The sequence below is a fragment of the Zingiber officinale genome, chromosome 1B, assembly GCF_018446385.1.
Source record: "Zingiber officinale cultivar Zhangliang chromosome 1B, Zo_v1.1, whole genome shotgun sequence".
NCBI lineage: Eukaryota > Viridiplantae > Streptophyta > Magnoliopsida > Zingiberales > Zingiberaceae > Zingiber > Zingiber officinale.
In genome coordinates this window covers 53,884,072-53,947,136 of record NC_055986.1, presented here as the reverse complement: position 1 = coordinate 53,947,136, position 63,065 = coordinate 53,884,072, and the positions used below count along the sequence as shown (strand labels likewise).

The 63,065-nt window shown below is 34.2% G+C and overlaps 1 long non-coding RNA gene across 5 annotated transcripts; it reads right to left on the bottom strand.

Annotated features, from left to right (window-relative positions):
* Nucleotides 1-3,897: 3,897 nt before the first annotated feature.
* On the bottom strand, nucleotides 3,898-54,321 carry LOC122056726. 5 transcript variants are annotated; one of them, XR_006133365.1, is made up of 8 exons: nucleotides 54,193-54,321; nucleotides 32,890-32,992; nucleotides 31,993-32,043; nucleotides 31,680-31,751; nucleotides 28,011-28,099; nucleotides 24,926-25,046; nucleotides 7,065-7,762; nucleotides 3,898-4,373 (listed from the first exon to the last, which is right to left on the bottom strand). It is a non-coding gene; the product is annotated as an uncharacterized LOC122056726 (long non-coding RNA). The 5 variants fall into 5 exon arrangements; XR_006133368.1 differs by lacking the exon at nucleotides 54,193-54,321 and adding an exon at nucleotides 33,425-33,499 and having other exon boundaries at nucleotides 28,011-28,453; XR_006133371.1 differs by lacking the exon at nucleotides 24,926-25,046 and having other exon boundaries at nucleotides 28,011-28,453.
* Between the last annotated feature and the right edge of the window lie 8,744 nt (nucleotides 54,322-63,065).

Below are 63,065 nucleotides of genomic sequence, written 5' to 3'. Positions count from 1 at the left end.
AAAAGTCATACCTGAATATAGATATCGAAAACTCTTCTACCCAACTATTGGTTCAAGGATGATATACTCAGAGAATTGAACCTTTATGGAGTAATTTCCATTCTGAAGACCGAAACCATAATATATTAGTGAAGATGTCGACATTCTTGCATTGTGAAATAGACATAGGTCTAGAGTATTCTCGAATTCAGATCCGAGGTTATATAGCCTAATATCCCAATTTAACTGGTTTGTTACATAATAGGATGCACTTAGAGACTCGCATTACACAGTGCCATCAGAAGTTGTAATTGGACTACTACCTCCACATAATATACTAAAGGAATAAATTAGAATTATTTAAAAAATAATGCTGAAATAATAAGAATATTTGAATAAGTTTCTATCAAGAAGAATTAACACATAATTATCAATGACCAAAATTGCATTTTCTCACAGTTTGGGAAATCACAATAGCATGGGATATCACGCTAAAAACATTTTAAACCCAAAATCAATTTGCTACTTATATCACCAAACATAAGATAAATGATTTTAAAACAAAAAAACATTATACAGAAAAAAGCAAACACTTGGGACAATTTTTTTTGTTTTGTTTTTTTGTATTATGAAAGTACCTGTTGGAAGCACCAATAACAAAGTTGTTTGCCACCAAGTTTCTAGATAAAATTTTCCCGAGGTTAAGAGAAAAAAGGGTGAAGAAACACAAAGAAGCTAACTAAACTATTATGATGAAAATGTTTTAGTCCCTGACTAAACCTCAAGAGTACTTGGAAGACAATGAGAGTTAACGCAGACGCTCTAATTGATAATATTTTCTAAAACAATGCTAGAATTAATTGATTTTTACAAGATCAAAGAAGATTCTGATGTTCTACTTGCATTTGTAGATTATGTTGATTAACCCAAGAAGGAAAGCTTCATGATAAATAATTGTATGATAGGTCACACTGCAAAGAAACACATAAGTCTACCAAATGAATTCATATAAGGAAATTAAACTAGATTGAAATTTAAACCGAGGCTTGAAGCTATAAGCAACAAGAAACATACATACATGCTCATTAGTGAATAACTCTTTTGCGCTAGGGATAGGCTGCTGTTACAAAGGAATCTAATTGAAGAGTACAACAACAACAACAACCAAGCATTTTCTCACTAGGTGGGGTCGGTTGTATGAATCCTTTTACGTCATTAAGCTCTATCTCCTATTATATCATCATCTATATTTAAATAAATTTTATCCTATTTTATTGTTGCTAACCAAGTCTTTTTTGGTCTTCCTCTTCCTCGTTTGATATGCATGTTTATCATAGTTTCACATTGTCTAACTGAAGCATTTATTGGTCGTCTAAGTACATGTTCGTACCATCTTAAACGTGTATCTCGGAATTTTTCCTCAATAGATGCAACTCCGACTTTCTCTCTAATGCTCTCATTTCTTATTTTGTCCATCTTTGTATGTCCACACATCTACCTTAACATCCTCATCTCTGCAAATCTCATCTTCTGCTCATGTGCTCGAGTCATAGCCCAACATTCAGCTCTATATAACATAGCAGGTCTAACTGCGATTTTATAGAACTTACCTTTAAATTTAAAAGGTACTTTACGATCACATAAAATACTCGACGCTCCCCTCCATTTCACCCATCCTGCTTGTATTCTATGTAAGACATCTCTCTCAATCCCTCCATCATTTTGTAAAAATGATCCTAAATATTTAAATCTCTCGGTTCCGGGCAACTCGTCCTCTCCTATTTTAACAATTGTTTCATTACTTCTAATATTGCTAAACTTAAATTCTATATATTCCGTCTTTAATCTACTAAGTTTAAAATCTTTCCCTTCTAGTTTTTCCCTCCAAGATTCTAGCTTAGCATTTACTCCTTCACGTGTCTCATCTACAAAAATAATATCATCTGCAAACAACATGCACCACGGTACTGTGTCTTGAATGTGCACAGTTCGTCCATAATTAATGTAAAAAGATAGAGACTTAGCATATGTAACTCTCTCTGAAATATTATGATTCTCAAGACTTTTTACTCCAACAATACATATCCTTAATTAGTTCAATATATGTTACGCTAACACCTCTCTTTTCTAAAATTCTCCATATAATTTCTCTTGGGACTCTATCATAAGCTTTTTCTAAGTCAATGAATACCATGTGTAGATCTTGTTTTTGCTCCCGATATTTTTCAATTAATTGTCTAAGAGGATGTATAGCTTCTATTGTCGACCTTCCAGGCATGAATCCAAATTGATTTTCTGTCACTGGTCTCCTTCCTTAACCTTTTTTCTATTACTTTTTCCCAAAGTTTTATAGTATGATTCATTAGTTTAATACCCCTATAGTTTGCACAATTTTGTACGTCTCCCTTATTCTTATATAAGGGAACTAGAGTACTTATCCTCCATTAATCAGACATTTTTTTTCATTTTCAATATCATGTTAAATAATTTTGCAAGTGATTCAATACCTTGTTTCTCTAAGCACTTCCATACCTCTATCGGAATATCATCTGGTCCAACGGCTTTTCCATTGTGCATCTCATTTAAAGTTTGTTTTACTTTTAAAGTTGGAATTCTACGATAAAAATTAAAATTTCTATACTCATTTGACCTAATTATATTACCTAAGTTAAGTTGGTCACCTAAACCTTCATTAAAAAGTTGATGAAAATACCGCTTCCACCGCTCTTTTATTTCTCCATCGTTTACTAATACCCTATTACATTCATCTTTAATACATTTTATTTGGCTAAGATCTCTTGTTGTTCTTTCTCTCAGTTTAGCTATTCTATAAATGTCTCTTTCCCCTTCTTTTGTATCCAATTTTTGATATAACCATTCAAAAGTTTCATTTTTTTCTTCACTCACTACTTTCTTAGCTTCTTTCTTGGCTATTGTATATTTTTTTAAGTTTTCCTCGTTTTTACAAATATAGAATTCCTTATAAGCTATTCGTTTTTCCTTCACTTTCTCTTGTACTTTCTATTCCATCACCAAGATTCTTTACTTAGTGGTGCATGTCCCTTTGACTCACCGAGTACACTCTTAGCTACTATGTTCAACTTTGATACCATCTTATCCCATGTTGTATTAGAGTCATCGTATATTTCACCTAATGCTTGTACTTCTACTTTCTCTAGGGATGACTTTGCAATCTTTACAAATCTTTCTATCCTTTTTCCTAACCATAAGAAAGTCAATTTGAGATTTATTATTCCCATTTTTGAATGTGACTAAGTGTTCTTCTCTTTTCTTAAAAAAACGTATTAGCTAATATAAGGTCATATGCTATCGCAAAATCTAATATAGTTTTCCCTTCCTCATTCCTTGTTCCAAACCCATAACTCCCATGTATTCTCTCATATACCTCATTTTTCATTCCGACATACTCATTTAGATCACCTCCTATTAAAATCATTTCATTTGGAGGAATATTTTGTAATATTTCATCTAAGTCCTCCCAAAACCTTGATTTGGTAGCTTCATCTAATCCTACTTGTGGTGCATATACGTTAATTATGTTCATAGTTTCTTTCGCCACTATTATTTTAAGGGCTATAATTCTATCTCCTTTTCTAACTACTCCTACAACTTCATTCTTTAACAAACTATCTACAATAATACCCAATCCATTTCTTGCTATACTCTTTCCAGTGTACTATAACTTAAAACCCGAGTTCTCTATCATCTTTGCCTTCTCACTTGTCCATTTTGTCTCTTGTACACACAAAATACTAATTTTTCTCCTAATAATCATATCTACTACCTCCATTGATTTACCAGTGAGAGTTCCTATGTTCCATGTTCCAAATCTTAGATTATTAGTTTTCCTATCATATTTGTTCTTATCCAACCTATGGTGAGAGAACTCTTGCCTATTTAACACTACATCCAAGTTCTCATAGAGATGTAGCGGTCCTTACTGAGACGTTACAGTCGGACCCTGTAACACGAACTCTTGCATATTTATCACTACATCCGAATTCAATTGAAGAGTAGAGTAAAAATTTTAAGTTTAAAAAGTAATCAATCCAAACCAAAAGAATATGTTAAATTAAGTGTGAAGGAAAAATTAAGCAATTCTCACAAGTAGCAAAAGTGAACTTAAACTGAAGGGCTCAGGAACTTGGCCTGTTAGATTGTTTAAACTCAAATCTAAGCAAAAAGTTAAGAATGATGAAATCATTGGCCAGCTAGACATTAAATAAAATGACAAGATCGACTAATAGAACATCAGCGAACATTACATAGATTGACAGCTCATATAAAGACATAAGAAGCGTACAGTTCCTTTAAACTTTAGCATCTTGAGAAGTCTTGTGGAATAGTATTAGAAATCTTGCAATTCCTTAACACTCTACAAAAATAGTTATGATGTCATATGGGACAAAGTCTACGCTAAACAAGAAAATAAAATTTAACCAAATTATCTTACAAAGTTACTAATAAACTCCAAAGAAAGCTCCCATTTATTATCTCTCCTATTCTTCTGCATAAGGTTTTTTGATGCTACTAATGCCCAAGGGCAGACTTCTATGCTTAGTTAGGTAATCCAATTTTTTAAAGTGCAGTATAATAACAGTTACACTTTCCAAGGCCATCTGAAACCAAGAAGCAACACATGGAAGAACTAAGGAGGGTTCCACTCACGATAACACTGAAATTGCACCCACAACAGTATCAGCAAGGGATTCTTTCACGATCTATTAGTTTCATTATCACTTAAACAAACAATGACCTTTCCGACTTTCCCAAGAAAAAGGGAAAAAGGTAAGGGATTTACTTTGGCCTGAGTTACTGAGCAGAAACACTTTTGATTAGAGCTAATGTTTCTAGAAGGCAATCTAATATAATTTTCTTTATTTATATGAATATCATACAGTTGCTCAAGTTGGAGATACTTCTGAAAATTAATTACCAAGTATCGAAGAGAATAATTTTCCAAGAGCAGAATGATAGTATCTAGAATGATTAATTTACTAAGTATCATCGACCTCCATTTGAAGGATGATAGTATCTAGAATATCAAAGAATCTATCAGCAGCAGAATGATAAAACAGAAGAATTAGAAAAATAAAACCAGAACATTGGATAACATAGACAATACTGTTCTAGAAGATTTGCCAAGAGCTCAAAGTGCTCTTGCAGGAATAATATGTGTATTGATAAGATAGAGTTCACTATTAAAGGATTAAAGTAGAAAGATTTCTGCATGTGAATGTCTGCTCAGCCCAGTATATCTGCTCAGCCCAACCCAGTGAATGTAAGATATAGTACACAGGTATGGACAGAACAGCTGTTTAGAAATAAAGAGTTAATATAACTTAAAAAAAAAACCTAATGGACAGAAAATAAAACATTGCGACCATGGCAAAGAATGAAAGTTTCAAAAACTCATTATGTGGTTGGAGTGTTGACAAGCCAACTCTTCTAAAAGAAAATGTTATTTCCTATTGATGGATAAGATGCAGCACACTCACCCAAGATCTCACACCCTTCAACCAAGTTGGCATGCTTCCGAATGTGTTATAATATTAGGCATAAGAGTCCAAAGGAGGCAAAAAAAGGTAGTCGCAATCACGAGTTAAATTGCTTTGCATGATTTTTTTTGTCGAAAGACATTTATTTAGAGAGATGGAAACTAAGATCGGCGTGTGTGATGACAAAGAAGTAGGTGTAAGGTAGGGCATGGGGATCAAGTTCAACTCATTATGTCAATTGATGTAGCAAGGAACTACATCTCACATAGAGGAGAAATCCTCACTTAGAGAAGATAAAGTGGAATACTTGTAATTTAAGCTTGCCATTATAAAGGGACATTGCTACACATTTTAGACTTAGTACTATAAAAACTAGCAGAGAAATAATCGATTTAAATCACTCAACAATCCTTATTAATTGCCTATCCAAATTAAAGATAGCAAATAAAGCAAATAAATTAGCATAGCCAATTATTAAACAATTCGAAATTCAAATTCAAATTCAAATATTGTTTCCCAACCAACATTTCTTACATTCATTAAATTTCCCAAAAGGGGACCATCCATCAAGCCCAATTCTAAAGATAGATAAGCATTAAATGAGTTTATATTTCTTCCTACCACTATTATGCTTTAGTACCTCAACTTCATGGAGCTTTTCATAGCCATCAAAAAATAGCTTTTGTGAATTGGAATATATTGTTTCAAAGTTGTTAACTCAAAAATAAAAGTAAAGTGCATGAAAAAGATCTCCATATATAATCCCATAACAAAATAAAGCATGAGACATTGAGAAATAACAAAGAAAATTTTACACATTAATAAAAACACATGCAAACTCTACTTAAGTTGAAGGTGTGGCATGTCTATTTGTCATATTCTAATAATTTCCTACTACATTAAAAGTTAAGAACTTATATTTCTCTCAGTTTGTTCAATGGACATAATTTTCAATGATTCATATTAGCTATCCCTAAATGATAACATTAATAAGTAAAATGATTAGATAATAATATAGATTGTCTGATCAAGGCTAAGCTTTTTATTTCTTTCTTTTTCATTGTACTGACTAGGATAGCATGGTATTGACGTCATAATCAAAGTGTTAACTCATCCTTATATTGCTTATTTGGTTGGAAACTATAAGTGCTAACAATTGTAAGTTTTAAAGTGAGGAAGTAAAATGAAAAAAATGGGTCATTTATATAACTAAATACCCAAAGTTGTAGTTATCGACAAGGTAGATAGGAGGACTTTGGTAGGATTTCAAAATAATTTGAGGAAAGAAACTAAATAATTTCTTGTGTTTGTACATAAGACACTCTTAAGAATGATAATAAGCATCAGTGAATAGAAGCGGTGACAATATTACAATTTGTACAAATGTTGTACTAATAAAATTAAGATCTAGCAAATAAAATTAGGATTTTTTGGCAAATTTAGATAAAAAGGAGATATATCAGTTCTTGATTTCAGTACTACAGTCCAAGCATCAATATTACCTCTTGAATCAAATAATAATTAACTAGGATAGTAATATAATAAAAATGAAAGTCGAGAGTGCACCCCATATCACGAGTGAAACCAGATGTGGAGTTGTGGGCAACTTTATGGAAATCTAGTATAGTTTCAATAGCTCCTTTTAAGAGATCTACATATTCTTCTCCCTTCTAAGATTTTGGATCCTTTTGATGCCTAGATAAAAACCAATGCAGCTTCATAATTCAGTAACATTTGAAGCTGACTCCAGTCACTAGAACACTAAAAAACCTGCCTTTATTCACAAATAACAAATTACAGACACTAAAAATAAGACTCATCAACAATGTTACAAATTGCAGAGAACACAAATCCAGAAACCAGTGTAACAAAATTCACATCTAAACATGGAATCCTAATTTCAGAGATAGCCCACAAGTTTTCAAAAAACAAACACTGAGGTTTCAGGAGCAGAAAATCAAAATAGAAAGTCTTTCAGATAAAGAAAACTCAACTCCAAAACCATAAATATAGCAGGCTGAGTTCTTTGCCGGTAAACCAATATTTTAACTTCAAATAGAAGGAAAATCTAGTGCAGATCCACAAAAACCAAAACATCACATATATCAGGCAAATTATTAACTGCAACAACTATAGAAAATCTTAGCTTCCAAGAAAAGCAAGCTTCCAAATCACAAAAGAGCGGTAGTCCTCATGCCATCAAGTAATGAGTGAGAGTTTAAACCTCCCAATGCAACAAGAAAATAGCTCCGTGAATGCATCCACTGCACGATTGCAATCACAAGAGTATCACAATCAGTACACCAAATAAGCACAATACTAACACAGATTTGTTTCTCAATCAAATCTACATAGAAATACTCAACTAAGAAATTATTCCACTAAGCGGAGTAAAAAATGCATTCAGTAATTCAAATTTAAAGTTAAATGGATCAATATCTAAAAATTCTTCTAAGATCTCTAAAAAGTTGAGATGTAATAATTAATCAAAGAATATTAATTGGCCGTCAAAAGGAAAAGGATCAAAGAGTTGAGATCATTATTTTTGTGGAATATGGTATGAAGAAATATTCTGAATGTATTCACAAGTTTTTATATCAAAGATTATTAAAGGATTAACTAGCTTAACAAATTAATAATATAACTTCTCCATATAATGCTAATTTTACTATCTTACTACGAACAAGAGACCTCTAAACCAATGTAGTGCATAAAACAAACTGGTCGAAAAATGTATGATTTAATTACCAATCCAACCTACATCGACAAAATAGAGAGAGTGCAACCAAAATAAATTTGAGTTTGAACATCATCATAGTGAATAAAATCTTCAAAAGAACAGAGAGTGCAACTAACTAGTGAGATGAACTCAACTGACTATCAAAACAAATAACTCAACTCCAACTAGAGGACCCAACATCCTAATGCAATTAATAGACTAATAAAATGTAACGACCCAAACTTCCTCATTACGAGTCCTAATAGTGGTTAAAAATATTTAGAAATACTTTAGAAATATTCTAGAGATTTTTAGAATATTTTTATGCAATTTTTGGAGGTCGTTTGATATTTTTACTAAACGAAAGAAGTTTCGACAAAAAAATGTCCAAGCCGAGATTCGAACCCGAGACCTCCGGCCGAACCAAGTTTTAAGCGAGTCCGGCTAACCAAGTGTGCAAGCAGTCGTTGCTGATTAAAAGAAGCATGAAATGTATTTAAGTAGTAGAAGTTGATAACAGGAAATAATAGGAAGAAAAAGGTTGCAGCCGAGATTTGAACCCACGAGCCAAACCTTAAGCAACGCGCGGCTGACCAAGTGTCCCAGCGAAGGTTGCTGATTAAAATGGGTAATGAAATTTATTTAAGTAATAGTTAATAGGAAACGGAAAATAAATGGGAATAAAAGGGGCGGCTGAGGAATCGAACCCGCAACCTCTGATTTAGCAAAAGCACAGCTGACCAAGTGTTCCAGCGAGCGATGCTGATTAAAAGAAGGAACGAAATTTATTTAAGCAGTAATTAATAAATAGGAAATAAATAGGAGAAAAAGGGTTCGGCTGAGGAATCGAAGTCGTGACCTTGACCCGTCAAAGATTTGGCTGACCAAGAATCCCAGTGGTGGTTCTATTTAGAAAAAAAAGAAAAATTTATTTAAGGAGTTAACAGAAATACTAGGTTATAAAAGGGATAAGTTAGGAGAGGGTTTTATTCCGGTGACCTAAACCATTCTCTCCTCTTCTGCGTGCGACGGCGGAGCTCGGGCAGAAAACAAAAGGGAGTTAGGGCATCGTCTCCGGCGGCCGGCCAAGGTCCTAGAAACCCTTCTTGTTCGGTTGTGAGTCCAAGAAGCAAGGTAAGTGCTTCTCACCTGCAGTAGGAGTAGTTTCGAACCTTTGTTCTTCTTGAATTCGAAGCATGAGAAGCGCTTATAGTGCAGATTTTTAATTAAGCCTATAGTGCAGATTTTAATTAAGCTTATAGTGCAGATTTTTATATAGGCTTATAGTGCAGATTTTAATTAAGCTTGTAGTGCAGATTTTTAATTATGTCTATAGTGCAGATTTTAATTAAGCTTATAGTGCAGATTTTTATGTAGGCTTATAGTGCAGATTTTAATTAAGCTTATAATGCAGATTTTAATTAAGCTTATAGTGCAGATTTTTATGTAGGTTTATAGTGCAGATTTTAATTAAGCTTATAATGCAGATTTTTATGTAAGCTTATAGTGCAGATTTTAATTAAGCTTATAGTGCAGATTTTTAATTAAGCTTATAGTGCAGATTTTAATTAAGCTTATAGTGCAGATTTTAATTAAGCTTATAGTGCAGATTTTTAATTAAGCTTATAGTGCAGATTTTTATTTAAGCTTTTAGTACAGATTTTAATTAAGCCTATAGTGCAGATTTCAATTAAGCTTATAGTGCAGATTTTTATGTAAGCTTATAGTACAGATTTTAATTAAGCTTGTAGTGCAGATTTCTTAGAGCTTAAAATGCAGCTTTCTTTAGAGTAGATTTCTTTAGAGCTTGTAGTGCAAATTTCTTAAGAGCTTATGGTGCAGATTTCTTTAAAGTTTATAGTGCAGATTTTTTGTGGAACTTGTAGTGCAGATTTTTTATGGAATTTATAGTGCAGATTTTTGGTGGAACTTGTAGTGCAGATTTTTTGTGGAACTTATAGTGCAGTTTTTAAAGAAAAAGATTATAGTGCAGTTTGGTTAAGTATTATAGTGCAGAATTTATGTTTGCATAGTATGCAGAAATAGTGTAGCATAGAATGCATAATCTTGATTAGTATAGTATGCAGAATTTTGATTAGCATAGTATGCAGATTTTTGTTAATGCATTTCAAAGTTAGAATTTATTTAAACATTTCAGTTTTTAAAGAAGCATTCTTTTATTAGAGGTATTAACAAGTATAAGAAAGATAAAGAAAAGAAAGAAAAAGGTCAAGGCCTTAAGTAGATCCCAAAATCAAGACTTTAAGGATTTTGGCACACAAGGTGCTCGTTAAAATGCCAAGGCATTTAAAGAAGAAGTAATTAAGATAAATCAACTTATAAATCAGTATTTTACTTTTATCAGTGGCACTGTGCTGGACTCTCAGTTGTCCTTGGGTTGGGCTCCCATAGTCGTCCCTAGGTTTAGATAACCTAGTATGCTGGACTCTCAGTTGTCCTTGGGTTGGGCTCCCATAGTCGTCCCTAGGTTCAGATAACCTAATAAACCCTACTAGATTCGGGACTAGCTACCTCGGGTCTAGTTAGGGATGCGCACATAGCAAGTACAGTTGCCGGGTCCAAGAGAAGTTGATTATTATTTTGAAGTATTAAAGTATAAGTTTTTAAACAAGTAAAACAAGTTTCACATAAGTTTAAAATCCAGCAAGTTTAGTTTTCTTTTATGCTAGCATGTTTGTTTAGATTTGCTTTACATGTTTAGCATTCCAATATGTTTTGTTTCCTTTGCTGTTAGATGAGTATGAGTAGTATTTCTTTCTGAGCATTCAGTTTTAGACTTCTTCCAGTTACATGCATATTCGAGTTTTGTGAGTTAGATAGCGCTTACTAAGCAATTTTGCTTATAGTTGCATTTTCCTCTTACTGCAGATAGAGCAAAGGAAAAGTTATAGCAAAGGAAGGTGACAAGGAGGTGCGGATGGATGTGTGATGCCTGGACTATAGAAGCCTTGGGACCTAGTTCAGAAATTTATTAAGATTGCTATGTATTTAGACTATTGAAATTGTTTATTTAGTCTTCCGCTACCAGTTAATTGCATGTTTTAAATTTTTGAGAGTTTTAAGTATAGATATTTTCATGCGAACAATTTTAGTTAAAGTATAATTAGTAGTCAAATAGCGCTCCGCCCTCACAGACCAGTAGTGAGGAGGGTGGAGTGTTACATAAAAGAGGCCCATGTTAGTATTAGCCCTTAAAACCAATTATGAGAGGATTGACAAGAGAACTTTTGTATCATATTTCATTAATAAAAGACAAAATTTATGGTTATTATATGTATTTCAAACCTGTGCCAGATGAATAAGTATAATAATATCCTAGGGTAGGAGGTTCTAGTCTATAGCATATCAATTGGTTGAATTGATAGTGGGTGGCTGTAAAGAACACTACTCTTTAACTATTTCTAGTCAAACATTAATATACAAGGATAATATTAATACATTGAGACTAGCATGAAGATCAACTGATGACTTAATCTCACAAGTCAAGGATACATGATATCAACTTGACACATGGGTATATATTAAAGAATATGTACTGAATAATATGAGTATCATGAACTTTCTCATAATGACTATTGGTATGAATAGTCCTTAGACCAGAAGTCACTATGGTTCCCTATATAGGAGTTGTGCACTTTAGTATTGGCAAACGCCACCTGTAACAAGGTGGACTATAAATTGATCACTGGGTATACAATAAGTTATGTAGAGGTATGTAAGTGATGTAGATGGGATCAATCCATTACATATGACGGAAGAGATATCTGTGAGCCCCTTGATTAAATAAGACTAATAAAATGCATAGTCGTGCTCAAATAAGTAAATATGAGATATTGAGCTCATTTGGTTAAATGAGTCTACTTGGAGATCAAAAAACACAAAGATTGATAAAAAGATGACACAGTCTATGCCTTATTGATCAATCTAAATATCATGGATAGAAGGACCAAGTCATAAAAAATAATAGACATAAAAAGGTTAGGTCGGATCTTGACATTCTCGTCATTGGATAACAATGATGCATTGTTAGATGTCACTCATTGCTTATGGTATCTAACATGCTATTTTAGAGACATTGCCAACATTACGAGAACCTATTGGGTCGCACACAGAACATGTTAATTTGGAGATAAGTTTATTTTAGTTTGACTAAAATATGATGGACCCTAAGATTATAGGGTTAAGTCTAATCCAAATGTAACTCATTAAGTTAGACTCAAATGAATTTGGATTAGACTGCTTATTAGGTTAATAGCTTATTGGGTTAATGGTTAATTTAATATATTAACATCCAACCTACTAAAGAAGATTAATGTCCATTAATAGAGATTAATGGAGTATAAAAAGGGAGACCAAAAGGTCTAAACTATTTGTATTCATTGGATTGAGTACAAAAGCCATTTGTAAAAGTAACTTTTAGGTGAAGTAATATTTTTGGTAAAGTAACCTTTTTGTGAAGTATCCTTATGTAGGTGAAGTAACATTGTGAGTTATGGTCATCCATTTGTTGCTTCTTCTTCCTCTTCTTCTCTTGGCCAAAAAAAACAACCTTAGGTAATCGCTAGCACGACGAAGGTTGTGTTGGAACCCAAAGATTATTTTGATGTGATCAACCAAGTTAGGTTAGGTCCTGTGGTGTTTTTAACATTGTGTCTAAGTGTGCATGAGCTTCGGAGCACAGGAAATCAAGCAAAAAACACAGCTAGCGAGAAGGACAGCATGGAAGAGAGCCGACGGGCTCGGTGTGTCCGAGGGACAAGGTGCTGCAGAAGAGTACGCGAGCGGACGAAAAGGAAGCGCGCTGCGTTTTCGATAGACGAGAAGCCGGAGCGAAAGGTTGCTCGAGAAGACCGATATTGGGTTCGGGTGAGCCTTATTTCGGTTAGCCGAAATTACCCAAGCGAGCAGAGCCGGAGCGGAAGACCCGGACCGAGGCGAGCAGCACCGGAGCAGAGGGCCCGAATCGAAAGTCAACTATGTTGACTTTAGTGGTCCGGGCGCACGGACCTAATCGGGCGCTCGTACCAGTCCGTGCCCGAAGCGATTCCGGCCGCTCGGAACCCGACTTTGACCGGATCGCTTTTGACCGCGATCCGTTGCGAAGGGGATAAAACTTTATCCCCCTCCAAGCGCCTAGAACGCTTCCAGGCGCTCCGACCAAGTCTATAAATACAGCCTTGTTCTAGAAGCTTTTCAATTCATCAAGAAAACACTGTAACAACACTTGTGCGCTCTTCTTTTAGTTTAGCTTCTCATTTCTGTGCTTACACTGTTATAAAAGAGGCTTCTCCGCCTGAAGGAGAATTTAGTGCGATCATCTTCCTTGGATTAACAACCTCCCCGGTTGTAACCAAGTAAACTCCGGTGTCTCTTTTCTTTTAAGTTCAGTCTTTAATTATTTATGCAAGTGTTATCTTAAAAAGTCTAAGAAGGGTATCTCTTTTATTTGTGTAGGGCTATTCAACCCCTCCGACAACCGGCCACCAACGGTCCCCAGCCAGGACGCTTCAGGAGGACTAACCGCCGATCAAAGCAAAGACGATGACCGGACCTAGCATATACCCATCAAAATTCGATGGGGAGTTCGCTAACTGGAAAAAGCGAATGCAGGTATTTTTTAAAACTAATTTCGATTTACTTCTAATAATGGAATTCGATTTTATAGCACCGGAAGGTAAGGAAAAATGTCAGTGGACGAAAAAGGAGCAGGCCGACTACGTGGCAAACGACAAAGCAGAGTTCCATCTGCTGAACGTCCTTCCGCCACAAGAAGTCAACCAGATCGACAACTACGATTCAGCGAAGGAACTTTGGGAAAAGTTCCTTAAGCTATACGAAGAGATGTCCGAAGCTAAGCTCGCGAGACGGGACTTACTTCGCAACCAGTTGACCAACCTACGGCTTGAAGAAGATTAGACAATTGCGCATCTTCACTCGAGAATTAAGGAGTCCATCACTGGACTATCGAATCTCGGAGAAAAGGTAAGTAACCGAGATTCGCTAAGGTACGCGTTAAATGCATTCCCTAGGAATACGAAATGGACTTCACTAGTAGATGTTTTTTATATCTCTAAGGACTTAGAAAATATTACTTTAGAAGAATTATTTTCTACGTTTGAAGTGCATGAATCAAGATGTGCAAGTACGAAGGAGCCGAAGCACAACATCGCCCTCAAGGCAGCGAGAGACGAGCATGAGTCAGAATCTTCTCTCAATGACGAGTAAATGGTAATGATGGTAAGGCGCTTTAAAAAGTTATTTAATTCATGTAAAACTAACCATCCTCAGGCTAGAAAGAAAATGACGATCAGATGCTACGACTACAACGAACAAAGGCACGTCAAAGACAATTGTCCCAAGCTAAGGAACAAAGACAAGGACAAAGGAAAGAAGTCTGTCCAAACAAAAAAGTTCAAGACACTAAAAGCGACGTGGGACGATACGTCGTCCGAATCGGAAGTCGAGGCTTTCTCCGGACTTGCATTAATGGCAAGTTATCAAGACGATGACTACGATTCAAGCTCGTCCGAAATGAGCATCGAGAGCATCGATAAAGCGGGAGCTACGTCGGAAGAGCAACAGTTCAAGGGGAGTCACGGATAACGAGATCGACAAGGTAAGTCAGGTACGATCTCTTCCTCTCGATAAATTATTTAAGTTTGTTAAAATATTAACTAAAAATTGCTGCAAATTAGAAAAAGAGATTAAAAATTTAAAATTAATTCTAGTTAAATCTTGCCCATTAGAAGACTTTAACAAAGTAAAATTAGAAAATGATAATTTGCAAAAAGAAATAAATAACTTAAAAAATCTTGCATGCTCATCTAATACAAGTCTTAGAAAATTCAATAATCTAAATTGGTATTTTAGATATCACAAGGGACAAATTAGAAATATTTCAAAGAAATATGCCCATAAGAAATATCTAATTAATCCAGTTGGCCGGAATCTATATTGGGTTCCGAAATCTTGTCTAACTTAAACCTTAATTAGACTTAGCGCTTTCAGTGAGAAAATTAAATATTTAATTTCTTTATGAGGCTTTGTCTAGAAAGTGGTTGTTGCTCCAATAACCAAGAAGGTCTAGTGCCTCACCACTGCCTGAAAGCCAAGTATTGAAATAAAATATTTAATTGACTAACTGATAAAACATTAAATTGAAATGAGATAATGCTTTAAAAGGGTTACTCAATTTTTTAAATTTGCCAAAAATATTTTTTCTTTTGCAAAAACTTAGAAAAATATCTCAAAAATATTTTTGCAAAATGTCTAACTTAGATTTTTTGTTTGGAAAAGTTTTTTTGCTTGAATTTGTTTTCTCTTAGAAAATTCTCAAAAAAAAAAAAATTTAGTTGGTCAAAAATATTTTTTCGGGAAATTTTTTACTTAAATTTTTTTTTAAAGGTTTCTAGAATTATTGCAAATTTTTTGTGATAACAAAATAATTTTCAAAGTTTTTTTTAGTACCCTTAGATTTTTCTTGGTACCCCATTTTTTATGTGATCAAAGGGGGAGAAGGAAAAGATTAAGTCTAGGGGGAGGTAGATGACAATCTTTTATTTTTGGACTTTATTGCAGAATTTATTATTTTAATTTTATGTTTTTTAACCTTAGCTTAACTTGGGTTGCTCACATTAAAAAGAGGGAGATTGTTGAAATCCCAAGGTTGTTTTAATGTGATCAACCAAGTTAGGCTAGGTCCTGTGGTATTTTTAACCTTGTGTCTAAGTGTGCAGGAGCTTAGAAGCACAGGAAGTCGAGCAAAAGACGCAGCTACAGCCTCTTTCCTCGCCCAAACAGCCCACTACAGCCTCCCTCACCAAAACAACCCTAAATCAACAACCCTCTTCCTCCCTCACCAGACCAACCTCCTTCCTTCCTCACGAAATCTGCCCAGCGCAGCCCCTTCCTACTACCTCATGAAATCTACCCAACACAGCCCCCGAAATCTGCCCAGCACAGCCCCCGAAATCTACCCAGTATCTCCAACTCCTCACAAAATTTGCCCAACATCCCCAGCCCCCTTCTTCCTTCACGAAATATGTTCAATATCTCCAGCCCTTCACAAAACCTGCCTAGCATCCCCAGCCCGCTTCTTCCCTCACGAAATCTGCCCAACATCTCCAGCCGCCAATCTTCCTCCTCCTTGCTCTTCGACCAACCCTCTTCCATCGAAAATTCCATCGTCCCAATTTCCCATCAAGAAGTTAATAAAAACATTATCAAAGCATGGAATCAAATCCATGAACTATCAAATCCGGAAATCAACTTCAACTCTACATGTTAGGATCCTTATGATGGAGTAAATAACAAAAACAAAACCTTATTAAAATGTGCAAAATACATCAAAATATCATCATAAAATCCATAGGGTGCAGTAAATTCAAAATTAACAAAAGAGAACTTGCCTTGGTGTTTTACGTATGGGAAAATCCCCGCGAGACATAAACATCCATATCAGCACGAGTAGTGGTGGTGGCAGGTGGTTCAGAAATGAGTTGCTCTAGGACGGAGAGTTTTCTTGCTTGCTTAAGGACAATACTTAAGTTTATGTACCAGTCCAGGAAATTAGCTCCATTGAGCTTGCCCTTCTTATTAAAGGACAAATCGCAGAGAGTATTCGACATATTTGATGGCATGGTGATCTACAATATGAAATGCCGAAATAAGTATCATATCTAAATGACCTTTAGTTAAATGATTCTCCCACTGAATTGTAAAGCTTGGTAGTCATGCATGTGGGCAACCGTAGTTTACGCACACTTCTAGCTCCATACCCAAAAACAATGGCATTCAAGTGGTACAAAATTCATATCATACGTCATCTTGAGTTAGATTTAGCTAATCGCCCAAGACTTGTATAATTTAGGTAGGCAACCTTTACCGATTACATCATATGCAACTCTTGTACAGTTAGGTGAACAAGATTATTTGTTCGTTTGCCCATCTTTAAGGAGTTGTGTATTTTGGTATCAGAAACTGTATTTTGGTATCAGAAACGTCACATATAACAAGATGGACTAGAAAGTCGATCACTAAGTATGCAATAAGTTATACAGAAGGATGTGAGTAATGTAGATAGGATCTATCCCTTCCATATGACAGAAGTGATATCTATGGACCCTTTGATTAAGTAGGACACAAATACATGGTCATGCTCAAATTAGTCAATATGAGATATTGAGCTTATTTAATTTAGTGTGTCTACATAGGAATCAAGAAACACGGATTGATAAAAGGATAACACGGTCTATGCCTCACCGATATTGAAGATAGAAGAACTGAGTTATACAAGATAATAGATACGGATAAGTTAGGCCGGATCTCGACATTCTCGTTATTAGGGTAGCAATGATGCAATACTAGATGTCACTCATTGTTTATATATCTAAAGTGGTTTTAGATATATTGTCAACGTTACAAGAGTCTATTGGGTCACACATAAAGAACATGTTGGTTTGAATATGAGTTTATTTAAGTTTGACTAAAATAGTAAGGATCTTAAGAATAATGGATTATAATCCAAAGTGTTGGTGTCATCTTTGTAATGATTAGCACTAGTGCTAGTGGGAATTATGAGATGATTAAGCTTATTAGGTTAATGGTTAATCTAATATGCCAAAATCCAACTCATTAAAGATAATTAATAGAGATTAATTATGCATTGAAGAGGAAAGGTAAAAACCCTTAGTATTCATTGGATGAATATAAAAAGTCTCTTTTGAATGAAATTGTCATGGGTGACTCCTGATCTTCTTCTTCCTCCTCTTCTTGCTCTTGACCGAATCACTTGTGTGCCTAGCACCACGAAGGTGGTTCTTCTCCGAAGGCTAAGTTCGTGTGACGAACGAAGGACGTATTCGTGTGGATACCGTAGAGATGCGGACATTCTAATCGCGTTGAGATTAGCATTTGAATCCAAGTTACTGTCAGGAGTACCGATCACACATCAAAGATAACTATTCTATCTAACAAAGTAGGAAAACATGGTATACAATATTCACAAGGATATGGAGGGATCATTTTTCCACTGTGTTATGTATTGTTTTATACATAAAACGTAGGGAAAGACGACCTTTAAGTGTTTAGACGAGGTTCTTCCTCTCTCTTCTAAAGTTACTAGGGTTTGGATGGGGATATAGGAAGGTCAACGGCTTCAAGGGTGAGAGGAGGGGAAAAATAAAACTTGCATTTAAAAGGGTAAGCCGGGCGGACATTCTAATCGCGTTGAGATTAGCATTTGAATCCAAGTTACTGTCAGGAGTACCGATCCCACATCAAAGATAACTATTCTATCTAACAAAGTAGGAAAACATGGTATACAATATTCACAAGGATATGGAGGGATCATTTTTCCACTGTGTTATGTATTGTTTTATACATAAAACGTAGGGAAAGACGACCTTTAAGTGTTTAGACGAGGTTCTTCCTCTCTCTTCTAAAGTTACTAGGGTTTGGATGGGGATATAGGAAGGTCAACGGCTTCAAGGGTGAGAGGAGGGGAAAAATAAAACTTGCATTTAAAAGGGTAAGCCGGGTAGGGTTGTTAACAAATCGGATCAGATTCATTAACCTATTAATACATTAATTACTTAAACCCTTTAGTATTAAACCATAACATAAATTTTGATTTGTACTGATTTTTTTTTTAAAAATGCTATAACCCCCCCCCCCCCCCCCCCCAAATGAATTCCATCCTCAAAATTTTAAAAACTTACCGAACAACTCTAGGTAACGGTTCCTCATGTCTGACTCGATCTCTAAAGCAGTCTCCTTGTCAGAGTGATTCAACTATTTTACTTTGATCATATTGATCGTCCTCCGTAGCTTCATCTCCTGTTTCTCTAAAATATGCACTGACTTCTCCTCGTAAGCCAGATCTAGTGCAAGTTGCAACGGCTCATAGTTCAGGATGTACACAGGATTTGACCATGTACTTCCTTAGCATCGATACGTGGAACACATTGTGCACCCCAGCAATATTCAACGGTAAAGTCACTCTGTATGTCACTGTTCCCACTCTGTCTAGGATATCAAAAGGTCTAATGAATCTGGGACAGCTTGCGGATCGCATAATGCCCTTCAGGGGTGCTATTTTCATGAAGACGTGGTCACCAACGGTGAACTCGAGATCTCTTCTTCTCTTATCAGCATACTTTTCTATCGGCTCTGCGCAGTTTTCATCCTGTCTCGGATTCTAACTACTAAATCTATAGTATGCCAAACAATTTCAAGTTGAATCTCAGTCCTTTCTTCGACTTCATCCCAATGAATAGGTGATTGACATTTCCTTCCCTAGAATATCTTATAAGAGTCATTCCTATAGACGACTGATAACTGTTGTTTTAGATAAACTCGACCAGAGGTAGCTTCTGTTCCCAACTTCTTGAGAAGTCAATCACACAAGCTCGCAATAAGTCCTATAAAATTTGTATCACCCGTTCTGCCTATCCATCTGTTTGAGGATGAAAAGTTATACTGAACGATAACTTGGTTCCCATAGCAGCATATGGACTCTTTCAGAAGGATGAAGTAAACCTCGGATCTACACTATAGAAATTGGGATTCCGTGCAGTCTGACTATCTCTTGAAGGTACAGCTCCACGTACTATGTCATAGTGAAAGTTATTTTTACTAGTAGAAAGTGTACTGATTTAGTGAGATGATCAACGAGTACCCAAATAGCATTGAAGCCTCTTACTGTCCTTTGTAAACCCATAACGAAATCCATTGTAATGTTCTTCCACTTCCACTCGGGAATAGAAAGTGTACATCTTAGTACTCCCTGGGTGGAACACTTCAACTCTAAGAGAATCAACATTAGGAACCTAAAGTCGGCTTCTGTATTGTAATACCATCCTCAACCAAGTACGACCTCCGACCTTAGACTCATCCCTCTGTCTCCATTTATGTAACTGCTCATCTGTTGACTGCCCATCACGTACTGTACTGCCAGGATAGATAAGTTAGGAGCTTCGCCCTTAGCATACACCTCAAGGTCAAAGCATCTGTAACTACATTAGCTTTCCCACGGCAGTAGTTAATATTGTAATCGTAGTCCTTCACCAGCTTCAGCCATCGTCTCTGCCTCATATTCATCTCCTTCTGAGTGAAGAAATACCTAAGACTCTTGTAACCAGTATAGATTTTGCACTTTTCGCCATATAAGTAGTGTTTCCAAATCTTCATGACAAAAACAACAACTGCTAGCTCGAGGTCATGAGTCAAATAATTCTTTTCATGCACCTTCAATTGCCTAGATGCATATGCAATAACTCGATCAAGTTGCATTAATACTGCACCCAAACCTAGATTCGAAGCATCAGTGTATACAACATATTCTTCCTGCCCTGATGGCATAGCGAAAACTGGTGTTGTAGTAAGTGTTGCTTCAATTTCTTAAAGCTAACCTAACAATCGGATCTCCATATAAACCTGGAATTCTTCTTTGTCAAAGGACTTGCAACTGCAATGGAGGAAAAACCCTTGATGAATTTGCGAAAATAGCCAGCTAAGCCTAAGAAACTGCATATCTCAATTGTATTTCTAGGCACTGACCATTCCCTGATGGCCTTGACCTTAGTCGGATCAACCTCTACTCCTTCCCTCAAAATGATGTGGCCTAAGAATGTCACCTTCTCCTACCAGAATTCACGCTTGCTGAACTTAGCAAACAATTTTCGATCCTGCAATATCTGTAGCGCCGTCCTCGAGTGTTGCATGTGCTCCTCCACACTCTTCAAGTAGATCAGGATACCATCTATGAATACAACAATGAACTAGTCCAGATATGACTAAAATATCCGATTCATGAGGTCCATGAAGACCGTTGGGGCATCTGCACTCTGATGAATGGCATTACAAGAATTCATAATGTCCATAACGAGCCCTAAAAGTTATCTTATGCACATCTGCTTCCTACACCATCAACTGATGATATCTCGATCGAAGATCGATCTTCGAGAATACTGAAGTTCCTTGCAACTGATCAAATAAATTTTTGATCTTTGGCAATGGGTATTTATTCTTCACTGTTACTCTGTTCAACTATCAATAGTCGATATAGAGTCTCATGCTTCCGTCTTTCTTCTTCACAAAAAACACTGGGAGAAACTAGGGCGAATGAATCTCTTATCTAGCAAAGTCTGAAGTTGGACTTTCAGTTCTTTCATTTCTACATGTGCTAGGCGATATGGTGCCTTAGAGATCGGCATTGACCCTGTTATCAACTCAATGGAAAACTCCACCTCTCTTTCAGGTGGAATGTCAGAAACATCATCAGAAAATACACTGGGAAAGTCTCTAACCACATCCGCTTCTTCAATTGATTGGCTAGCCCTATCCGGAACGGAAATGATGTTGGCTAGGAATCCCTAACAACCTCTATGCAAAAGCTCCCTCGCACGAGTACAAGAGATCATGTGCGGCCTCTGCCGTTCCAGGCTGCCTCAAAGATAAATAGTCCCTCGTTGGGTGGTCGGATAGATACAAACCTCTGCCGGAAATCAATCGAAGCTCCCATATAGGGTTAACCAGTCCATGCCCAAAATAATGTTGAACTCCAGTATTGGCAACACAATAAGGGTTTGCTTGCATGATATTCTTCTGCAATTGGAGCTTCACATCTTTCACTAAACGAATAGATAACATCACTTCTCCCAAGGGCATCGTAACCCAAAATCCCAATTCTATACTCCCCGGTAAGATTCCCTACCGCTTCATAAAGAATTTGGATATAAACGAGTGTGTAGCTCCAGAATCTAGCAAGGCATAAGTGGTAACGCCCACTATAATTATCCTACCTTGACAACAATACCATCATATCCGGCATAAAAATTCTTAACCTACTACATAACATTCTTGAAAATCCTCCTTCAAATTGTGAGCCTAATTTAGTACATACAAATCAATAAAATTTGATCCTAAGCCATCATAAGTTCCAAATCTTACTCCCTAATAATTCTAAAATTTTGGAATATACAACCTAACCACTCATCAATCCGAGTTTACCTTGATGATAATCCTTGCATTTGAACATAGCACTCCAAATAATATGGCAATATAAAGTGCTGAATTTAACTAAAATACCTGTGATAAGCGTATTGTCTGGCTCTGCCTGCTCGATATGCATCGCAAAAACCTGACCAGTCGCAGGTTGCCGGGCACCCAGTAGCTTTGTGTCCGTCTTCCCCACATTTGAAGTACTTACTAGATCCCCACATGCACTTACCAAAATGATGAGAGTTGCACGCCTTGCAAAGGGTTTGTCACCTGATTTTGGGGCATATCTGCCTTCAGAGGTTGTTGTTTCTGCTATCTTTGAGGCCTTTGTGATCCTGCAAACAACTTCTTGTTCTGTGGATGCTGCCTCTTTCTCTGCATCTTAAAATCGATATCCTAGTGCTTGCTCTGCCCAGAAGACCCTGGTAATAGCAACAGAGTACTCCCCGAGTCTGCCATCAGGAAGTCACGACGAATACTAGGTCGCAACCCGTCCAAGAAGTGTCTTAATTTTTCCTAAGCATCATTGGTGATTAAAGGCACAAAGTGACACCTCCTGTTGAACTTCCGGATGTACTCAACAGCGGATATATCTCCCTGTCGGAGGCCCATGAACTCTCTCTTTACTCGCGCCCACACATCTGTTGTGACTCTCGTAGAATATCTTCTTGAACCCCTCCCAAATCAAGGTGTTTAGGTCGACTGACTTCTCTACTCCTTCCCACCACAAAGAGGCATCCTCCTTCAGCAAATAGGTAGTACAACGCACCTTATCTGCATCTGTCATATCCATAAACTTGAATATTACTTCTAAAGATCTAATCCATCCCTCCACCACGAATGGGTCTGCCAGAGAAATTCTTGAAGTCCATCCTCTTGAAGCGCCCATAAACCGCTTCCGGTCAAACCCTGCGAGCAGCTTCAGCGTGCTACTCTAATAATCGCGTCATATCTTCTAGCATACGAGTGCTAGCGTCTAGGGGTGGAGGGGGAGGTGTTTGAAGCCCTCAATCCCCAATGTCAAGCAATGGTGGTGCCTCTTCATGCCTCTGCTCTCCATTCCTCCTATTCCTCTTTACATACCGGTCGGTGGCATCTCTATTCACGGTCGAAAACAAGCACATAATTTGCATATATTTATTTATGTATATTATTATTATTATTATTATTATTATTATTATTATTATTATTATTATTATTATTATTAAGGGCATATCAGTTAAATTCTTAAATTCCTCAATGTAAGCAATAAAATAAAAAAAATTAAAAAATTAAAAAATATATAATTTTAAACTTACATACTTGGGCTTGCTTCACGAGTTTCTCACACCTGGCAGTAAACACATCCCTTACAAGAACGACCGCACTGATACTAAATGAAACCAGGGTATGAAATGTCGTTCCGTGTCGCTTGGTACGGATGGTTTTTATTGTTCCGCCGAGTGGCCGAAACTGACACGGGAGGCGTCCCCGTCTCAGCGGCACCGGAGGAGACGCTGGCCGCCTCCCTCGACGCCGGAGGAGACGCAGGACGACTCCGGCGGCGCCTCACGACACCTTCGACACCGAAGGTGTCGTGCGCGACGCCTTCTACGGCACCGAAAGCGTCCGGCAGGTTCGTCGGACGCTTCCGGCGAACCTTCCGGTGCCACCGGACGCCCCCCGCAGGATCGCCCGCGATGATCGTGGGCGATCTTACATACGCAGGTTTTTTCCTTTTTTAATAATTATTTATTTTATTTAATTAATTTAAACAATTTCTAAGGAGGATGTGTAATATTTCAAAGAGACTTTTATAAACCCTAATTAAATTATCCTAATAAAATATAAAAAATATATATTTAAAATTAAAAAAAATTAAATAAATTTTATTAATTAATATTCTGAAAAAATAATGTTTTAAATTTTATTTAAAAATTTTAAAAAATATATAATAATTCTTATTTATATTTTAATATAATTTTTATTATTTTAAATTTTTTTAAAAATTCTAATAAATTATATTTATATTCTGATATTTTTTTTATTTTTAAAAATTTTTTTACTTGATTTTTTTACTATTTAAAATATATATATTATTTAATTAATAATTAATTAAATGAATAAATAGTTAACTTATATAATTATTATTAATATAAAGTAATATCTTGTATTAATTTATTATTATTATTATTATTATATTATTATAGATACTTTCATTTTAATTTGAATTATTGATATATCAATTCTATTTAAATATAATTATTTTTTCTAACAATATTAAATTATTCAATAATTGAGAACTTATAATAAATCAATATATAACTTATTTTTATATACACAATAAACATATTTATCTTATAATTACTATAGATAAATAAAAATACCGAAACTGTATCGGCATGACACGATACGATACCGAAACCGTATCGTTCCGGTCTGAGACCGAAACCTCGGCACGGGTCAAAATTTTAAACCTTGAATGAAACATCCTGCACCTTTCTATATGTATTTCACAAACCTCGTTATACTAACATTAAAGAGACTCAAATTAAATAAAACAACTCCAACTAATAATGCATTACAAACTGGTTAAACTTGAAACCAAAACAAATTTGAGTTTGAACATCATAATAGTGAATAAAATCTTCAAAAGAACGGAGAGTGGAACTAACTAATGAGATGATATCAAAACAGATAACTCAACTCCGACTAGAGGACCCAACTCCTAATGCCAGTAGAAAAGTAGACTAATCAAAGAAGCCCTCGGGTGTGCACTGTCAGGTACAAGAAGGCTCATCCGCCAAGTTCTTCTATCTCCTCATTACCTGCACCATATGGATCTAGTGAATCTAAAAACATAGCAAGTTCAACCGTTATATAAATAACATCTATTCGCTTTTAAGCGAAATATTTGATAAATTACCATGTTAAATATCAACGGAGAATAACTTCTAACTTCAGTTTCATGAACCTCCAAACTACCCTAAATTAACATTCAATTTTGAACCTTCGTTATCTTTTATTTTACTCGTAAGATTCGTAAATTACAATAATTCTGATCATCAAGTGTAGCTCCTTTATACCTTAACCTCTAATCGTTTATCCAAACATTTATCCTAGTACTAGGTTGGTATGGATTACCGGACCCTTCTTAGCCCGGATTCCCTAACCCCTCTGTTTTGGTAAGGTTCACCAGATCCTTTTTAAGCTGGATTGGTAAGGTTCATTGGACCCTTCTTAAACCAGATTCCCTAACCCCTCTAGTAAGGTTCATCGAACTCTTCTTAAGTTGGATTCCCAAACCCATCACATAAATACATACAGATCACATTATTAAACAAAACATTTTCACTTTTCATGCATAGAAAGTTATTACAAAATGAATAAGATAGTTCACTTAACATGCTAAAACAACCAGTTAAACTTTTGTGCATCACACCTTGCTAATAGTTATGATAATAAAATTCACGGTGCTAATACACGAAAAGTAAATAAAAACAAAAATTATTATTTTAAGGACTCTGCTCCGTGCTCTCCCATTCATCCCTTTTCGGATGCTAAACCTCACCTCGTGACTCCCACTCTAACCCTTCCTTCCTCACCCAAACAGCCCGCTACAGCCTCTCACCAGAATAGCCCCAAATCAACAGCCCTCTTCCTCCCTCACCCGACCAACCTCCTTCCTCCCTCACAAAATATGCCCAGCGCAGTCCCTTCCTCCCTCATGAAATCTGCCCAACACAACCCCCAAAATCTGCCTAGCATAGCCCCCTTCCTTCCTCACGAAATCTGCCCAGCACAAGCCCTGAAATCTACCCAACACAGCCCCCTTCCTTCCCTCACGAAATCTGCCCAGTATCTCCAGCCCCTCACAAAATCTGCCCAGCATCCCCAGCCCCCTTCCTACCACATGAAATATGCCCAGTATCTCCAGCCCCTCACAAAATCTACCCAGCATCCCCAGCCCCCTTCTTACTTCACGAAATCTGTCCAGTATCTCCAGCCCTTCACAAAATCTATCCAACATCCCCAGCCCCCTTCTTCCTTGATGAAATCTGCCCAGCATCTCCAGCCGCCAATCCTCCTCCTCCTCCATGCTCTTTGACCAGCCTCTTCCACCGAAAATTCCAACGTCCCGATTTCTAGTCAAGAAGTCGATAAAACATTATCAAAGCATCATAATGGTTGAGAATCAAATCCATGAATCAAGGTTTAAAATTTCGACCCGTGCCGAGGTTTCGGTCCAAGACCGGAACGACACGATTTCGGTATCGTATCGTGCCGTGCCGATACAGTTTCGGTAATTTTATTAAACATTAAATCAGTAAAAAATATAAAATAATTAAAATATTATATAAGAATATAAATTTGATTTAATAGAATTTTTATAAAAAATTTTAATTTTTTTTAGAATTTTAAATAATTTAGAATTTTTAAAAATTTTAAAATAGTAAAAATAATTTCAGAATATTATTTAAGAAAATTGATTATTTTTTAAAAAAATTTAAATATATTTTTTTATATTTTATTGGGATAATTTAATTAGGGTTTATGAAAGCCTCTTTAAAATATCACGATTAAATGGGAATTGTTTAATTTATTTAAATTGTAATTTTGCACAGTGTCCCCTGCCTGCGACCCGCAACCTAGCGCCCACGCCTGCGACGCCTCCGACGGCGTCCAGCGGCACCGTTGGAGTCCGGCGACGATTCCAGCAACGCCAGAAGCGTCAGTGACGTTTTTGGCGTCACAGGAGACGTCGCGTTGCGACGCCTCCGGCGCCTGCGACGCGCTTCAGGCGCTGCGAACCTTCCGACGACGTTCCTCCTGGTGCGACGATTTCTGGTGCGCACGCGACTCCTCCTAACGCGAGATGCACGACGCGACGAAATCGTCGCTCGTCCGGTGCCGGTTTCAATGCGCGGGTGGAACAGTAAGTTTCGCCCGGCACGGAACGAAATTTTTTTCTATGCCATAACTATCAAATCCAAAAATCAACTTCAAATCTACATGTTAGGATCCTTATGATATACTAAATAACAAAAACAAAACCTTGTTAAAACGTGCAAAATACATCAAAATATCATAATAAAATTCATAGGGTGCAGTAAATTCAAAATCAACAAAAGAGAACTTGCCTTGGTGTTTTACGTATGGGAGATCACCCGCGAGACGTAGGAAAAGGCGACCTTAAGCATTTCGACGAGGTTCTTCTTCTATCTCTTCCAAAGTTGCTAGGGTTTGGATGGAGGTATGGGGAGGCCAACGGCTTCAAAGGTGAGGGGAGGGGGAAAATAAAACTTGCATTTAAAAGGGTACACCGGGTCGGGTTGCTAGCAAATCGGATCAGATTCGTTAACCTAGTAATACATTAATTACTTAAACCCTTTAGTATTAAACCATAACAAAAATCATGGTTTGTTTTAGTGAACCGGTTTTTTTTTAAACGCTACAGTATCTACACATGGTAAAGATGTTGAGGCAACCCTATGCTCAGCCGCAACTTTGACAACTCCTAAAAAGGGTACTCATACACCTAAAACATTTATAAGCAACAAAACAATATTTATAAACAAAAACACAATCACAACAATTAGAGATAAAGAAAAAAATCTAGCCAAATAATAATTTTAAAATTTATTAGGTTGGTCACACTACCTCAACTTGTAACAGTGTGAAGCCATTACAACAATTAAGTGACAAAACAATAATTTTCATGATGATTATACAACTAAGCAAAACTTAAAACAACAAGAAGTAAAGAATTGATTTACATTTAAAGGGGATACCTCTGAAAGTGCTTTTCTAATGCAGGAACTTTGAGCATCAATCAACAATTTGATGGCTTCAACAAGCGATATGCCAAGCTTCCAACAACCTAGATTGTTTAATATGGTAGAAAAAGAAGTGTTATTGGGTTCTAATTTTTAAACCAAAAGGATAATTCTTTATAATATAATCTTTGCAACGGAATAGTCCAAATGTCCATAAATGGTAACTAAGATCCTGGTCTTGTTTTCCCATAAGGGAACCGATCATAATAACTTTAGAGAACTTGGAGAATGAATGCAATTTTCATAGAGAAATAGTTTGGAATGATGAATTGCAAAGAATACCAATGCATAAAAATTTAACTATAAGTGTGATCAAACTAGTTGACAAGACTTGGGCAGTAGATGCTTTATTGCGCAGAGCGCTCCAATTGTTGGTAGTTCATCTTGGATTGACATTTCTGAAATATTATGAAAGGGAAAGTTGATTAGAGAATAAGAAATTGATTTTCTTCTAGTGGATGAGGATGATGATGAAGGTTTTTTTTGCATGATATGCATTCTACCATGGTTGAAAGATATGATAAGCCAGGCAATTAACAAAAAAGAGAGCTTACAACATTGCTATTAAAGGCTTCAAGAAAGGTTCAGCTTGGATTTTAGTATATTGAAGTTGATTATCTACCTACTTCTCCCAAATATTTAAGCGGTTAGGAAACAGATCGACTGCTATATCTATATTCCTAAATCTGTCCCTTTCAAGTACGACTAGATTTGATTAAGAAAATCCTTCATGCGAATAGATCAGCTAATATTTTTGACACAAGAAGATTTGAATCTTACACCTCTTGCTTGGACCCCATGTTAAAGGGTTGCTAGGAAAAGGACTAATTTAAATATTTAAATCCTTTAGAGTATTATTAACATAACATTGGTGTATGAAGATTGTTCTTTATGACCTGGGGCAAATATATGTTTCTGGTAAAAAAATAATTGGCTGCTGTAGGCAGCCTTACGATGAATCATTTCCAAGTTGGGCTATTTTAGCAATTATGCTTTCCTACGATAACTACATCAAGTGCATTTCAAAAATCTAAGTAATTTAGGAGTTCTATTTTCACAAAATTGTAATGCATAACTTATTTTACAAATATTAAAAGGGTTCAAATTGAAAACCTAAGTGTCAAATAGTTCAAGAATTAATTAGTGAATCATGAAAATAATTGTTTTTATTGTTTGGTAAGTTTATTATCTCATGACTTTTCTTTTAATAAAAATATCTTTTCGAACCATGTTTGGATGCATTGCTTCACAAAATACATTTTGTAATTGGAAAGAGCTGGTTCCTTTATGCAATACTATACATGTTACCACTTGACAAGAATAACTCAGAAACCATAATCAGATTCTGTTGTTGTTTCCCGATTCACAGTGAAACAAAAAATGAGCACTATTGTCCTGAAAGAAGGCATAATGACTACAATTTTTGTTTACAACTAATTGAAGCCCTAGTACGACTATTTAATATGCTGCCACTTGCAAGATCATTTGAAGCCCTAGTACTAATATTGTACTTTACCAGTTGCCTTCAGTTTTATCAGATTAACACAAAATAAGTGTTCTGATTTAGATCATGTTACATGTTAGACAAGTCCATAACGTCCTTCCTTCGGATTTAATGAGATTAAATATTGTATGAAGAGTGAAGACCATATCTTACAAGCTTCACTGCATGAACCAGTTTCATCAATGATTAGGTCATTTTGTGATATCATGCCCATCATCGAAGTCAAAGGTGAAGTTATTTAGATCTAAAATTTGATACAAAAACTATCTTTAGAAGTAACCAATAGTAAAAGAATGTTCTAATTTAAAATTAAACTCACATTCAAGAAGGCAAGCGCACAAATCATTAAGGTATACTGAATCACAATCACAAGGAAACAATGTTGAATTTCATTATAAGTCTGAAAATAGAAAATATACTGATTTAACTTCTAGAGTTCGAATACATCGAATACAAAAGGTTCCATGTTAAATAAATGAAACAAAAAAAGAAATTGAATAAGAAAGTTGTATTCCTTATGAGAAAGTAACAAATTTATTAGCAACCATTAGATAGCATTCTTATATAATTTCTGAGTGTTGAATCTTTAAGGCATGTGATTTATCAAGAAGTATCATGCAACAGAAATTCCAAACAAGAATTACGCTCTTTTTCAGCAGTATGATACTACTACTAATTAATCTATATTCTTGTAGCATTTCTGGGATCAGTTCTTCTAATAGGGGGTATGGGAGTTGTATTACTTACCAATCCTATTTATTCTGCTTTTTCATTGGGGTTGGTTCTTGTTTGTATATCTTTATTCTATATTTCATTGAACTCCTTTTTTGTGGCTGCTGCACAGCTTCTTATTTATGTGAGAGTCATAACTGTTTTAATTATATTTGCGGTAATGTTCATGAAGGGTTCCGAATATTCTAATGATTCATATTTTTGTACCATTAGATTTACCCTCCAAATAATTCCATACCATGTTGTATCTGATATAATAGTAATCAGTGAAAAAAAAATACTTTTACAAACCAGTGAAGTGACTCCATCTCCAGTTGTAGTCTTTGATGATATAATAGATTGCTTGCTTTCAAGTTTTTGAATTTGGCAAAATTAATGCAATGATATGCCAATTGCTAACATTGGCCAAAAATTGACAGGAAAGCTGATTCTCAAGATAGTAGTTGCAATCAATCAAAAAAGTTCTAGGTGGCCCAATCTGTTGCCTTGTATATTAAAACATACAATATTTACAGAAAGATACACATTTGTATATTTATAAAAATGTCCTTACTCAAGCTAAGGCAATTCAAAATAGAACACCAACTTGTTAAAAATATATTGAATTATAGGACCTCCATTACTAGTGTTATTGTCTAGCATTTAACTCATTGGAAGGATAAGATTCAAGTAGCTGATCTAAAATATTTAGGACAAACTCAGGTCCATGATGATGATAGAGCCTCTTAAAGACTAGCCTAGTAAATCCATCAACTGGTCACTAGAAGTAACAAGAGTTGTAATAATTTTCTTAGACTGGATTGTCTCCTCTCCATACATGAAAGACCAGATTGGAGACTGTCAATGATGGTCTCTAGTAATCATGATATAGCTCCATTGACTGTGTAATCAAACCTAAATGAGCAATCAGATATTTGAGCTAAATAAAATTACATATTGAACATCTTTACATTCTACATTTCCACTTGATTGGGCCATACATTCTGTTTTTTATTTTTCAATATGTTAGACTCACTCCCAAAACACAATACTTAATGGTGATCATCTATATCTAGGGAAATTTGCCAATGATATAAGTATAGGATATGATTTAGAGATTGTTTTCATAACAAGTAAATGAAATCCTTGCATGTATAAGCCATGATCATAGAAAAGAGTTTGGCTAACCGCATGATAAAGTTGATATCGGGTCTAGTAAGTGCAAGATTGTTCAATTTGCAACTATATCAAACATGACAATATCAAACATTATTGCAACATTAGATGAAAGCCTAATTGGCAATAAGCATAGATAGAATACCCAATCAGTTGTCAAATAGAAGAGCCAAGCATCACTGCAAGCTATATGACTTCGTTGATGAAAAAGTACAAAAAGATTCAAAAATAACCTGAGGTGATGAAGAAAGTGATGATTTATCTGTAAGCCTATCAAATAGCTTCTCATTCTCTTGGTGCAATTTCTTCACTCAAAACAAATTCAAATCAGGTTATTGGAACAAAGCAACACAATAAATTAAGAAGAAACCAATCTGAATTAGCATAAAGCATATTCCAAATGATAAATTCAAATATCAAATAATGCATCAAAAAATTGAACCCAGAGAAACTCTCGTCAACATTTATCCTATATAAACTGAAAAAAATTGTGATGTAAGCATGCGAAGTAAAACTGAGGACAATAAATTGAAATAGTTCAGAAACCTCAATAAAGGCATCCCTATTTGATGGTTCCTTTTCAAGTTTCTTCATGACCTGTGAAGAATCAGAAGAATCCTCTGTTACCTAAGCAGTAGAAAGAACTCCAGTGGACCTATTTCAAATGCGTTAGTTATACGGGCATCACTTGATTGTGGGGCCTCATTAAGTTGAGACTCAATCCCATTTAGTTTGTCCTACCGAGTGAAAACAAAGGCATTCAATCAAAAGCATCATTTTAGAAAATATGCAAAATTTCATCACAAACTTTTTAAGATTCTTGATCGGACAACTATGGAGAAAAAAGAAATGATACAACATTAACTAGTACTTGAAATTTCCAAAATGCTTATCTCCAAAAGTTCCTCATGCAAGACATGTAATACTAATGTCAACAGAAATAAAGGGGCCATCAAGGCTCAACAACTTCAAAGTTGTATCCAATGATATTTCTCTTCCAGTTATATACAACACTTAAACAATTACCATGACAAAAAACTCTTTGCAGGAAATCATTCAAAGATATAGTACCAAGTATTAATATAATATGGCCTACAAACAAAATTTGTTTTTCTTAGGTAAATTGTAAACTAAACTAAACCATTTTTAAGTTATTGCCATTACAGGGACAATGTGTGCTCAATTACGTCCTCATACTATATAAACAAAGAAAGTGAAATTAAATATAATATTTCAACAGAATAAAGTGGCATGAATACCAATGATGGCCACGAGTGTGTACCGCTGAAGATTTGTAGAAATTTTTCCCACAACAAATTTAAGAATACTAAGTGATCATTGATTCCAAGAAGCGTGAGTATAACTAATGAAGAAAAAAAGGAAAGCATCAAAGCATATAAAAGAAATTTGTGTTTTAAAACCAAGCCAGAAGTACTACATAACTTGAATAAATATGATGCATGATCAACAACTTATGATTTTCTAAAATTCTGGAAAAGGTGAGAATGGCATGATCGAGCCTTTGCTTGCATATTTCAGCATATCTCTGTAAAAGAAACAAACAAAAAAACCTAGTAGTTATAATCCAAAAGAAATTTAGGAAACAACAAGAGAATAACTATGCTGCTTGTGCTATTAAGAAAAAATACTTACAATAAATCAAGAGAGACTTCCAAAATAAAAACCAAGATGCAAATTTGATGACTGTTCGACTTATTTGTTCACCAAATTAAGGTTTTGATAACCATCAATTTTTTATTATTAAATTATGATTTTCTAGCATCACTCGTCATTGTATGTGGAGAAGGAAAAGGAAACTTAGAACTAGAGCAATGTAAGAGAACAAGAACAGTTTAATTGAGGAACCAACTTGTAAATATATGATGTACAATGGTCTTTTGTAAGTATGTCGTCATCGACATCTTAATAAAGTCGTGTTTATCCCGACTATTTGCAGTCAGCAAGATGAATATTATACCTAGAAACGACATCCTCATTCTCCTAGGTGATGCCCACCACCTCCTCTAAGAATCTTATGTAATGTAACGTCTTCATATCACAACACAATGCACAGATCAAGACATTAGTTGATTACAATTTTGTACTGAGTACCTTTCATCCAAAAGAATGTGAAATTCTTCCATAACTTACCACATTCCTATTCAACAACTCTTGTAAACCTTTCCACATAGTGCATCACCTAGAAAAATTAAATTGGAAAAGGGTCACTACTATTAAGATTTAGTTCATCTGTCAAGGTTGATTAGAAACTTGAGAACAAAGATTGATGCAACTTTCTCGAATGAGTAGTTTCCAATATTCTTTTATGTTATGACAACATCTGAGTTTTGATTTTTAAGAAATAAAGTTTTTGCGCCAACATTCTCTTAGGTCATCCCTTCCCAAAACTAAAAAGTTTTATCTTAGTTTTACTTTCGATCCTTGATAAATTGAGCTTTGATTGTATTTTCTTTTCTTTCGATCACCCCATTCAATGAGCAAGGCAATCCAACATTTGATCATGAAGTGGAAACACTCTCTATAATTTTACTAGAATTATGGCACCCTAACATGATAGTGTTGAGGATAAAAGCATGGAGAGAAAAATTGAAGGTGCATATTTATGAAAATTTAACATGTAAGGATAGTGGGTTGATTGTCATCTAATTTCAAAAAATAAATTATTATAAGTAGGCAATCAAATGAATAAACATTAAAATCAATTTTTCTCTAAATATTCCTTAATAAAATGAAAGAACAAAACTCAAGGACAAACTTTTACAAAGAAATTTGAACTCATGAACTCAAACGGATAATCGCCTATAAGTTACTTAATACTATAGTCAAAGTTTAAAATCTCAGACTATGCTAAATTTTAATCACCAAAACAATACGGTTATAGTATCGTAACATGTTGTGTTAATACAATTTTCGTAACAATTAAAATTGATAATTTTTGTTAATAGTTGAAAAAAATAGGTTACAAATTATTACAAGAATCTCAATCACTTTGCTTATGAAGTATGCTAACAAGTAAGGGTTTTATGAAAATGTCGATTAGATTTGATTTGGACTCATCATAGTCACGTACAATATCTCCTCTAGCTATATGATCCCTTATATAGTGGTGTTTAACTCATGGTTTAAAGTACCGAGCCATTCCGTCCGAAACTTACGGATTTTACCATTCCGACGAGGGACCGGCACCGGCACGCGACTGACACAGCACGCGACCGACATAGCACGAGGGCATGAAGTTCGGATCGTCATCGCATGCATCTTCGCGTGCGTCCAGTTGCAGATTGGATTCCTTCTGTCGATCATGAGATCACTTTAATCAGGGAAAAAACATTATATAAACGACGAAAACTTACCTGGAAGCATCAGTGACGGAGATTGGGTCAGTGTGGCGAGGCAACGAGACGGCGAGGCAATGAGGCAACGAGGGGGCGATTACATTTCTTCGGCAGGTAATGAAGTAAATTTTCAATTTAAAAGTAGAGAAGCTGCGATCTGAACCGCGAGCAAAGCAGAGGAGGAGGGGGATGGCGGCGGAATCGCGATGATCACGAGAATAGGGTTTTTTTTAATACAAACTTTAATATAACGGTTTTAATTAAAACCGTTATATTGAATTAAAAAATTTATTTATATGTTATAACTTATAACTATTATAAGTATTATAAAAGTGTTATATTAAATTTTTATAAATATTTACATATATAATTATATAATGTATTATTTAATATATATATATATATATATAAAATTTCTAATTTCTAATTAATTATGATATAAACGATAATTATATATATAAATTAATATTAATTAAATAAATTGTCAATTAACTAATATAATTATAATATATAAATTTACTTTTATTAATAATAAAAGTATTTAGATTTTAAATTCATATTTGTAATTGATTAAAAATCAAATTAATATTATATACATAAATATGTAATAAATTATTTAAAATATGCATAATTTCAAATTAATTATTATATAAATTATAATTAACTAATATAATTATGACATATAAATTCATATTATTATTATTTATTATTAAAAATATAAAAAATAAAAATATTTTAATTAAAAACTTTGAATTTATAATTCATTAAAAATTAAATATTAAACTAATTTTATAAATAAAAATAGTTTAAAATTTTAAAATAATTTAAAAACATATAAATAATTTAAAATTTTTATAAATCATTAAAAATTAAAATAAATTTAAATCTTTTAAACAAATTTAATTTCTCTATAATATAAATTATAGTATTTAATTATTTAATATAAAAACTATATAGAATATTTATAAACAGAATTATATAAAGTAGATTATAATTTAAATAGACCTTTATGAGTTGGAGTTTTAAAAAATTAACTTAATTTTGGCTATTTTTTAGTATCGAAGTTTATATCCCTTTATTAATCTTTAATTTTCTAATTAATTCCTTAATATTATCTTAAGTAAATTAACTTAAATTAGTCGAATATTATCAATTTGATCATTTATGACCTAAAATTTATTTAGGCATGTTATAACTCACTTCATTTTATTTTCACTTATTTTATACATAATTTTAGTCATTTTTTGCTAATTTTTCATATTTTTTTATTAAACTGTATTGTATTTTTCCTAAATAAATCATCACGAATTAGTATATTTTTATAGATAAATAATTAATTAAGTGAACTAATAATTAACTTATATAATTATATATCAATTAATATTTTAAAATTATTTTTATATTAAATACAAATAAAATCAATCAAAAAATCTATTAAAATTTATCTATTAATTATTTAATATCTAAATATTTTATTACATGTATACTTAAAGAATTTAATTAGTGATATCTTAGATAATTTTATGGGGAAAATAAACTGATTATGAATTGAATAAATAATTTAAATTTTTTATTTATTAACTAATTTATAGTAAATTTTATCTATTAATTATTCCTTATATATATCTAAATTAATTATTTCATATTTACTTAAATAATTTAATTTGTGATATATTAGAAAATTTTATAAGAAAAATTGTAAAACTGTTTATTAATTGAATAAATAATTTAAATTATTTATTTATTAACCTTTTTTTTAAAATATATAATTTTAGATGTTTTGAATAAATTTAGTTTTAAAATTATATATAAATATATAAATAGTAATTTTTATTATATATGGTACAAAATATATAAACACTAACTATATAGTATATATTATATAAATTAATAGATAATTAATTAAATTGATAATTAATAATATAATTATCATATTTATTAATTAAAATTTTAATTTTATTAATTTTTATAGTTATGAATATTTACATTTTTATAACGCATAGGTAATGACACCAAAACAACAATCTTATGAGCCAGCTTGGAGACATGCACGTCGATTAGAAAATCGATTTCATTGGCAATGTTTGCATTGCGATATGATTGGACGTGACGGTGGGATCACACGCTTAAAACAACATCGTGGATATCCAGATGTCTCTAAATATCCAAAAGTTTCTCAATAAATTCGTCGTGCAATGAAAGACGAACTTGATGGCAAAAAGGAATTAAAGCATAAACAACAACAACAACGTGAAATGCTTGATAGGCAGAGCTCTCAAGAACCAATCTATGATGAATTTGAAGGTCGTGGTGAAGATCCAAATGATGAAGAATGTTTAGCAGCTCTTAGTATCTCTCGAACTCAATATAAATATGAGCGACATATGCAGCATAGTGGTGCTATAATTGGTGCTAGTGGAAGTGGCTCAACTACTACAGCAACATTGGGGAGGAGTGAAAGTGTTCGTATTACTTCAACACAAGGTGGTATTGGTCGTTTCTTTCCTTCTATGGGACGAAGGTGTGCAATTGATATTGCTGATATTGATCCACTAGCATTCCCGACCAAGCTAGCAAACAGACTAGGATTGATGATGCTTATACAACGGAGAAGAAGAAATCAATAGGTCAAAGTATTGCTAAATTTTTTCATTTTAATCGAATTTCACCCAATGCGGCAAATAACACATACTACCGCAGCATGGTGTCCAACATTCAAAAATCTGAACCTGGTATTCAACCTCCAACTGCATATGAAATTGTTGGTCCGTATTTAGATAAACAAGTGGAGGAAATCAAAACTTAGATCCTATCATGCAAGAAGCAATGGAGCTTATATGGAGTTTACATTAATGTGTGATGATTGGACAGGACCTACACGGATGCGCATTATTAATTTTCTGCTATACTGCAATAGAAAGGTAATTTTTCATAAATCTATTGATGCAACTGCAGATTATCATGATGCATCTTATATATATCATTTGATGGATAACGTAGTTCAAGAGATAGGTGCAGAACATATAGTACAGGTAATTACAGACAATGGTGCCAACTTCAAGAGGGCTGGAGAATTACTGGTGCCAACTTATCAGGGTTCTACTGTTGAGCAAGATCAGGCTTATATTGATATTGAACGATTAACATGCAATAGTATGAAGGATATCTTTAATTATTTGAATGATTATAAGATATTGGCAGCAAAGTCAGGAAGGATGTTCATCAGTCCGGAATTATCAGATAAATTATTCAGAAAAATGCCCCCCATCATTGGGAATGAGATAGAAGCAGCATTTAAAGCCAAATATCCCGCTAATCAGGTTGGTGTTATACCTAGAATTCATTTTACATATCAATACTTAGCGGACATTTGTAAAAAGGCTGCTATACAAAAAAGCGTCAAAGACTTAGCATTTTGTAGTAAAATACCGATACCAGGGTATTATAATAAACAGAAGAAATTTGGACTACGAAAGGCTAAGACATACAAAGGTAAACCACATGACTCTCATGTCAGGGTATTTAAGAAAAAGAAGGCTGATCAACAGAAGAAATGCAAATGTTTTATTTGTGGTGAACCAGGGCATTTTGCAAGAGATTGTAAGAAGCAAACAGGCAATATAGCTAGAGCAGCTGTTCTAGATCAGTTGGATCTCCCATCTGACTATGATATTCTTTTTATAGATCTTAATGAAGCTGATTCTGATGCTATTTGCTCTTTTTCAGAAGGAGAAGCAGGTCCAAGTTACATTAATTTAGTGCTAGATGAAACACCTTGGACTCAGGAGACAATTTTTATGCTAGGCGCGGAAAACTGTGGTTGGCGAAGTCAAGTTTTTGTAGGTGAAAAAATGAAGAATTGCTTGCATCGATGGGAAGAGAATCAAATAATCACAGACAGCAAATATGTATGTTGTACACTCTGTAAGTTGATTACTACTGACACCATGCGCATACATTGTTTATTATGTAAAATGACAGTCTGTCCAGCATGCGGACCTTTTTACTTAAACAAAACATTAACATTGAAAAAGACTGAAGTCATTCCACCATATGAAAAAGAGGAAAGTATGATTCAAGATCTGCTGGATTATACTAATTATCTGCGAAGTACAATGGAAAAAAGACAGATGCTGAATTTACAGGAAGAAGATCCTTTTATCAAAATAAAAAGGATATCTAACACAGCAAAATTACCCATCAAAAGAACACAAGGAGCCGTCGGGTATGACATTTTCTTAAATGAAGAAGTACATATTATGCCACATCAGCAATGTTTAGCCAAAACAGGCATTAGTCTGGAATTTTCTCATGGGTATTATGCACGCATTGCACCCAGATCTGGTGCAGCCTACCGACTCAATTTCTTAATCAATGTCGGTGTCATTGATTCTGACTTCCGAGGAGAGGTATGTTTGCTAATTTGCAACTTTTCAAATTTAACCCTCTCGTTGGAACATGGCAGTTGCGTGGCACAATTAATTTTTGAAAAAATTATGACGCCCCCAATTCAAGAAGTAACAAGATTAGAGGACACAGTCAGAGGAATAGGGTCTTTTGGATCAACCACTGAAGATGAACCGGAATCATCAACAGGAAGAGAGATAATTTTATCAGCAGCAAAAAGGTCTTTCATTAATAGACTTTACAATATGGAAGTGGTACTGCAAATACCTGGAGTACAAGACACAAAGGTTCAAGCAATCCTGGACACTGGAGCTACGACCTGCTGTATATGTGAGGATGCAATATCTAAAAATGCATTTGAAGAAATTAACTATAAAGTACTTTTTTCAGGCATTAATTCACAGCAGGAGTCCACAAAGAAGCTTAAGAATGGATACATGACAATTGGGATGCATAAATTCAGGATTCCCTTTACATATCAGTTGAAGATGAACTTGAAAGACGGAATACAAATGTTAATCGGCTGCACTTTTATCAAATCTATGGCTGGAGGATTGAGAACAGAAGGAACGGAGGTAACTTTCTACAAAGAAATTACTACAATTAATACATCTCCAGAAGTTCATATCTCAGCAAAAGCCATCCCAGAATTAGAAATGGATGAGGATGAGTATTTGAATATATATGGGGAATTATTTCTTTCAGAACAAGCCTTAGTTAAAATTGATTTCAAAATGCAATATGCTCCATTATTTCAAAGGCTAAAGGCAGCAGGATATATTGGGGATAATCCTCTGGAACATTGGGCCAAGAACAAGGTAATTTGTTCATTAGACATTATAAATCCTGACATAATGATTCAGGATAAACCTCTCAAGCATATAACTCCTGCAATGGAAGCATCTTTTAAATTTCATATTGAGTCATTATTAAAGCTGAAGGTCATCAGACCAAGTATGAGCAGACACCGAACAATGGCTTTCATAGTTCAGTCTGGAACTACTGTTGATCCACATACGGGGCAAGAGAAAAAAGGAAAGGAGAGGCTTGTGTTTAATTACAGAACCCTCAATGACAATACTCACAAAGACCAGTACTCGTTACCTGGTATTAATCTTATTCTCAAAAAGATAGGCAATAGCAGGGTATTCTCAAAATTTGACCTGAAATCAAGATTTCATCAGGTCATGATGGCAGCAGAATCAGTCCCGTGGACTGCATTTCTAGTTCCCCAAGGACTATTTGAATAGTTGGTAATGCCCTTCGGGCTAAAAAATGCACCAGCCATCTTTCAAAGAAAAATGGATTTCTGTTTTCAAGGATGTGAGGATTTTCTAGTAGTATATATTGATGACATCCTAATCTTTTCAGCAGATGAAGAACAACACTGTCAGCATTTAAATAAAATGTTAGATATCTGTCAGAAGGAGAGACTAGTTCTTTCCCCAACAAAGATGAAAGTAGCGCAACCTGAAATAGAGTTTTTGGGGGTAGTTATTGGTAATCGGCGAATAAGGCTTCAGCAGCACATAATCAAGAAGATTATTGATTTCGATGAAGAAGTACTTACTACTCTCAAAGGTTTACGGTCTTTCTTGGGAATTCTTAATTATGCCAAATCTCATATACCAAATTTAAGCAGATTATTGGGACCGTTATATTCAAAAACATCCCCACATGGAGACAGAAGATTTAAATCTTCAGACTGGGCTATAATCAAAGAAGTAAAGACATTAGTACAAACTCTACCAGATCTGGAATTACCACCAGAAAGGGCATATATTATAATAGAGACAGATGGTAGTATGGAAGGTTGGGGTGGAGTTTGCAAATGGAAGCCCTCAAAATATGATTCAAGGAAAGCTGAGAAGGTATGTGCTTATGCTAGTGGAAAATTCCCAGTGATTAAATCCACTATTAACCCAGAAATATACGCCTACATGGAAGCACTAACAGCAATGAAGATCCATTATCTGGATAGAAAAGAAATTACATTAAGGACGGACTGTCACACCATCATTAAATTCTTTAACAAGCCGATAAACAACAAACCATCACGAGTTCGGTGGATCACTTTCATTGATTATATTACCGGGACAGGCGTAGACATCAAATTTGAGCATATTGAAGGGATAAATAATGAGCTGATGCATTATCTCGTCTAGTGCATCACGTTATTGAAAAGACATCACCAACAAAAGAACAAGTACAATTATTAAGCAAGGTGGAAAGTTCACTAGAAGAAACCAAGGGTGCAGATGCAACGATCAAAGGTATTCTTGGCAGGACAATATTAGAGTTATTCGCAAAAGCATCAACTTCTGTAGATACTTTTGTAAAAGGGAACTGAGCCCCGGGGAGCCGTTCCTTTTCTAAGGAGGTATTGTAAAACCAGTGGGCGGCTAATGGTTTTGGCCGACCAGAGTCAATAATGGGGATTTAAAGCAAGGTGATAAGGGATAGGATAAGATGCGATGGGGCCCTCAAGAGTACCCGGTCTCATCCTTATCCCCTATCTTCAAGCTTATAAAACCCCCTTAAGTTATGTTTAGCAGGACATACGAGAGAAACTCGGAGTTCTACTAAGAAGTGTGAAAGTGAGAAGTGTGAAGTCTCTTGTAAGATATTGCTTTCTTCTTGAGTTCATGAACTCCTAGTGGTCTATACTCAAGAGATCCTCTTGTAAAATTCATGTTATAATGGTATCATCCATCCATCCATCCATCAGCTCTTGTTCATGGCACACTTTTGTTGCTAATTAGAGTTATTAATGGCTAGTCTATTCTAACATCTTTTTGCAAGAAATTGCCACTCACAGTCATTTTTTGACTTCTTCTATCTTGCATATTAGCTTATGCTGATGTTTATCTTATAATATTTTGGTAGCAATATCCTGTATTAAGGTAACACTATTAAATTGATTGCACCCTTTCCACTTGAATTATATGACTTGCTCGAGCAAAACCTACCTTTCTACAACATGCTTAAATGTCATTGTAGGAGATTGGTATTATCTCTTCGTCCTTCACTACCATAACTCCTCTTCCTATTCTAACCAATGAGAAAATACTCGTTTGGGTTGGTGATGAACTCTTACCTAGTGAAAATGGCAAGGTATTGAAATGTTTATTTTTGTCATTTTTCCTATTACATGTAGACTATTTGTTTCTTTGTTTTGATGAACTAACCATGTGTTGTTAAAGGTATCTGGGTTTGATTCAATTGTACAAGGTGGTGATGCAGTGTGGGAAGGTCTCTGTGTGTACAATGGGAAACACTTTAAGCTTATAATGAACATTTAGATAGGTAGTGTTCTTTATCCATCCTACTCTTCAATGTAATGCAGCCATATGTTGCTCAATATATTTTAATTTTCCTCATTTGCTTCTATTCTTCCAGATTGTTTGATTCAGTAAAAGTTTAGCCTTTATTGATGTTCTAACACAAGAGGTTAGAATTACAGTTGCTATTCTGTTCAAACCTTGCCAAAGCAATCTTTAAAAATAATAAAACTAATCTAGGCTTGTTTTAAATGAAATAGTTAATACTTAATAAACTTCTTTATTCATTCTTTTAGATAGACGGTGTTGTTTTCAAGACCCTCGTTACAAATGGGATGTTTGATAATGCTTATATTAGACTCACTCTATTGGGCAAGAAGGTAATTTGTATAATAGGCTGTCGATCAACTATCCACTTAGGATCGGATTTGTGGAGCTGAAATTATAGCTTGTATTTATCTACAAGAGTCATTTGTTTCTCAAAGGTTACTTCTGGTATGAGTCCAACTTCATGGTTGCACTTTGATTGGTAATAGCTCATATCACACTGCAACATTGTTTTGTGTAGTTGATAGTCCTCCTTATTCTTCGTTTTTCTATTTTTTTCCAACTTCATTTTTGACCCTAAAATAATCATTAACTAGTGAATGTATTCCTAAGACAATAGGGTCATTATGCCCATGTAGTGAACATTCTTGATCCTAGTTTGTCAGAATTTTCTTTCGGTCAATGTGGTGCTCGCTGAATGGAAACCGCCGGTTTATGACAAATACAGGAGGCATAAGATTGGTACAGCAACTACTCGTCGTAACTCACCAATGTAAGAGAATTCTACTAAAATTTTGTTCTTTGTTGAATTATTGAGTTCCCTATACCCTAAATGATTTGAAGTATCTAACCTTTTGATTCAACTAATAAGAAGAACAAATCTTAGTTTGTCTAATAATATAGTTCAAGCTTCTGGCTTCAAAGCTTTCAAATCCACTAATATGAAGGAACAAAGCCAAGTTGGTGTAACACTATAATGGAGCATAGTGTTTGTCGCAAGGTTCCATGCCACGCAAAATTGCTTTTAGGCTCACTCGTGTGAGATGTCTCAAAAAAAATATTTGCGCAACATGGGTTTCTCTATCTCCAGCACCTCCATATTGACATTGGTCGCACCAAATCAATGGGACAATCCTTCAATTATTGCACCAACACATAATCCCACTACACAATCCTCCCTTTATGGCAAAGAATCTCACATCCTATCAATTTACGTTGGTACTCAAATCTACACGAGCTATTTTTCAAGGGAAGTTTTTTGGTGAAAGCTACTTAGCAGAAGAATCTACCTTAAAAGTTCACATTTAAGGTTTACACCTTAACATTCAAGAAACAAATCACCAAGCTTTTTTTATCTCCAAGAACAAAATATAGAAGTTAAACCATGGTTTAAAATTTCGAGCCATGCCGGAGTTTAGGTCACAGACCGGAACAATACGGTTTCGATATCGTATCGTGTCGTGCCGATACAGTATAAGTAGTTTTTAATATTAAATATAAATGTAAGGCAAAACAAATAAATATATTTTTCTTTAAAGAAAATTGATATATGAACAACTCAAATTAAAATTGATACATCATAATACAATACCTACTAATATCAAAAGGAGTGTCGTAAATCAGATGGAAGCATTGGTTCTTGCAACATTCTGGTTAAATCAACTCCATAATTTTCCAATGCCCAGATTAAATAATTATACCATGACATGCAATATTGATATTGATTTCTCCATATGTCCATCAGCATATCTCGATTGACCACTGAAAGTTGAATTTGAACTGGCACTATTGGAATTGGAACTGGTACAGGTACAAGCACAGGATAAGGATAAGGATAAGCATATGTCCTGAGCTCTGATATGATGGATCACCATATGATGCATCAGAACTATAATAAGAAGGCTGAGAGTATGATGAACTTCGATCAGAATCAATCTCAGTTAAACTCTCTCGCATATCATGATAATTATGAGCTTTCTTTTGTTTGTCACCCTTAGATCGACGTTGATACTAAATTTTAATAATTCTACCTCTATGATCTTTATCTTGGGTTGCATGTGTGTAATCTTTCTCACACATTCAAGGCTCCGGTGCTAGAGTAGGAGGAACATAAGTGCTACAGCCACCAGATGCATCACCACTGTCATCGCTTCCATTAGTACTTGCCACTATCATCATTTCGAACTTCTCGTCGGACTATAGTGTCAGAAGGTGATGATGTTTCATCACTATCATCATGTTCTTGCTCATCAATTGCATTGAGTGGATTTTCACTAATTCTCAATTGACCCCTTTCTTTAAAAGCAGGAGTTTTGACTTTTCTTTTCTCTTGAATAAAAATTGCAAGAGTTTTACCTTTGTCTTTATCTACTGACTTTGGTTGACTTTAAGGTTGAGATGTTTGAGAACGTCTCGATCGTCATCCGGAAAATCGAAATTCTTGGTCAAAAGCTTCATCATTATATTCTTCGCTGACATCTCCTCTAGCTTGTATTTTTTCAATTTCTTGAGTAAGAAATTGAGATGGTTGTGGTGGATCTCCAATTTCATTAAGGGATTCTCAGCCTCCACGGCACTCCACCAATCCATCATTAGATCATCCTCAGTTTGGACAAATCCAATATCAAATGGGTCTACATCACTACATCACTAGATTCTTGTTTTTCTAGTTTTTGTTCTTCTGTTATCGCTCTTAGTTGAAGACGCATATTATAATGAACGTAGACCATCTTCTCCAAGCGACGATAAGAAAGATGATTGCATACTTTTGTATGAATGAGGGAGAAAGTTGACCAATTTCTTTCGCAACCACTTGAAGACGTTGTCTGTGAGAGAATTTGTACTGCAATCTTTTTTAAATTTGGGGTTGATCCTTCATATTGTAACCACCACTCATCTGTAAGATAAATAAGAATAAAATTAAAATAGTATTTATATCTATTGACAAAAATTAGTAATAATTTTTTCTATATTTACCTGCATTCATTTTATATCTGCATGCAAAAGAATCGCTAAAAAAACCATATGTCTCTCGAAATAATCGACTTTCATTAATAGCCTCAGCAGCTAATTCTCTATTTTTTTGGAATCTTGATATTACATTTCTGAGGGCTACTAATAGATCTTCATTTGTGGCAAGATTAAAACGATATTGATATGTCGGATTGAGATAATAACCTAAAATAATTAAGCATATATATAATTATTAATAGTAATATTAAAAATTCTTTATCATAAAAAATACGCACCTGTCAAATGAATATGTTTTCCTATTTGGTTGTCTCATCTTATAGTGATTATATCAATATACTATTAATACTTGGTTGGTGATTGTAGACGTCTCTTAATTTCCTATTTCGCTTCGTGAATTAGACGGTAGACATTGCCCATTTGTGACTTCTTGTCCATATCGACTTTACGTAGAACGACATACAAGGGTTCCACTACTATAAGAATATCTGAAATATAATCCCAAAATTTAGCAAATATAATAATTTTTTGTACCTCCCTTCCTTCAGTAGAACTAGAGTATCGAGAGGTTTCCCAATCTTCAGAAGTGAACATGACTTTCAATCCGACTTTTTTTGAAATAATGATTTTAATAGGAGAAAGTGAGTTGCAAACCTAGTTGCTCCTGGTCGTAGAATCTCCCCATTAATAAATTTCCTCATTAATCCGTGAAATCAATGATGATTATAAAGGGATTTTGTTAACGATTGACCTTTTTTCACTACCTTCTTTACTATATCGAGTTTACCAATATCTACCATTATTAAATCAATACAATGAGTTGCGCATGGTGTCCAAAATAACGTTTGATATTTTTGCTCCAGTAATTCTCTAGCCCTCTTGAAATTAGCACCATTGTTTGCACTATATGTTTTGCACCTATCTCTTGAACTACGTTATCCATCAAATGATATATATAAGATGCATCATGATAATCTGCAGTTGAATCAACGTTACCTTTCTATTGCAGTATAGCAGAAAATTAATAATGTTCATCCGTGTAGGTCCTGTCCAACCATCACACATTAATGTAACCCCATATAAGTTTCATTGCTTCTTGCATGATAGGATCTAAGTTTTGATTTCCTCCAATTGTTCATCTAAATGCGGACCAACAATTTCATATGCAGTCGGAGGTTGAATATCAGGTCCAGATTTTTTAATGTTGGACACCATGCTGCGGTAGTATGCGTTATTTTGCCGCATTGGGAGGAATTCGATTAAAATGAAAAATTTTAGCAATACTTTGACCTATTGATTTCTTCTTCTCACTTGTATAAGCATCATCAATCCTAATCTGTTTGTTAGCTTGGTCTGGGAATGCTAGTGGATCAATATCAGCAATATCAACTACACGCCTTCGTCCAAGGAAAGAAATGACCAATACCATCTTGTGTTGAAGTAACACGAACACTTTCACTCCTCCCCAATGTTGTTGCAGTAGTTGAGCCACTTTCACTAGCACCAGCTGAGCCACTCCCACTAGCATCAATTATAGCACCACTATGTTGCATATGTCGCTCGTATTCATATTAAGTTCGAGAGGCACTAAGAGCTGCTAAACATTCTTCATCATTTGGATCTTCACCACGACCTTCAAATTCATCATAGACTGGTTCTAGAGAGCTCCGCCTATCAAGCATTTCACGTTGTTGTTGTTGTTATTTATGCTTTAATTCCTTTTTGCCATCAAGTTCGTCTTTCATTGTACGACGAATTTCTTGAGAAACTTTTGGATATTTAGAGACATCTGGATATCCACGATGTTGTTTTAGGCGTGTGATCCCACCGTCACGTCCAATCATATCGCAATGCAAACATTGCCAATGAAATCGATTTTCTAATCGACGTGCATGTCTCCAAGTTGGATCATAAGATTGTTGTTTTGGTGTCATTACCTATGCGTTATAAAAATGTAAATATTCATAACTATAAAAATTAATAAAATTAAAATTTTTGTACCATTAAAATATTCATAATTTAATTTATTACTATTAATTTATATAATATATACTATATAGTTAGTGTTTATATATTTTGTACCATATATAATAAAAATTACTATTTATATATTTATATATAATTTTAAAACTAAATTTATTCAAAACATCTAAAATTATATATTTTAAAAAAATGGTTAATAAATAAATAATTTAAATTATTTATTCAATTAATAAACAGTTTAACAATTTTTCTTATAAAATTTTCTAATATATCACAAATTAAATTATTTAAGTAAACATGAAATAATTAATTTAGATATATATAGAGAATAATTAATAGATAAAATTTACTATAAATTAGTTAATAAATAAAAAATTTAAATTATTTATTCAATTCATAATCAGTTTATTTTCCTCATAAAATTTTCTAAGATATCACTAATTAAATTCTTTAAGTATACATGTAATAAAATATTTAGATATTAAATAATTAATAGATAAATTTTAATAGATTTTTTGATAGATTTTATTTGTATTGAATATAAAAATATTTTTAAAATATTAATTTATATATAATTATATAAATTAATTATTAGTTCACTTAATTAATTATTTATTTATAAAAATATACTAATTCGTGATGATTTATTTAGGAAAAATACAATACAGTTTAATAAAAAAATATGAAAAATTAGCAAAAAATGACTAAAATTATGTATAAAATAAGTGAAAATAAAATGCAAGTGAGTTATAACATGTCTAAATAAATTTTAGGTCATAAATGATCAAATTGCTAATATTTGACTAATTTAAGTTAATTTACTTAAGATAATATTAAGGAATTAATTAGAAAATTAAAGATTAATAAAGGGATAAACTTCGATACTAAAAAATAGGGCTGTAAATGAAGCAAGCGTTCGTGAACAAGCTTGATGTTCGGCTTGGTAAGAGCTTGTTTATGTTCGTTCAATATACATAGGATTAATTAAACAAACAAGCTTGAACAGCTCGTTAAGCTAAACAAACAAGCTTGAACACATATGTGTTCAGCTCGTTAACGTTCGTGAACAACGTTCATGAACAATGTTCTTGAACAACGTTCGTGAACAATGTTCGTGAACAACATTCGTGAACAATGTTCACGAACCATATTTATTAATAAAACTCTTTTCAATATCCTAAATAAATAATTAAATAAAATAAAATAAATAAATAAATTTAAATTATCAATCTTAATAACCAATCAAACAATTAAAAGTTTCAAACAATCAAACAAGCTTGAATTGAGAGCTTGATAACATCTAAACGAACTAAGCTCGAGCCAAGCTCAAACCAAGCTCAAGCCAAGCTCGAACCAAGCTCAAGCCAAGCTTGAATTGAGAGCTTGATAATATCTAAACGAACCAAGCTCAAGCCAAGCTTCAAACAAGCTCAAGCTCATAAAAAATAAACCAAGCCAAGCTTGAACACTCATTTCAAAAGCTTGGTTCATTTTAAGCTCGGCTCGGCTCAGCTCGGTTATCTTATCAAACAAGCTTGAACACCCCAAAGCTCGGCTCGGCTTGTTTACAGCCCTACTAAAAAATAGCCAAAATTAAGTTAATTTTTTAAAACTCCAACTCATAAAGGAAATTGGTTATCTATTTAAATTATAATCAACTTTATATAATTCTGTTTATAAATATTCTATTAATTTCTATATTAAATAATTAAATACTATAATTTATATTACAGAAAAATTAAATTTATTTAAAAGATTCAAATTTATTTTAATTTTGAATCATTTATAAAAATTTTAAATTATTTATAGATTTTAAAATTATTTTAAAATTTTAAACTATTTTAATTTATAAAATTAATTTAATTTTTAATTTTTAATAAATTATAAATTCAAAGTTTTTAATTAAATTATTTTTATTTTTTATATTTTTAATAATAAATAATAATAATAATATGAATTTATATGTCATAATTATATTAGTTAATTATGATTTATATAATAATTAATTAGAAATTATGCATATTTTAAATAATTTATTACATATTTATGTATATAATTTTAATTTGATTTTTAATCAATTACAAATATGAATTTAAAATCTAAATACTTTGATTATTAATAAAAGTAAATTTATATATTATAATTATATTAGTTAATTGACAAATTATTTAATTAATATTAATTTATATATATAATTATCATTTATATCATAATTAATTAGAAATTAGAAATTATATATATATATATTAAATAATACATTATATAATTATATATGTAAATATTTATAAAAATTTAATATAACACTGTTATAATAATTATAACAGTTATAAGTTATAACATATAAATAAATCTTTTATTTCAATATAACAGTTTTAATTAAAACCGTTATATTAAAGTTTTTATTAAAAAAAAACTATTCTCGCGATCATCGCGATTCCGCCACCATCCCCCTCCTCCTCTCCTCTGCTCTGCTCGCGATTCTGCTCGCGATTCCACCACCTGACGAAGATATGTGATCGCCGCCTCGCCGCCTCGCCACACTGACCCAATCTCCGTCGCTGATGCTTCCAGATAAGTTTTCATTGTTTATATAATGTTTTTTCCCTGATTAAAGTGATCTCGTGATCGACAGAAGGAATCCAATCGATTCCTTCTGTCGCGCACTGTGCCGCAACTGGACGCACGCGAAGACGCATGCGATGACGATCCGGACTTCACGCCCTCGTGCTGTGTCGGTCGCATGTCACTGCCGATCCCCCGTCGGAACGGTAAAATCCGTGAGTTTTAGATGGAACGGCTCGGTACTTTAAACCATGACACCATATGATAAGTTGTAATACCTAGGTTATATAAATACTTAGTTTAACCTGCTTTCAATTCCTTCAACTCACCAAAGAATGAAGCCACCAACTTGTAATCTCATGCAACTAGTTAGGCACCAGAAGGTAATTTTCTATGTCAAGTGGCCCCTTCCCATGTAAACCTAAAAAGGCTTACTAAACTAAGAGTTTTACTTATTGTCCTTGAAATCTCAATATTATGTTATTTACCATAAAAGATTATATATAATAGCTCAAGAATCAAAGCAATTTTATTTATCTTTCCTAGTAGTTAGGGCATTCAACTCAACATCCTCTTTTTGTAGGGTTTTCTTCATCCATCCTCCATATCTTTCCTAGTAGTTAATATAATTCTTTTGGATACACTTCAACGACAACAACAACTAAAAATTTTCTTCTTAGACTTCTTAAGATGCAATCTAAAAAGGCATCTCTTTCTAAACATGCATGGTGCATGAATAAGAAAAATAGACTTAGGCATACAAATAGCGTTTCAGGAACAAGAAAATTTTAGTATTCTTGACATATCAGCTATTGTATCAGGTGTTAATCTAGTCACTTCATTTCTTAGTCAAAAGAAATATTCACAGGTCACTAAAATGATTTATCATAATTTCTAAGAGGCATCGTATTCATTGTTGGTAAAACTGATAAGCTAGTAGCATCATAGGAACCTAACATTTGAAAAATTAACTTTTCATCTCATGGGAAACTAGATGAAAAAATTATAATCATAGATCATATTTAATTCTTTTGACCTGGGCTAATGTGACCAAACCCTTTGATGCATAGAGCCACGTGACAACAGAATAGGTTGTGTTAGCAAATAAAAAAATAAGACATAATGAGCATCCTAAGAATGTCATATGTTCCGAGTCTACTTGGTAGTGCAAATTGCATGAGCAAAATAGGTGTAACTTTCTTACAAGAAAGTAATATTATACATATAACAAAAAGAAGAGAAATAAAATTTAGCTTGATAAGGAGCTTGAGGTAATTAACACTAAAATAATTAGATCTTTTAAAATTGGGCTAAATCATGAACTAACAATAAATTTCATGATTTGACTCGTAAAATAAAAACAATAATAAGATTAGTTTTTATTGGCTACAAATAAGGGAAGAAACTGATGTTGACAGGAAGGAAGGAGAAAAAAGGGTTGGGTTGTTCACTGGAAAAGAGGAAAAAAAAAAACTTGTTCTTGCTGGAAGAAAGGGAAACGAGAAGATGCTGCTGCAGTTGGGAGAGGGCTAGAAGGAGAGGGAAAACACTACTACGGCTAGAAATCAGAGCTACAGCTGTGGTTGCTGGGCTGCTAGAAGTAGAGGAAAAGAGAAGGAGAAATGGAATTTGGGAAAAAAAATCATTGTTGCTGGTATTCTGTTGGAAGAAGAAGATTAGAGCTGTTGAAGAAGACGAAGGAAACTTGTTCTTGCTGGAAGAAAGGGAAAGGAGAAGATGCTGCTGTAGTTGGGAGAGGGCTAGAAGGAGAGGGAAAACACTACTACGGCTAGAAATCAGAGCTACAGCTGTGGTTTTTGGGTTGCTAGCAGTAGAGGAAAAGAGAAGGAGAAATGGAATTTGGGAAGAAAAAACACTGTTGCTAGTATGTTGTTGGAAGAAGAAGAAGATTAGAGCTGTTGTAAAGAAGAGAAGAAGAAGAAGAAGAAGAAGGAAACAAATAGCAAAAAGGAAAGTGGTGGAGATGTGATGTGTGGCCGCTGTTGCATGCGTGGAAGAGAAAAGGATTTTTAAAGAAATTTCTTAATTTTTTTTAGATTGATTGAACCATTTATTTAACCCACTTACAATTTAGTTCAGACATAACTTGGCCAAATCAATCCCATTTTGAACCCACATATTCCTTATCTCCACTTCTACGCGATGGGTTCAATCTGAATCTAACCTGGCTTCTACTCAACGGCCATAATTTGTGTTGAACAATTCGATTTGTTTATTTTATTGATTTAAAATCCTAAAAAAAATTAAAAACATTTATAAAAATCTATACTTAACAAAGGCAGAATAAAAGATCAAATAACAATGATCTTAGTATTTGTGATAAGTATTTGTGATATTAAAAATTAGAATATTATCAATAAAAATAAAAAACACGAGACGCACAAAGATAAAGAATAATAAAATGATAAAGTTAAAAGAAACTCAAACGATAAATAAAAATAAGAAGTAAAAGGAAAAGAATGACAAAGTGAAAGGGAAGAAGCATAAGAAGAAAGCCAAATAATGATAAAAAAAATACATATTTAAAGAAAGAGAAACAACAAAAAGAGTTAAAAATAAAAAGAAAAAAAAAGATGCACAAGTAAAATTGAAATGAAAACGTGTAAAATAATAGAAAAAATAAATAAAAATAAATAAAAATAAATAAAAACAATTACAAAGATGAGAACTTGGTGGAGGAGAAAAAAGAAGAAGAAAACAAAAGAAAAGGACAAGAAAATTCAAAATAACAAAGGAACACAAAGACATGAAAATAAAAGGGAAAGAGAAAATTATAAAGTTGGTGAAGAGAAAGACAAAAATAAAGATATTAGTTCATGAAAATATGAAAAGTGCTCTTTCAATGAAACATGAAGACAATATCAAATAGAAATAGAAAGTAGGTTTAGTTGAATTAAATATACAAATCTAAACATTTAACATCGATATATTGATATTCACCAAGTCATATTTTTGACAAAACTAAGATCAGCCATGTTATGAATATTGAAAATTCAAATGAAAAAAATCATAAGGCCGTCCTATAAAGATGCTACAAAATTTGGGTGTCATATGATCATAATAACCTAAGATTAAATCAAGAATGAGAAAGATCAAGAAATTTTCAAGTTGTTGTTTAATTTATAAAAAAAAAATGCCTATATTCCAAGTATCTTGTGACAAGAATCAAAATCTTACAGAACAGTTCATCCACGGTGGAAAGACAAAAACCAAGAGAAACCATGCAAGAACAAACAAGATTAAAAAAAATTGAGATCTTCTAGAATTCTCATATAGAAGGTAATTAACATTTTTGTTTTATAATAGATACCATTCAACAAAATAGTTCAATTAATAGAGGGCTGAATTTGTAAAACTACAATATTGTATATTAAAAAATGGAGAGAAGAAATCAAGCTTCATGTTTCAATTTCTCTCAAACTCACTGTACAGAACTTACAGAGGTAGAAGTTGTCAAGATCCAATATAAATCTTGTGAATGTAACACTAAAGATCTTTTTGGGATCAAATACAGAAACTATTTCCTTTATTAAACATAGATTATGGGTTATAAGAAAGTCTCTTAAATATTTGAACACCTCGATGATTCTAAAATGTTCAAGATCCAGGTGGGTGTCTCACAATCATAATAACCTAAGCTTTAAATCAAGAAAGAGCAAGATACAGAAAAAACAATATTCACCTTGTAGTTGCATAATTAAAAACATGAATGCCGCTATTCAAAGAATCCAGTAACATGAATCAAAAACTTACAGAATTGCCCGCGGTGGAAAGAAGAGCAAGAGAAACCATAGCTTTTAAAATGGCCCAAAAACTTGTTCTTTAATTTTTTATCTCAAAACCTAGCTAGTGTGCAACGGGAAAAAACACATTCCAAAGTCATAAAAGATTCAAAATCAGGTGCTTACCAATTCTGTTAATCAAAGAAAGGGCGGAAAAAAATAGCTAATGTGCAAGGGGATACAAACTAGCTAATAATTTTTTTTAAAAAATAAATCAAAGAAAGAGCAAGATAAAAAAAACCTTTAAACTTTTTTCAGCTTGAATTCGCTGAACTAAAGAAACAACGGCAGAAACAAATTATCTCCAAGATTTGACAGCATGGCTTGGGTACTTACCAATTGCTTCCAGATGACGTGAAGAATAGGACCGGCGCTTCCCATTCCTCTTCTGCTTCATTCACCCACCGCCAAAGCTAAGTAATCGCCAACATAATAAGGTCATCAAGAACAAGAGAGGAGAGGATTTAGGTCAAAGGAAGGGTCGGCTGTTTCGGCCTTCTATTTTATCATATGCAGGTAAGTTCAAGAAGACCGTTGGCATTTGGGACCCATCTCCTCTACATCTCGTCCGTCCATTGATATTTTAAATATTTCTGAAGGGTTGATAATTTTTAATTATTTTTTATTTATCATTAAAAAACACTATTTAATTTTTATGTTAATTCATATAAATCTCGCCTAAATATTATCATCTGTAAAAATTAATATTATTATCTTTATCTTTCTTACTCTAAATTATAGGTGTCATTTAATTATTTTGCAATAATTTCTCTTCTTACTTTTTTTTTCTGTCAGGTTTCTCCTACAATATTTTTTTATTGGATATTGTGTTAATTATATTTTGTAAATATTAAATTTCTCTATTTTTTATCCATGCTATTTTTTTTTGTCTCCATGTATTTTTTAATATTTTTATTTTTATGTATTTATATTGATTTTACTATTAATTATGTAAAATTAATTTTAAACTCACTTAATCTTATAAAAACCTCAAAAGCAAAATAGTGATATCCAATTCCACTAATGAATTCTAAAGATTATCAATCTGATTTTATATAAATTTTCTATCGACTACTAAGATAAATTAAAAAAAATTATGAAGATTTATCTATATGATTAACATTTTTAAAGTTTATTTTTCTTCTTGAATAGATAAAATATATGAGCGGGATAATTAATAATTTTTAATTAATTGAATTTGACTATGACACACTTCAAACTCATTAGTTGACTCAAATGGATATATTATTTTTAAATTTTGACCAATTGAATTATTTCTATGCTAAGTTAAGACGCAAAATAAATACAAAGCATGCTCAATTAGTTAAGCTAACTCATTTTTAATAGATTCATACATAAAAAAAAAACTCCTAATTACCAATGAGATTTTTCATCGCTATATTAGAATTATGATAGAAATATGGTAGTTGGAAGAAAATGTGTCGAAGATGATTTTACCGATAGAATTACAATTCTATCACTATATACTGATGAATTTATACAGACGGAATATAAATTTTATCAGTCCTTTTATCGACAAAATTCTTAATTTTGTCAATATTTACCGAATGGAATTCTGACTCATAATGATACTTACTGATGGAATATAAAGCCTGTCAATAAATACACCGACAGAATACAAAATTTGTCAGTATATTCCGATAGAATAATATTTTTCATGAGTAGACATTGATAGAATATTGTTTCCGTCGGTAAACACCGTTGATATATCATAATTTGGTTTCGATATTTACCGACATAATTTTATTTCCATCGGTCAAATAAAAAAATTACAAGTTTATATTTATATTCAGAATGTATCCTATTTACAATTTTATATCTATATAAATCATCATAGATGATGGCAATACAAACATAATATACACACATTAATCTAATAAACAACAATCCATACTAATAATCACAATCATAATACATACAAACTAACAATCACAATACAACATTCAAAATAAATACAAACAAACTAATCTAATAGACAAGAACGAAAGTCAATAACATACTATCCAAATATTCGAATAAAGTATCCAATATACATACCAAGATAGAAATCTACTATAAATATATTCAAATACAACCATATGATGTAGTAATATTAAATCTAGCAAAAAGTCACATTCATCATACTATGATCAGCATGATGTCTAATTAAAAAATTATAACATATATATACCTGAATCATATTTTGGATATCAAATAAGGATGATGATCAATATATCAATAGGGACTCCTGAAAAAAATATAATATAATATTTAGAAATGAACATATTAGAATATTAAAATAGAATAAATATATTTTACATAGTTTATGTATGATAAATAAAAAAACTAAGTTGTAGTTGAACAAATCTAAGAATAAGCTAATCAACAAGGTTTGATGGGTCGTGAGTCTGCTGTGACTCAAAACCATATGGTGTCAGGGTCCAAGAGGCAATGCCCTCTCGCATATGGCCCAAAAAAACATCTTGATTCACGTCCCGTTTGGCCCTCCTCTACTCCTCAACAACCCTCCTCTACTCCTCAATGGTCATCATCTGATTCATTGAGGTTAGTTGAGTGCACAGTTCTTGATTTTTGTATCTTAAACATTGCATCTCAGTAGCAGAAGAACTAGTACGACCCCTAGAAGTCCTTAAACAATCAAATGTCACTTTGGCCTGGGAGCCAATGCCAAAGAGGGTGGAGTTTTTTATCCGTCCACTGATGATATTATAATATATCTCATTTATTGCCTTGGTGGATAGATGTTATGACTCCCCCCTTATGTTAGTGGTTGAGATATCTGAGTCACTCTATTTGTCATTTCATCCTTTGTGAAAAAAATAATATGATTAATATATAATTTGACCATAATTACTAAAGTTAATAAAGATAGAAATGATTAAATATAATAAAATTAATAATCTTACATGTATGGCTTGAGATCGAAAATCGATAAATGTGTGATTCTTCTTTTTGTGAGTCTTAAAAAAGACCTTCATACAAGTCAGATATCGCTCTAGAGCATGTTCCTGCATACACAAACAAGTTGGAACAAAATTATGCAAGATTTGAAATAAATAAAAAATTTACTTATATAACTTTAATTTAAACTCACCAGATTCATGACATGTTCAACAATAGATCTCGATCCTAACGTATGCCAAGCGGTTTCGGTGCTCAGGTCACTTGGCTCTGTATCTCTATTTGATCAAGCTTTTTTAGAATTTGACTACTACCTTTCTATGGCCTAGGTGGTCGTCCATGCATCCCAAAATTTATAGAAACATATGTCGAACTCGTGCCCTTCTTTATCATATAGTATAGAAGGTCTCTATATAATTTTGCACAATATATATTCCAAGTGTCTTGAAATTGTGACTCGTGTCCTTCCTCCAAGGTATATTTTTTTTGTAATTATAAGTTAAACATTTAGTATATTAAAGGATAAATATATTATACAATACCAAATATATTAAAGTTATTTACAACAAATTCATTATAATAGAATGTCTTCATTTCTTGGTCTGCATACCTCCATGTAGTATTAGAAGCGCATATACTTTTTTTTTTAAAATATTCGATGATATATGTCACTACTCGATGGTCATCAAAAGTAAAACTGCATGAAAAAAATATTAAGGTATAAGAAATATGTTATAAATAAAGTCGTATAAGAACTTGAATTATTAATATAAAAAATACTTACGTGTCCCCAACAACCCTAAGCACTATATGACTTGGAGTGGTATTACCTGCTGCTCTGCTATGATAATATTTACAAAATAGCATTACACCACATCATAATAAAGTTTACTAACATTATAATATAAACACAAAATAATATAAAAGTATAACTTACTTGATGAATGATATGGGTTAGATTTAGTAGGTCTTAGGCGAAAAGGGGAAAAAGGAGATAACAGAATGAAGCAAGTATGAATATCGGCCAGGATAACAGGTTTAAGGAAATATAGACCAATAACGGCCGGGACAACATGCTTAAGGAAATATAAGCCAATATCAGCCGGGGTAACACACTTAAGAAAATGTAGGCCAAAATCGGCCGAGACAACAGGTTTAAGGAAATATAGGTCAATATCAGCCGAGGTAACACACTTAAGAAAATATAGGCCAATATCGGCTGGGACAACATGCTTAAGGAAATATAAGCCAATATCGGCGGGGGTAATAGGCTTAAGGAAATATAGGTCAATATCGGCCGGGGTAACACACTTAAGAAAATATAGGCCAATATCGGACAGGAAACATGCTTAAGGAAATATAGGCCAATATCGGCCGGGGTAACACACTTAAGAAAATATAGGTCAATATCGGTCAGGACAACAGTTTAAGGAAATATAGGTCAATATCGGTCGGGGTAACATACTTAAGAAAATATAGGCCAATATCGGCCAGGACAACATGCTTAAGGAAATATAGGACAATATCGGCCGGGGTAACAGGCTTAAGGAAATATAGGTCAATATCGGCCGGGGTAACACACTTAAGAAAATATAGGTCAATATCGGCTGGAGTAGCATGCTTAAGAAAAGATAGGACAGGGCGAAAACAAATATTTCAAGAATATTCATAAATAACTTATGTGATTGTATAACAGGTTGATTGGTTTGGCGGGAAGAATGTTTTTAGACTCTTCTGCAGGTGCTAGGCGACAAAGAAGGTACATCTGGGGTACAAAAAAGATTCCTTAAAAGTTATTTTCTGCAAGTACATGACTTACGTCATCTCATAACAAACTCTAACAAACCGGGGTCTACTTCATGACTACGGAGGTTATATGAAGTGGTATAAAATGGGGAATCCTCTCCGTTGGCCAGGTATGCTCTCGCTCACCACACACATAGTCATCTGTTGCAAACCTTAGTTCGAGCTATTGTTCATCTTCTTCCTTCCACACTAAGAGAGATCACTGACTTGAGCGCTGGAGGGCCAAACCAAGGATTCCTACCCCGGTCTTAGGTCACTGACAGTAGTTAGTCTCTTGTGCGCAGGAAGCTGTGGAAGCTCCAGATCTTGGTATTCTTCACTGAATTCTTCTTCTCTTCCTTGGAACTTCGTACAAGGAGGGTGTTCGGTGGCTTTATTCTTCTAGATCCGCTTTGGTTTTCTCGGATCGGAATTCTCGGGTGTTCTTCTTCATCACCAGTAAATTCTCTCCCCAGCTTTCCATTTTGTCAAGCTTCTCAGACAGGATCAAATTTGGCGCCGTTTGTGGGAATTTCACCTGGATCTGAGATTGCAAGATGGAAGATGCTGGAAAATCAAACCTACTCACTATTAGTCGTGAAGATCTGGATTTCCTTATTAGCACGCATGTGCAAAAGGCTCTACAACAACAACAACAGCAAGCTCATATTGGAGCTACTTTGCCAGTAGCTCATAATCCAGCAATCTTGACTATTGATCATCGGAAGGAAAGAGAGTTGGAAGAGGAAGATCATGTGTATATTACTTCGGCCATTGCTTCCCCAACAAGACGCCCTCGAGCTTTTCTTCGTACTCCTTTTGAACAAGGAGGACGAAGGCCTGTATTTCAAGAATCCTCTGGCGAGGCACCAAACAAGGAGAAGTGCAAAGCTAAAATGATGGTGGCTAGTGATAGCTCACCAGAAAGAATTATTTCTCCGTTTTCTCAAGGCGTAATGGATGATCCGCTTCCTAAATGATATCAAAATCTTCAGATCGGCAAATACACTGGAACCACATATCCAGAGGATCATTTATTGAAATTTGAGAATGTAGCTTTATTACAATAATTTTCTGATGGAGTGAAGTGTCGGATGTTCCTTACAACACTTGGAGGAGTTGCTCAACGTTGGTTCAAAAGATTGCTGGAAAATTCTATCCGAAGGTTTAAGGATTTCAAGAAAGTTTTCTTGCATCATTTTTCCAACAACAAGAGGTATCACAAAACTCCCTAGAGCTTATTCTCAATTAAACAAGGAGCTAAAGAGTCCATTAGAGCCTATATTAAGAGATTCAATCAGGTAGCCATCGATGTGCCCAATGCCACTACTGAGATATTAGTAAGTGCTTTTTCTCAATACTTGAATGATAATGATTTCTTTAAAGATCTGGTGAGAAATCCTCCTGCCAATTTTGACTCATTAATTGAACGTGCTACTGAATTCATTAATGTTGAAGAAGCTCAGGCTGCGCGCAGAAAAGAAGATACTACTTCTTCTCCTGCTCCTGTTAAGGAGAAGGCTCCCGCTCCCGTTCCTCCCCCGAGGGGGCCTCGAGTAATCCCTCCGCCCCATCGTCATACAGAGTATCGTCCACAAGTCGTACAACATGTGGAGATGCCACAAGAAGCACCAAGAAGGTGGTGCACTTATCACAAGACCAGCAGTCATCATACAGAAGACTGTTTTATTTTGAAAAATAAGAAAGCAAATAGGGATCGTTATCAAAGGTGAAACTATTATCAACAACAATATCCCAGGCAGCAAAGTCCGCTAAAAATAGAATATCGCCCGGCCGAACCTCAACAAGGTGTATTACCAAACCCAGCCGGTACAACTCAGGTGCCTGAGAAGACTCAGCCTGAAGCCATGATAGCCCCACAAGAAGAGAACAGGAGCAATATCGCCCGAGGCAGCGTTAATATGATCACGGGCGAACCCACTAATGGAGATTCCAACAGGGCTAGAAAAGCACACGCACGAAGACTTGAGATCCATGCTGTAGGGTGCAGCATAGAGAGAGCAGCAGGGCCGAAAATCAGTTTTGAGCCCAGAGACCTTGAAGGGGTAGAAATACCCCATGATGATGCATTAATCATTAAGGCTGTGATAGCCAATTATACTATTTCCCGTACCTTTATTGATACTGGTAGTTCTGTAAATATTATTTTCAAAAAAGCTTTTGATCAACTGCAGATTAACCCGAACGAACTTCAACAGATGGTGACTCATTTATATGGATTCACTAGTAATGAGGTACAACCGCTTGGCCAGATAAAATTGGTCATATCTCTAGGGGAGGAGCCCCTCATGAGAACAAGAAGATCTTACTTCATGGTGGTGGATGCTCCCTCCTCCTATAATGTGATACTGGGTCGACCGACCTTAAATGAGTTTAGGGCAGTCGTTTCTACTTTTTGTCAGAAAATTAAATTTCCTGTTGATGACTAGGTCGGAGAAGTATGTGGTGATCGGAAGACGACTCGTAAGTGTTATGTGGAGATCGTTAGGACTGAAGCCAGTGCCGCCCGAAAAATGTAAAAAATAGAGGTTAATGCTATTCAAGACAAGCCACCTGTCCTGGTTTATGAAAAAAAGGAAGAGGTCCAGATACAGACCGGTCGACCTGAAGCCACCACCTATGTCGCAGCCGATCTTAATCCTACTCTGAAAACAGAATTGATTCAGTGTTTGAAAAAAAATAATTATGTCTTTGCTTGGACGACCAAGGAAGTCACGGGCGTTTCTCCTTCAGTAATGGAGTATTCTTTGCATGTCTTCCCAGATGCTCGGTTGGTTATGCAAAGAAAGAGGAATTTCAGTGTTGAGCAAAATCAGATCATCAAGGAAGAAGTGGATAAATTGATGGAAGCTGGCTACATCAGGGAGGTGCAGTTCCCCAGTTGGTTGGCTAATGTTGTCCTAGTCTCTAAACCATGAAACAAATGACGAGTATGTATTGATTTCCATGATCTTAACAAGGCCTCCTCGAAGGATTATTATCCATTGCCCCGGATCGATCAATTAGTGGATTCTACAGTCGGGTGCGAATATATTTCCATGCTGGACGCCTATCAAGGCTATCATCAGGTTCCTCTCGCTAAGGAGGATCAGGAGAATATCAGTTTTATAACATCTGAAGGTACTTATTGTTATAATGTTATGTCATTTGGACTAAAAAATACAGGTGCAACTTATCAAAGGCTTATGAATAAAGTCTTCCAGAAACAGATTGGAAGAAATATGGAAGTATATGTTGATGATAATTTAATTAAGTCTCTTCAGGCTACTGATCTCTGCATGGATGTAGAGGAGACTTGCAGAACATTAAGACAATATGGGCTCAAGTTGAACCCGGGCAAATGTTTGTTTGGAGCGAAAGGTGGAAAGTTCCTGGGGTATCTGGTGTCCGAGCAGGGAATAGAGGGCAACCCAAGCAAGGTCAAAGCACTTCAAAACATGGAGCCATCACGCAACATGAGGGAAGCTCAAAGACTCGTCGGCCGGATCACCGCTTTGTCTAGATTCATTTCAAGGTCGGTCGATCGTAGCTTCCATTTCTTCTAGATACTTCGGAAGGCTAACAAATTTCAATGGGATGAAGAATGTGACAAAGCTTTCCAGGAATTAAAAGACTACTTATCCACTCTTCCTGTGTTGGCCAAACCTGTAGTAGGAGAAACCCTATAGGTATATTTGTCAGCCAATGAAAATGTTGTAGGCTCTATGTTAGTTAGACAGGAAGGGAAAGAGCAACAACCTGTATATTTTTCTAGCCATTTATTAAAAGGAGCCGAATGTAGATATACTACACTAGAAAAGTTGGCTTATGCATTAGTGTTAACTGTCCAGAGGTTGCGCCCATATTTCCTAGCACATGCAATTATTGTATTGACCAACAGTACTCTTGGGCGGGTTTTGCTTAACCCAGAGGCATCTGGTCAGTTGATCAAATGGACGATCAAACTTAGTGAGTATGATATACAATACCAACCTCGCTCGGCTATCAAAGCACAAGCTCTAGCAGATTTCATCATAGAAGTTCAAGGTCCTGAAGAAGAGAATACTTGGAAAGTTTATGTGGATGGATCTTCAACCAGACAGGGTAGTGGAATTGGTATTCTCGTTGTATCCCCAAGGGAAGATAAGCTCCAACTTTCTATCATGGTGAATTATAGGGCCACTAATAATGAAGCAGAATATGAAGCATTGATAGCAGGATTACAAGCTGCTCGGCATGTGGGAGCAGCCCGGGTTTACATCTATTCTGATTCTCAGTTAGCAGCCCAACAATTATCAGGTAACTTCGAAATCAATAATGATAGACTCAGGTTATATGCTGAGGCATTTGATAAATTGAAGGCCCAGTTTCAAGAAGTAAATATATAAAAAATTCCTCGATCTGAAAATCAAGTAGCAGATGAATTAGCTAAATTGGCCTCGGCTATAACACCATGGAGCCTGGATCGGCCAGTTGAGAAGACATTTTTAGTATCCTGTATT